Source organism: Parus major, chromosome 7, assembly GCF_001522545.3.
Source record: "Parus major isolate Abel chromosome 7, Parus_major1.1, whole genome shotgun sequence".
Lineage (NCBI taxonomy): Eukaryota > Metazoa > Chordata > Aves > Passeriformes > Paridae > Parus > Parus major.
In genome coordinates, this window is record NC_031776.1 from 19829416 (window position 1) to 19901504 (window position 72089).

General features: G+C 36.5%; 1 protein-coding gene across 8 annotated transcripts; it reads left to right on the forward strand.

Moving 5' to 3' along the window:
* The first annotated feature begins 6876 nt into the window (after window positions 1-6876).
* GRB14 (growth factor receptor bound protein 14) lies at window positions 6877-49817 on the forward strand. Of its 8 annotated transcripts, XR_001522861.3 has the most exons (16): window positions 6877-6974; window positions 24881-25037; window positions 29535-29656; window positions 31774-31848; window positions 37129-37266; window positions 38348-38458; window positions 38647-38742; window positions 39299-39379; window positions 41616-41732; window positions 41862-41919; window positions 42021-42108; window positions 45091-45184; window positions 45659-45727; window positions 47333-47463; window positions 47933-48125; window positions 49105-49813. XR_001522861.3 is itself a non-coding variant. In XM_015635128.3 (14 exons), the coding sequence occupies exons 1-13, from the start codon at window positions 6912-6914 to the stop codon at window positions 45725-45727; spliced, it is 1269 nt and encodes a 422-aa protein (XP_015490614.1). In that variant the 5' UTR covers window positions 6877-6911; the 3' UTR covers window positions 49105-49184. The 8 variants fall into 8 exon arrangements, 5 of the variants coding, with proteins under 5 accessions (XP_015490614.1, XP_015490615.1, XP_015490616.1 ...); XR_001522863.2 differs by lacking the exon at window positions 45659-45727; XR_001522862.3 differs by lacking the exon at window positions 47933-48125 and having other exon boundaries at window positions 49105-49187.
* The last annotated feature ends 22272 nt before the right edge of the window (window positions 49818-72089 follow it).

Here is a 72089-nt window from a genome sequence, read left to right on the forward strand (position 1 = left end):
TTTTTTAATGAATTTTGACTTTTATTTAATTTGACATTAAAATATTAAACTCTCATGAATGGAGCTTGAATCCTCATAATTTTTAGATGGAAATGAGATGTGATAAATGCTAACACAGTTTTTTATTTATAATTGCTTCCAGGGATGGGTACTTTTATTTAAGGTTAGTCTGGAGAACTGAAAAGTTTGGGTCATTTTGTAGCCACTCCATACCTGCTATAGACAGATCCATGATTAAAGAAATATTTTATTGACAAATCTTTTCTGATGTTTCTTCTCATTGATGGCATTGTCAGTAAGTGATGCTGTGGTAAGGAGGGGATGCAAGAGGTCAGTGTTGTAACAGCAGAACACTATTGGCATCTTCCTTTTAGAGACCATTGTCTGAACTGTCTTTGATCAGAACAGATACATGTTCCCCTCTGACTTCCTGGGACACACAGTCTAGATTAATCAGAATAGTGTTCAGTAATATTAATAAAATTACATAAAATCTTAAGTATTTTTGTGGGGTTTTTTTTTCTTCATTTTGTTTTTCCTCAGTGTTCTTTTCTGGTCTTACAAAACTTCTGTAGTTCTGTTCTGGTCTGCTTTTGTTGTCTCATTGCCCAGTATTTTAAATACCTGGTTATATCAGCTACTGCTATTTTTATATCATATAACAGCTTATAGTTGCATTGAATGTGACTAGGATGGTCAATGATTAATAGTTAAATTACTAAAATGCTACAGGTTTAGTAAAGTTGACAACTTAGATGATTCCTAATAAAGGTTTACAACCCCTTTTGAATGAAAAGGTGTTCATCAGAAAGAGAAAATACAAGATACTTTACCATACATTGTAATTCACTAAAAAGTGTGTAAGACAACTGAATTTTCATGATTTTATCATCATAAAACTTAGTTATTCTAGTGTTGAGGCATTAATGGAAGAATGGAGCTCAAACTCAGATCAGTTTTTACTAGGAGTTTTGGTGCAGTTTTTAGCATATCCTTGGATTGCTGCATTTTTGATGTTCTGAGTTATTATCTTTTCAAATAAGAGCTTGAGAACTATAGAAACAAGCAGAGGCATATTCCTGTCCTACTTCTGTGCATAAATGTTGACACAATAAGTATAATTTAGATTTTATATTAAAAAAAGCCCCATGCCTCCATAAAAACATCACTGTTGAACCTGGTCAGTTTTCACCAGCTGGAATTAACTTGATCATCCATGTAGAGTAGTATTGAATATTTGTGACTGATAAAATAATTTAATACTCTTTATACATTCATATTTTCTTGTATCTATTTACAATAGATAACTGAGGACTTGTTCTTTCATGTGATAATACCAGAGCCACTGGTACAGTGTGGTTGTTTCCCCATGATTTTTGCTTCATGCTCTTTTTTACTCTTTGTAGTGGTAATCTTTATGCTGTTGCAGTGTAATTAAGAGATCAAGCTCGAGTTGTAATCTGGATCAATTGGAGATGTCACTGTTGGGCCAGGAAAAGGACACATTTTTTTAAGGTGCCTGCTGATATCATGCTTCACTCTCTGCTTTCAGTTTCCCTTGCAGAATAAAATGTAGAGAAACTGACAAGAACCCTGAGATCTCTCACCCTTCTTAACACCCTGTGTAGCAGAGAACAATTTATATCTGTGTCTTAACATCTGCAGATCACTTAGTTGACTATCTTTAGGATAATAGTTGTTGGCGCTTGCTATAGCAGGAGCGCTGATAGCCAAGCAGTGGATGTGCATCCCGCTATGGACAATTCGTGCTGATCTCTTCTTGTGTGTGTGCAGAGGCAGTAACTGATACAGCCTCCAGCTGGGGATTTCAGGGCTCAGAGTTTCCAAACTTTTCTAGCAGTTGATTATTCCTACTAACAAGATGGCATTTGCAAGTGGTCAAATTTGGCAATGGTAAGTGGGAGATAACAGTTGACCAATGGCCATGTTCTCCACATTTGTCTTCAACATATTTAAAGCTGCTACTTCTACAAATATTCAAACTTTTTTGACTGCTCTTGATTTGGGAATGAACAGAGAGACTTTAAAGACAGGATATTTAAGCATGCCTCTCATGTTTTAGTCCTGATGGGAGTAACCTCAAATGGGAAGATTTAAAAAAAAAAAAAATGCTAATCAGGCCAACAAAAATCTTTCAAGAAGGGCAGCTGTGGGAGGAGAAATTAAGAGGGAGAAGAAATTAGACCTCTGCTCTAGTAACAACATAAAGTTGCTTTTCTCCTGTTTCAGTCAGAGAACATTCATTTGCAGCTAATCAGCTCATATTTTAGCCCAGTAGTGTACATGATATTTAATGCTTAAGTCTCTAGAGAGAAACGTATATCGGTTATCTTAGAGGTGTGCCTGTGCTTCTAATTAGGATACTGATGAGGTGTTCTTGCCTGGTTTTGATATGCTTATACAGCATACTGGTAGGTCTGTCTTAGGTTCTTTGCTTGATGTTATATCCACAGGAAATCAATATACACTAGATTGTCCTGTGATCAGAGTGGGATTTTTCAATTACTGCACTCTTGGGCTATAAATAGCCTTTTTATATTAGTTATGTTATGATAACTCCTGTTACTGATTACATTAAGACTTGGTGTTTGTGAACAGCTGCAAGCTCTTGATAATGGCACAGAAATGGTATCAGCTGTTGAGAAACAGGCTGGAAGTTCGCAAGAATTTATTCTCATAACTGCTAGAATTTACTGCTATGTAGCAAGAGGGAAGCCCATGCAATACGAGAGTTTTCTTAAATAATTCAGCTGACAGGACTACATCAGTGTGCTTTTCTATCAGGTTTGAACCTATTGATTACAAAAATAGGCAGCTGAAAACCTTTGCAAGGAGCATGTGTAACGGTGCTTTAAGATCCCCCAAGTTTGTGAGGAAAATTGGTGAGAACGGAAGAACTTATGTTCCTTGTGGCTCAGACTTCTTTGTGAATTTCAAAGGTGCATTGTAAAGCAACATCTATGTTGCTTCACAGGTAATAAAGTCTGTTCTAGTGCAACTGCATCTGCACCAGTCCTTATTGACCCACCAAGAGGGTGTACTGTATGCTCTGTGTGAAGACTAAAACCTATTAGTTTTCTTTGTGTAAAGGACTATATGAATAGAAAAACAACAACTCAATCACTTTGAAACATCTCTTTTCTGGGGTGGTTTTAAAGTAAGTAGTTATTTGTCAAGTGTATGTAAATGTACCTGTGCAAAAAACACCCTCTGTGTGTTTCTATGGTCACATATTGAAGGGCTCTTCTGCTCAAGAGACAAAGTGACTGTGCCAGGCAGACAGGAGTGCTCACACAAGGAAGGGCAAATAGCACCACGAATAACTTACCTGATTTATCTTGGTCTTGTGTAATAAACTTCTGCCTTAGCTCAAAGACAAGTACAAAAAATAGCATCAAAAATGTTTATAAACCTTACCGGATTTATATTATCTAGATTTTTTTTTTTTCCATCTACAGAAGCAAAAGCTGAGTCTGATTTGCTCTTGTTACCTATAAATGCTCACATTCCTGCATTATATCTGGCAGAGCTAGGAATAGATCAGCTCTTGTGACTCCATATTCAGTGCCTTAAGGACATCACTGACCTTCCTCTTCTAGCAGGATATCTCTATTCCATATGTTGTTATAAAACCCTTATTGGAGTTACTAATTTACTAAGGGCATTTCAATTCTTGCCCACTCCATTTAGTCACGCTTTCTTAAGTGGCAAGAAGTAGAAGTGGTTTGTATTTTGAAGTATCTAAAAAGTATCTGCACAATGTTTTCACAACTGTATCTGGTAGCTTAGTGACAAAAATAGGAGTGAAAAGCTGCATAAACATAGTCATTTTACAGAGCTCTCAAGCAAGAGAGCTGGATCTGATTTCCTTCCTGTCCACCAGCACCAGCAAAATTCCTTACAGACCTGCCATGAACACGTGAAATCTTTTATCTATGGGGGAAAAAACAAGAGTGGTTGTATATGTTTCCCTGAAGGCATAATTGGCTTTCACAGCCTTTCTGTATCTCACATTTATTAGTAGAGCTCCTCTTGACTTTCACATGGTGAAGTGATTCTGCAAGGCTTGCACTTAGAAGTTTACTTGCACTTTAAGTTTTTTAAATGTGTGCTTGTGAAATTTAGGAAAAGAAAATATTCCGTAATGTTATTTTTAGTACTCTTGGGTGCAACCATGTTTATTTTCACTAGTATAGATAAATTACTGTAATACTGTTACTTAAAACCTAATCATTATTTGAAGCATTTTTATTACTAAGTCAAATTCAGCACTTAAGTTTTTGCTTACTTTCTGAATGGGTCTGGTCTGTTCATGTGATTGGAAAAGATACAATACAGATAATTTCACTGAAGAAAATAAGCCTTTGCTTCACCTTGCAGACAAATGGGTCAATTTTATTCATAGAGCAAAAAGCTGCACATGCTTTCAAAAGCCAAGGACCTTCAGTACCCAAGGGTAAGGAAAAGTGGCTTGGGTTATTTTTGTTTCTTTCCTGGTAAAGTCACTAATGCAATGCTGCAGGTTCTGCAGTCACTATTGCCCAAACATTTTTTTGTAAGATCCAAGGGAAAAAGAGTAGAGGGAGGTTTTTTTGTCCTGGTGCTGCAAATATAAGCATGCCTAATATTCCTTGAGTAAATGCCTATGGGAACGAGCTCTGATGCCACAAGTTTTTATCTGACTCTTACAGCAAAATTTTGGAGCTATATTATAGAATTTTGAAAATATGCTCCCACAGGAAATAAAATCTGTGTGCCTGAAAGGTAAAAACCTAATTGCAAACACTTGACATTTATCATAGCTATCTCTTGTAGAAAAGGATGTTAATTCCAAATGTTACATAATTAACGCTTTAAATTTGATCTTAGAAATACTTTTTTATTTTATCAAAACAATCATAAAGATATTGGAGTTGTACAAAAATAAAATGAAATAAATACCTTAAACCTAAAAGATCAGTTGCTATGGATCTCGTACTGCTATAAACTGAATGTAAAAGGAGTCCAACTTAAAAATGAACCTTTATTATGAGGCAAGGAAATGGGTTATTTAATAATAATGCTGTATTTTAATTGGTTTATGGTTTTATTACAAGCTCTTGTTTTAAAGCTAACAATGAAGATCAAATGTCTGTCTCCAAAAAGAAATTCTTTTTGTGGCTTGTAATCAGTTTCTTATCAGTTTTTTTCCATCCTGTGTGTCTCAATCAAGGACAACAGGTTTTGTAATTTTAGGAAAATATTTATCTTTACTTCCTATTCCATGGCAGTATTTCATTACTATTTGAGAGCTGCTGGTAAAATGCCAGTGCAACGCAGGTTTTAGTTTTTGGAGGGAGCTGTATTTTTTGTATTTGTGTTGTTTGCTCCTCTTGTTCACCAACAGAACTTACCTCAGCAGTACTGATTTTAGGATTTAAATACTGATTTAGGATTTGGAAAACTCTCAATTCAGAATATCACATGAAATAAAATTGTTTATTTTTAACTTGTCATTGTACAGTTTCTTATGTCTTGGAGATGGGATTCTTTTCTATATACTTTGGTATTACTACAGAGTGTGCTCATTTCCAGTTACTGAGGGGTAAAAATCAGATAAATATGAAATATATTTAATTGAAATATATATTTTATTATATATAATATTATATATATATTATTGAAATATAGTATGGATTATTGTAATATTTACTGAATCAGTCCTGAATACTTTGAGGACCTGTACATCAGATGTATGATCAATAATATACTTGCAGTGACTGCCTGTGAAATTCAGTAGCCTGCATATCTGACATGTTATTGTTCAATACACTATGAATACTTAATACAAATATTTTTTTTTTAAATGTCTGCAATCTTTGGCTACAATAAGCAATTTTTCTGATGAGAATTGCTTGGTCAAGAATTACAAAAGAAATACCCAATATCACAGTTCTGTCATCTGTTTAATAACTTGGTTTACAACGGGAATATTGCTTAGTCATGCTGCATAACAGCAGAAAAAAAATTCTGCTATTAAGTGCATTATGAGACCTTTAAAAAAAGATTACAGCTTGCCTTATCATTTAAGCAATACAAAATGTTACCTTTTTTGACAAAGAAAGAAAGAAAACACCCAAATTTCCTTTGTCAAACCATGTTAATGAAAACAGATGTGTTATTCAGATAGTTGATACATAAAATAATTATGTGAATAGAGTTGATCAAAAACTTGGGTTCATAAAACAGTCTTAAATTTCACTTCTTGTAACATTTTATGTGCAACTTTTTCAGGCCTTGGTTGCATTGGAAAGGTAGTAATTGCATTACTTAAAGTAAAAGGGGTGTTTTGCTTCTGCTTTGAATTAAGGTAGTTAAGAATCATATAATTAAACTCCATGGATTTGTTAAATCTATTCTTATGCTCAGTTACTTTTCTGAAATTCTAAGATCAGAGGCACTGAAGAATATTTTGTTTCCCTGGAAAAAGCCAGAGAAAAAGCCCCAAGACTGTAACCATTCTGTGTAAAGTGTTAGAATGCAGTCTTTAATGATTTGGTTTTGTTTTGACAGTAAAGACAAAGCTCTGAGTGATAGAAATGCAGGTTGTTCTGCTTATTTTTATAGCCAGAGATAGTGTGGGCATTTCCAAGGACAGAACACAAGTTTTCAAGCTCTTTGGTTGGTTGATTTCTGGTTTGTCCTACCCCAGTGTGTTCTGTCATTGGCTTTGAGTAGGGCTGAATTCACATAAATGGAATGACATTTATTAGAGCCTTAGTCTTTTCTTTGTGCTGACTCTCCAGTATTTAGGTTATGAGGAATTAGGTTTCAAGAAATATTGCTAACTGCTTTGTTCTGCTTCGTGTTATCACCTGGATGAAGGTTGGCAAGTTCTGTGAAAAGCAGACATGAGTTTGTCTTCCAGAAGAGTAACATTGCCTGCAGTTATGCCAATAACTCTGCAGAAAAGGGTATGGCATTTAAATCAGTATTTTAATTCTGACATTAGTATGGGTTGATAACAATGTTTAAACATGACAATATTTATTTTTTCACTTTTTAAAAATATCTCTAGTGTAACAATAATGTTTCTTTTCTAATAAATGTAGAAATTTTTGAATTCATTATGTGATGTATGTTTGCTTATAAATATATATGTGTCCATAATTGAATTTTTTTACTGGTGCTCTTTTCTCTGTTACTATAATTTTGTACTTTGTGTAGGAAATTATTTTTCTTACAGATTAATGTAGTTTTTAAAGTGTCATGATTGCATTAAAATATGCCTCTGTTGAAGGCTACAATACTGTTCCTAGCAGAGGATTACTGGAGTCTCCTTCCACAGGTTTTGCATGAGCCTTAAATACAATGTACTTTTTCCTGACCTTTTCTGCCTAATGCCTTAATAGTAGATGGCCCATCATGTATTTTGGGAATGAGGGTGACTCTGTACAGTGTTTTTCCACAGCTACTGTAGCTTGCCTTTTTTTTTGTTATCTCAGTAAAAAGTGTAAGCAGTGCAAAATGATTACAACTGTGTGCACTAGGATTGCCTAGTGTAACTCAATGCGCTGGGGGTATCTGTGAAGTTAAAAATACACACGGAAATGAAGTACAGAAATATGACTCTGCTGAGCCAGATATATTAACTTATGAGAAGTTATTTCAAACAAGCTGTAAGTTATTAATTAGTTTGATTTATTTTGTAAATGTGTAGATATTTTCAAAACCTTATTGCTGCATAATGTGCTTGACTTATGGTTAATAGACTCTTCTGTTACTCAGTGGCTTTTAATGTACCAGCATTGTGAAAAATGAAAGTTCACTGAAATATTACTACAGTATTAAAAGGTTCTCATGAGCAGTTTACATGGAATGCAGCACATATTTATGGTATTAGTCCTGTAAGTCTAAAGAAGTATATAAGCACATAACTTTTACTGATTTGGGATATATGGTGCTCATTTATATTATTTCATTGTTTGAGTTGGAGGGGGAGCCTGTGAACATACAGTTTTATTGGGCTTGATTGGTACAGATTAGATCATGCTGCTGTTTTACAACACAATAATATACTATTTTTCTGTTGTAGTAACTTTAACATTTAGATACGTGCAAGATGCGCTCTTACACAGTGCTATCTAACAGTTTGCAGTATCTCTGTTACACTTCTCAAAAATACTCCTTTAAATATGGTGGTTTAACTTCTCAACTCTCATCCTCTCAATCTTGTGGTCACCTCTCAGCCCTCTCTTCCCCCTAACACCCCTTCCATGCTCCAATCTTCAGTTGTCATAGTTATTTTACTTTTGTCTGGATTTTGTTAATTGTATGTTAGGAGAAGGAAGGTCTTTGTTCTTGCAGCATGTAGTTGTGTTAGACTCCTTTGGTATGCACACAGCAGTACTTGGTGCTGTGTGGGAGGGGAGAGGTGTAACTTTGCTCAATCTAGCATTCAGAAGGCTGGGAAACTCAGTTTTAAATGTAGTGTATATTTCAGTTGATTGATTTTTCTTTTTTTAATGTTCAAAGATAATAATTCTCCAAGAAAATACAAGATTTTTTTGACAAATTCACAGTAAGATAATTTTCTGCACGTTCTTTCATTTTTTTCCATCCTGTTATCAAATTAGCTGCCAACAGTTATTGGTTTTTCTTCTCTTTATGCACTTTGTAAGCCCAAAGTAAAATTAATGGAAGCAGTAGGAGGAAGCAGCACAGGGTGTTGCCTTAGGTAGGTAGCTATTGGGTTGCACACTGTTTCAAAAAATTCTTGAAGGCATGTGTCCTCACTGAGGTCTCACTGTGTGCCAAATTTGCTAGGCTTGCTAAGGCTTGTGATGGTTATATCTATGCATGTAGAATTCCTTCTAAAGGTATCTTTTCCCTCTACAGAATGGGCTTTGTTATTTCCATAGAAATGCCTTCATTTCTAGAACTAGAATACTGGAGGAAGGGAAAGCAGGAAGGTAGGCAGGAAAGAGCCATGCTGGTAAGGGGTGACATACGTTATAAATTTGTTCATATTTCTCATGGGCTTTAGAACCTTTGACTTAAAGTGGTGAAATTTCTATTTTTTATTGTACTTGAAGGACCTGGAAAAGTAAGATTTTTACAGTAACACTGTATAGACAAGAGAAACTTAAGCATTAGCTCATTAAATACTGTTTTAGAGTATCAGTCATTAAAAATAATTATTTCATAAATTCATGGAATAGGTAATTGTGTAAGAAGTTTATTTTAATCACAATACTGCAAAAATTGCAAGTCTTTCTTTTTCCATCTCACAAAAGGTGAAATTTTGCATTGTCAATGGGCTAATCCAACTATTCTGCCAACTTCTTGAACACTTAGTTTTGTCATTTTCATTCAAAATGTCTAATATACTTTGTCCAAAGTTATTTTATACTTTCTGTTTTAAAGTCTGATGTGAAGTGCTTATCACAGTTGATGTGTTTTATTTTTAAATAATACGTTTTTAACTAAAGCTACGAGGCCTTGTTTAGGTTCTGAGGGGTCTTGTAACACAAATAGGAAAAATAAACGCTTAATGAGCATGGGCAATTATGTATATTGAGTGCTATCAAACCAGATTTATTGTATTTATAGACTAGACATATACTTAATCCAGCTCAGAGTAAATGTTTCTATCTTTTGTATTAATAACTTCATACTCCTCTAAAAGTAGTTAAAACAATAAGATTTGAAAGGTTATAATGCATTCAAGGCATTGTTTTACAGTCAAAGACGGATGATTTCTTCAATATAAACACCTACAAGTCTATTAGATTTATTACACAGTAAGTAGAAGACCTTGTGTACATAGTCAATATGTATTGCAGCTGAATAATTTCCAGCAATTCTTGAAGAGATTGTATTGTGTCTTTTAAATTGAAGAAATATTGATCAGAAAATGAAGATGTGATTTTAGATTGCTCAAATCTAGGACTGGTGGAAGCATGCAAATTTCAAGATGCTCTTGCATCTTTATTCTGTCTATTTTTCTGGCCCAAAATCACATGCTGCTTTAATCAGCACTTACCCTCCCCCAAGGAAAAATGGTCACTTAAGCCAAATTGTACTGAGAATTAGTAATGTCTGTCTGCAAGCCTAAGAGCATGAAAGTAATTTTTCAGTTTTGCGTTTGGATCCCTGAGATGAAAGGCCAGCATGCTAATCCAGGAATTTTACAAAAGGCACTTTAAGTGACATGATAATGGTATCATTAAATGGATACCTTTTATAAAATTACTGGATGCAGACCAAGCATTCATGTATGAAACATCTCTTCATAAGGACAGTTTGAAAAATAGTAATTTAAAAATGCAAAAACAATACCAGTGCCCTTTTTGTCTTTCATACAGTAATAGAAATAAAAGAAATGCATTAATAAATAATATAATCCAAGTCCAGGTTGGACAGGGCTTTGAGCAATTTGGCCTGCTGGAAGGTGTCCCTGACCATGGCAGGGGGATTGGAACTAGATGATCTTTAAGGTCCCTTCCAACCAAAGCCTGTCTAGGATTCTTTGATTCTATAATACAGTAATAAATTATTTCTATAATTCAGTAATATAAGGCAGCATCCAGCAAAGTTTTGAAGACTGCTGAGAGGTTTTTTAGAGATGGAGGGAGTGGGAGATGGACTTGAGTGGACTTTAAAGGCTTTTAAAGGCTTAAGGAGCAGTGGTCAGAAAAACTGTGGCGGTTGAGGTGAAATTTTTGAATTCAAAATCTTTATTCAGAATGGAATATTTTCTTTAATGAATTATCGAGGGATCTGAGAGAAGGTAATTGGGATAATCACAGGTAAATCATGATGGGCATGACTGGCAATTCAGTACAGAATTATGTCTTAGATATAAATTACTAAGATAAAACATCATAATAGACTGCAGAGTTTGTTGCAAATTGAATAAAGGTTTCGCGCCAGAAAAAGAGTTGAGGAAGGTTGAGAAGGAGGAATGTATGTGGGGATGGGAAGAGACCCAAAGTGAATTCAGAAGAATGGTAGTGTGTTTTTTGAAAGAAATTTATGTTTAAGATTGCTGGAAGGCCAAGCTAGGATTTACATTTACAGAAAGGTCTTGCCACCTCTGTGTATTTAACATGTGCTAGGATGGCTACAGTTTGTTCAGGGAGATTTGGAATTCCTCCTTTCTTCTAATACTTAAAACTTTGTTAAACTAACTTTACAAGTATCTATCTCAGATCCTTGCTTGAGGGAGCATACAACTTCCATGTTAGCTCTGAAAGGATTAATAAACTGCCTAAAATTCAGTCTTCTGTTGTACAGTACTTGCAGATATTAAGTTACTGGCTTGTGACAGAGGATGAGAGGCTAGTGATTCAATGATGGATGATAGGGAAGAAGGAGGGTGGCAGACCAGCATTTTCTGTCATTGTGGAAATCTCTGGTTAGGTCCAGGGACTGTTTAGGAAAGAGCTACTGACAGAGCCTCCTCCAGGGAAGGCATTGCAGCACTCATCCCCTTCCTTATGATATAGGCCAGATAAATCTAGATCTGAAACTATCCTTGAAAATAATTTTAGACCAATTTTTGCCATGAATATGTACTCCTTATACTCAAGCAGGCACCTAAAAGTGGATTCTGATGTAGCCATCATATATTGGTTGACCAGTCAGTTCCTGCTTTGACTAGCATGAAGCCGGTAAAACTTGCTACTGTTTTTATTGTGTACAAAAATGATCCCACATGTATAAATGAAGTAAAAATGGGACTAACTTTAGCAGTCCCTATGGTTCAGGTGCAGGCAGGGAAAGGGAGTTTTTTTCTTACCTTTGCAATCTCTACAAGCAATCAGGTATTCCAGAGTGGTCTTGAAATTTAAAATGTAAAGCACTGTGCTGCATAGTTGCCATGAAGGGTAGATAGAGACGTATGTGTGTATGTGCCCAAGAGAGGGTAAGTAGTAAGTGCACAGAGCTTTTTAAAAGTCTTTTAAAATCTTAGTGGTTTAATGCACTTGGTCATTACTTGTCCTTTGTATAGTTTGACAACGTTTAGTGGTACAATTAATGTTGCACTTTGTCTCCTCTCTGTCTCCAGTTCTTGAACAGATCTTTGATATGTTTTTTTTCAGTTTCTTCTTGCTTTCTTTGAACATCTAACATTCTTCATACAGTAACCAAGGAAATTGGCAGTGTTTAGTGCCCTACTCTGCTCATAATCCTCTTCTGTGGGCAGAAATCCTTTGGGAAAAAAAACGTTTTTTCCATCAATTGAAGAAAGTGCTTGGCCATTTTCTAGCTCTAGTACTTTAGTCTCCTCTTGAATAAATTAGGCTTCAAGAAGTCAGAACTTGACCTTCAGGCTGTGTTATCTGGCCTTGAAATGTATCAAGAGCTACTGCTGAATAGCTATTTCTGCTAAAGTAAACCCCGTACTGATTATGCTGCATTGCTGTATGTGAAGGGAGAAACTCAACAAACGGCACATAAGGTGTTGGTGTGAATCTCATGCAAAAGATCAAATTTCCCTTGCTTATATGTCTCTTACATGTTACTTTCAACATGCATAAGCAAGTACCTGAAAAATTAGAAAATTTTCTTCACTTTTGATAAACTGAAGCTGTATCAGTGAGCACGAAGAAAACTCATCACATTGAATCAAGGAATTATTCATATTTAGACATGCATTCTTCCTCATTTTCATGCAGTTGCTATAGGTACTGCCCATGCCCCATTCTTCCTCACTCCTTGTTTTTCTGCCTGTTGGTCAGGAACAGAGGCATGACCAGCCCAACAAAACAACAGCCACCCTAAGGACCTAAAGAAGTTATGACTGTTTGATCATGTGTTTGGTTTGCATGGCAAGGTTTTGGTAACAGGGGAAGGGGGGCCCTCCACGGGTGGCTTCTGTCAGAAGCTTCTAGAAAGTTCCATCTTTGTCCAGTAGAGGCAATGCTAGCTGGCTCCAAGGCTGAGCCCGTCATCAGCAGTGGAAGTGCCTCTGGGATAGCATATTTAAGAATGGGAAAAAAGTTGCTGTGCAACTGCAGCAGAAGAAAGAGAGAGAACATGTGAGAGGAACAGTCCTGCAGACACCATGGTCAGTGGAGGAAAGGGAGGAGATGCTCCAGGCACTGGAGCAGAGATTCCCCCACAGCCCGTGGTGCCAACATGGTGAGACAGCGGTCCCCATGTGGGACCATGGCGGTGCTGAGACCACCTGCAGACCCTTGGGGGACCCTGTGCCACAGCAGGTGAATGCTCAGGGAAGGCTGTGATGCCTGTGGAAAGCCCACAGTGCACAGGTGCTGGCAGGACCTGTGAGAAGAGCCCATGCTGGAGCACGTGCAGAGTGTAAGGAGTTCTCCACCTGAGGAGGAAGGACCAGCAGAGACAATGTGTGATGTACTGACTGCAACCTGTGTTCCTTGTCCTGCTGTACCACTGGCAGGGAGGAGGTAGAGAAAATTGGGAGTGAAATTGAACTTTGGGAGATGGGAGGGGTGGGGAAATGTGTTTTAAGATTTAGTTTTATTTATCATTGCCTTTTTGTGGTTTGATAAAAAACTGGTTTCCCCAAGTTGAGTCCGTTTTGCCTGTGATGGTAATTAGTGAGTGATCATTCCCCGTCCTTATCTTGACCCATAAGTTTTTTGTTATATTTTCTCTCTGTCCAGCTGAGGAGGGAAGTGATAGAGTGGCTTTGGTGAGTGCCAGGTGTCTAGACAATGTCAACCCTCCACAGATCAAAATGCCTCAACTGACATCATTCTGTGGTAACACTGGAGATTTTAGCCCAGTTCCAGTCTATAAGTTTTTTACACTGGTTGTGACTTCCTAAATTGTCTGTTTTGAAGTTGTCTCTATTCAGTTGCTTTCAGCCCTTTATTTATGTTTACATTATTTCAAGGCAACCAGTTTTTCATAGTTTAAAGTAGTTATATAAGAGCAGATTTACTCTGCAGCATTATAGTTTATAATGGGTGCCTTGAGAGCAGTACAAAGCAAGGCAAACTTTAAGAATACACATCCACCTTCTTCACCCAGAGTTGATAGACTCTTGGCATGTATCTCAAATTTTATCACATATTTTTCATTCTCATATTTCATCTCCTTTTTCTGGCAGATCCAAGTGTCTGTCTTGTACTGCTGACCAATATCTTCACCAAAACTCATGCTTGGGCATAAAAAATGATAACTTAGAGAGACATCTTTTATTCCTATCTTTCCCATGCTTTGCACATCCCTGCAGTAGCAACTTCTTGCAACTGGTGTTTTTTCTGATACCTTTTTTGTCTGGCACCACTAAAATTCATATGAGGGACCGAGACCTGGGAGGAGGTGTTCAGTTGATGGCCTTAATGCTTTATTTTCTATTAGAATCCCCTTTTTCGCCCCACTATTCTTTAGTGCTTTCTGATTTTTTCACAGTCTTTTCATCATTCTAGTTTCATTTCATCACTCTTTGTATCATTCCTGCATCTGACAACCTTTGCCCAAACACAGTGTTTTGAATTTTTTTTAGAGCACTCAGACTGATTTTCTGAGCTAGTCAATCCTGTTCTCCAAGAGTTTAGCAATTAAATGATATATAGACTGAATAGCCTCAGCTTGGCTTCTATTAGCCTGAAAGCCAGGCTTCAATAGCTCATCATACCCATCAGCTGCATATGCAAGTTCTCAGTGTTGTCATTTTTCCTTTGGTCCTGTTGATTGTAACTTGTTGGACTGGTGTCTGTCACCGTCTTTTTGGGTATCCTGCTTGACAAGACTTGTAGGATGATTATAACAGAAATAAAATGCATACATTTATGGTAATATGAACATGGCTTGTGTGTGGGCAAGCGAAGCAGCAGCCAGACAACCCAGCAGACCTCTGAATGTAGGGTATCACAACAAGCGTAGAGATGGGAAATGTGCTGCTGGCTTCTCAGTTTTCCTGTATGACTGAAGACTGCTCAGTCTATGTATCTCATTTGCATTTTAGAACAAATGACTGGAGGTAAACTTTATCAAAATAGAGAAAATTTCTGGAATTATCACCCTGTTTTAGCTACTTCACCCACTTACTATCTTCCTTTTTCACTTTATTTGCTTGTTTTACTCTGCTGCACTTGGTGACTATTACACTTTTGCCAACAGTTACTGGGCAAAACAGTTACTGGGGCTGCTTTCCATGCCCAGATGCCCCTCATCTTTTTTTCTGTTCCTTTAGGAGTTTGGATTTGCCAACAAAACCCACTAACAAATCTGTAATAACACAACAGTGTATAGTTGAAGGTTTTATGTGGTTTGAGTAGACTTACTAGCTTTACTGTAGAATTTACTCTTTATTTCAATTTTATGCTTTTGCCAGAGGGAAAAATGCTATGTGAATAAAAAAAAAAGGTTCAGAAATGCTGAGAAATAAAATATTTTGTCAGAATACTTATCCTACAACAGTTAAACCCTGCTCTTATATTCCACTGACTAGAAACAGATACCCAGAGATGACAGTACTGAACAGGCAGGGTGTTATAGTTGGACCTAGCAAAGCAGGCTTTTTGTAATACACCAAGTGACAAAGAATTTCAGCATTGTAAATCAGCCATTTATTACAGTGGGTTACCCTACATGGCCTTTGTCATATTTGCTCTGGATATTCCTTGTACTACTCCAGAAATACAGACAAAATTTCCAGACTGTATCTTCTTCAGCTAAAAATCTGAACTTTGGTTTTTCTTGGAGTCTACATTATTTTCTCCTCTAGTGACCTTCAGGGGAATTCACAGTTGATATAGTTGATGATAAAGGCATTCTTCTCTTTGAAGCTGTGCTAAAGTTCAAGCCAAAACTTCTGTTTAAAATGGCCAAAGCGAAAGAGATTTTTAAGAAAAAATCTGTTCTCTTTTTTCTTATTTAAAAAATCTATTTCAGGACTGCTGCAAAGGAAATAGGAAGCTAATTGGTCTCTTAACAGTGTTATTCAGAGACTTGGTCTTTCTCAGCTTTGCAAGAGATCTGCTCTACTGAGAAACCAGCAACATGGTGTGAAAAACCTGGTAGAAACAATAGGTACTTCTTTTTATAGCTGGTATCTCTTCAGAAACATAGACTGCAGCCAGAACGCGGCAGTAACAGATTTGCTTTCTCTTGTGCTGGAACACAGCATTCTATTTATCTCTGACAAGCGAAGGATATGTTGGACAAACTGCACTATTAAATACAGAAAGCCTCATTTAAATAATGTTAGTGCCTTGACATAAATAGGGACACACTATACAAACATGAGGCTGATAACATTTTGCCCTCATCTTTGTTGTACACAGAAAACAAAAAACAGCAGTGTATTTTAGTGGCTCCATATTTAAATTTCTTTCTTCCTCTGCCTTCAGACATGACTTCTTTGAAAAGCAGAGTAGGACGTGGATAATTTCTACCATATTTCTAGGCTGGGGGATAAAAACACTGGAGCACTGGTAACTTTTATCATTTTCTGTTCATTTTCTATTTGACAAACTTTTTTAAAAAAGTGAAATACTTAAATGCCTTCTTAAGTCAGATTCTTTGAATCCTCCAGTGTGGTTGTTCCATCCCTCTTTTTAAGTCAAGTTAGGCTAACTGGATATTTTTCCATCTGTCTATGGTAAGTGCATTCTAAATATTGCTTTTGTATGTAGTAAAAGGTAAACCTGCATATTACTACTAAATATATATTACTATATATAATATATTATATGCTATATAAAGCTAAGACTTAGCAGACAGTGTGGAAACAGAGGACTGAAGATAGTAATACCTTAAGTTTACTAATAAGGCTAAAAAGCTGATCACATCCACTAATTAACTTTTCATGAAGAAAAGTTTCTGTGAACATACACTTTTATTAACCTGAATAATCAAGATTGGTCTGAATATTAATCTCTTCAAGTCAAACAATAAGGTTTTTGAACCTTTATCAAAAAGGGCTTGGTTTGAGGGCAAAAACTCTTAGCCATTACCAAGGAGATTTTTGTACCTTGCTGGTTATTTTAGCAATCTTCTGTGAATTTCATGAGAATTAATAAGGTATCTCTAAGAGAAAATAATGGGTCATAATGCATGTACATTTAGCTTATATAACTGAGCTGTGTTGGGTGGATTGTATGAGCTGAACTCTATGAAGGAGCATTGTGATTCCAACACTAGGATGTTGTGATGCTTGGCTTAAGGGAGAGTAGCCTGTGTATACTTACTCAGTGGCTGGATTATGGGCTCAGCTGAGCTTTGAAATTACTTTCCCTTGTTTAAGGATTTTTACCCATGTTACATGGAAATTTCACCATTAATTAACTTGTTTTTAGTGGCTAGGAAGGTGTAAAACTCTCTTGCCTTCCTGATCATCCACACAGTGGGTTTAGATTAACTGAAGAGCCGTACATACTGTGCGCTGGAGTTGAGAAGGGACCTATGTTGGATTAGCTCTCTTTAAGTGGTAGTCTTAAGAAGACAGGAATAGGGAGCCATTTATTTTTCCCAGCGCCAAGAAGTTTTGCAAATAGCCTTGTGTCAGGTATTAAGGTATAAAGGTAGCATTAATAATATTTTAATGAAAAATAGCTTAGACTTCTTTTTATCATGGCTGGTAAGATATGGTTCTTCCATTCTGATTTAAGCATTAATATGAGTAAGAGCCTGAAATTGTTTGACTATAGACAGCTATTCTAAAAATGAACTGTGCATTCCAAGTGTATTTTATAGTCTCTTTCTTCATAACTTTTTAATTTTCATTATAGCTCTTCTTTTGAAGGACTTGGGAAAATTTACTGATACCAGTCAGTGTAAACTGCATTACCCCACTGAGATTTTGTAGAATTATGATGATTACTCTAAATCAGTCTAGGAATTGCTATGAACAAGATGGAGAAAAGTTTTCCTAAATTTAAGAGTAGGTTTTCTTTTACAAAGAGACAGATTTAGGTAATGTTAGTAGATTCTTTCTTAGCTGCCTGGTGATAGGCACTGGTGACTCATGAATTTACAAAGAGATACCCCAGAGTTAATCTGCCCTTGGGCTTTTCCACTTTTTCAGGTCTGAGCAGAACTTTTTACTCAGCGTACATCAGATGAAGTGACAGATGGAGCCTAAGCCTCCATTTCTACTGGTGCTAGGATGGGCTGAGGTTTGCTGTTTCAGTTTCTTGAAATTCTAGACTGTATAACCTCTTGTTAGCTATTTGCCTTTTTATTTCCAGTGTTCCCTCCTTTTAAACTGACAATTTTATTTCACGTATGAAGACTAGATCTGGGAACATATTCTTCCATATCGGTTGTGAATAATTAATGTGAATAAATGATTTAGCTTCTGTGCGGTGTGTTTATCTTGTATAAGTGCTCCTTTGACAGCTTAATCATTTGGCAAGTCTGCTAATTTTCCTTAATTTCTGCTGTTCCATGGAAGTGTATTATTTGAAATTTTTGTTGATAATATTTAAATTTCCTCACAACTTTCTAGTTATTTACACACAGCATTTGTATTTGAAGTATCGCTTTTACTGGCTTTGTTTGGAATCTCTACAGTTTGAAAGAAAAATTTTGGTAAGGTAGATTAACTTGAGACTCCCTTTTTAAATAAATTGTTTGATCCACCCCTACCTTTCCTAATAAATAATGTGCATTCTTTTTATGGAGCTTGTTGTGGATTTTACTTCTGTAGGTCCTTTTGTATTTCTCCCTCCTGTGTGGTAATGGCCGTTGTTGGTGGTAAATCTTTCACTTTTAATCTATTTATTACTGCCATTCCTACTTAAAAGATGTTGAACTTGACACTGTTGCTATTCAATTCTTCAATTACTGTAATTTTTTGGGTCAAGTATCATCTAATTTTCATACAGTTTACAAAAATCTCACTTTTTGCTCTAAAAGTAGTTGTAGTATGAGTTAATTGTCCAAAATGTGTCAGTGGCTTTCTCTAGACTTTGCCTTTTTGCTCAGTTTTATACAAGGAAATTAAATCTTCTGTAACCTTTTTATTACTGCTTGTAGCTGTACTTTGTTTTTGTTGACCAATATTGTAAAATCAAATGTATCAAATTCAGGATTAAATGATGATTTTTTAAATTTTAACTTCCATGTTGTGTCTTTCAAACTCTGTATCTCTTCAGTTTTACTGACGTTGTCTCTGTCATGATTGCATGTCATATTGTCCTCATTCTGCCATTTTTCCCAGTATCATGATGTGATTGTCATAACCTTTGTTTGAAAGAACTTTGCTGGTGTATTTTTACACATAGCCTATTACAATTTGGAGATCTGCATAATTTAACCTCCCTTTTTATAATACAACATATTTACATGTCTAAAGCAGCAATCATATGAGGAGGTATAAGTGCTTTACCAATCTTAATGAGTTCAATCTGTTACCTTTCGGTTCAGAAACAGATTTCATTTCCCCTGCCCCATGTTGTAAAAAGTGAAACTGAGGGACTAATTCTGACTTGCCCAAAGCCAGGTGGCAAGTATGTCTTTCAAAAGTAAGAATTGGACCTTTTTGCCTATAGGTAATATAAAGTATTTTTTGTTACTTCTTTGCATTGCTATTCAGTTTATATTTTTGGTGTAATTTTTTCATTCCTGGGATGGTCATGGGTGGTTGGATTAGGGAGGGCATGGAGTTTGTACCAGGAGTCTGAAGGAGGGGCGTGACTGTGGGCTGCAGAATACTGATAGTTGCCATAGTGCCATAGTAAATATAGTGCTACAGAAGATTATTACAGAAAATAAGTAGAAATTGTTTTCATTGATAATATATGCATACTGTTAACATGAAATTTAACAAGTTTTTTAATACCTTCTAAAAGAATATTTAGTTCTAAAAAAATTCTTCATATTTTGAGGCAACAAATTTATTAATTGCTAGAGAAACTGACCTTGTCTGTCTTCTTATATTGAATAAAGGCTGGAAATTAGCATTATTTTTGCTCTTTGAAATGTCATTTTCAAAAGGTTAGATTATGGAAAAAGTATGAGATTTTTCTAGGTTGTGGAGGGAATGATAGAAAATTTTCCTAGACTTTGCTCTTCCTTCTTTGCACTTTGGTGTCATTACAAGACAGAATATAGGAGCAGTGTTCCTTCTGCCTCTTGAAGCTGTACTGTGTTTCAAATGAGAAGTTGAGACATGTATAGTTAGGTGTTGTATGTACCTTGTTTTAATGACAGGCGTAGATTTCTGGAAACTGCATGAATCCTTTTGGCCTGGAAATCTTCCCCTTGGAGGAAATATTGGAAGCTGACATTTTAACTGTAGTCTGAGATATTTAAAGGGAAAGTCTTGCATTCACAGCTGATAGAGGACAGTACACTTTGCTAACATGTTATTTGTTTCTAACAACAGTTGTGACTTAACCTCTTCATTATTTTTATGAATGCAGAATTATGCTGATTCTCACTAAAACCAAGACAGATTATTGCTAGAAGTCATAAACCAGTTCAAAATGCTAGAAGTTTCCAAGTGCCTCCATTGCAGTTAAAATACACTCCAAATTCTTCTACCCTTTGCCAATATCAATAAGCAAAAAATTTTGTTTAGCGGGCAGCAGGGTTGGGAGTTGGAGAACAAATGCTGCAGGGAAATAGCCTGTTTGTTAACACTGAAGAGAAGGGTTAGCAGAGTATCAGGCCAGCATTTCAGGAGAAGTGTGACACCCTGGAGTGTAAGACTTTTCAAAGCCCGGTTTTGCATACAATAACTCTGCATTTTAAAAAAAAGTGACTGAAATTATAATGTAAGTACAAAAATGTGCAGTGTTTTATATGGGGGGAGGGGAGAATAATTTTAGAAATCATAAGCTAAAGTTAGGTGCTTTTATCTTTATAAATGAAAGTGGCCTGATTTTTATTTTTTTTTTTAAAGGTGCTGACTCCCCACTGTGTCAACGGCTATAGAGAAGCATTAAGAATCATATCAATGTCAGGTCATATTGGTGTAGGCACCTAAATGTGGAATCTGTGTGCTAGTGGTTCTTTTTCTGTGGGTTCTACCTGCCTTTTTTCACACGTTAGGACTTTGGTTTGAAATTTTAAATTCCTCAGTGCAGGGCATATGTTTGTGCTGTTTCTGCAGATTGGAACTTCCGAAACAGATGGCATGAAGATTCTGAAGAATCAGACTTGGACACCCTCTCTTAAAAGTCTATGAACATATTATTTAATTATTGTAGTGGAAATGACGGTTGAGTCGGGAAGAAGACTTGGGGGAGTAGAGTCCAGCTTTGCTTCTCTTGCTTCTCCCTCCTCCCACACTGCTTACCTTATGTGCTCTTTTACTTATTCTTTTAAACAATTGCTGGGGTTTTTTTGCTTCTTCTGGTTACTTTTTAGTGTAAAAAATTATAGAGTCTTCTTTTTATTTTCCTTTGTTAAATATTTGATTGTATTTTTCAATATTTATTTTAGATTCTGAGCTCATTTGATTAGTGAGATATAAACAATATTATATTTCATTTTGAAGCAATATTTCTTATAAAAATAATTTTTGGAGGGATAAAGATGCATTGCACATAATTCTGGAATCTTGGCTGATTTTTAGTGTATTGAAAAATGGAAAGGGAACATGTAGGAATGCTGTACCTCCTTGCCTGCTCCCATAGGCAGTGGAAATGATTAATGCTTGTCATGCTGAGCTTGGTGTTTTCTTCTTATAGGAAGATCTTGGAGCTGCTTATTTCTTATTTCCAGTAACTTAAATAGAAGGTATTGAGGTATTTATTTTTCTAGCCATGGGAAAAACTAAAATCTCTATGAACTAGACTGGAAAGAAAATTTCAGTGCTTTTGAAGCAACTTTTTCTGTCTACTAATAGGTATAGTCAAGGGAAGTGAAACAGCTCGCTTTGGAGCAAAGTTTGAGAGTGTAGAGTAATGAAAACTGTAATGAGAGCTTGTTCTCAATTAGCAACTCTTTTCTTGTGTGCTACTTCTCAGACAAATTTTTCAGGGAAAAAAAAAAAAATGGAAGAAAGTGGAGATGACTGGCCAGTCAAATACATGGTGTGAACCATTAATCAAAATAAAGTGATCACTCAAGCCAATTCATTTCTATATGAAGCCATCATGGCTGCACCTTTAGCATAGCTCTGCCACCCTTTAATTCTCAAAGCATCCTCTGCTTCTAGGAAGAGAAGTATTACAGCATATTTCTAAGGAAAAATGAGATTTTGAATTTATACTTTTTCATCTGATCCACTTCCCTTGGAATAAGTACATTCCCAGCGAGCTTACAGGATACTTTGCTTCAAACATAGCACCAAGTGCATACTGAACAACTTCTAATTAAAAAAACCCTCAAAGATCACTCTAAGTGATGTGATTTACACCAATTCATTAAGCAAAATGTGTGACAGAAGATGATGAGATTCTATTAGGTGACTTGTCTCCTTCTGCATCTGAATTCCTTGCAAGGAAGAGAAAAAGGTTACAGCGTTTGTGTTTTGTAAGGTACCCCATCATAGCTGTGAGCTGGGGTTATGTGTTCTCCTAGACTTGAGCAAGATTTATTTCCCTGTACTTAGACAGCTGAGTGAGAATATTCACAGAGAATATAAACTGGGTTTTTCTCTCTCTCTCTTTTCTTTTTTTTTCTTTTTTTTTTTTTTGTGTTGTTTTGTTGTGCTTTAGCTCAGCTCCAGTAGTCCAAGGCCACCTCCAAGGCTTCCCACTCCCTGAGCTGAATGGCCACAGGCAGCTCATTATCATGACTTGGTTGCTGTCTCCAGCATTTTAAAAACTCTTTTTCTGTTTCTCTAGCAATAAGAGTGAAGTCATCTGCACTGCGACTCTTAACCCTTTTAAAAAGAATTTCTGTTAAAATATCCGTCAAGAGCCTCAGCATGGGCTGTACGTGCTCTTGCTGTAAAATAAGCATATCACTGAACTTGATGAGTGCCTGGGGAAAGCTGCAGTTGCTGCTTGGTGCCATAGAGTCCCTAGCCAGCATGCTAACATGGATTCGCACCCTGGCTTTACTGCGAGAATATTAGGAAACACAATAGAATATTTCAGCTGGAAGGGACTTAGAGTAATTGTCAGTACTTGGAAAGTTGCTTCAGTTCTTTCCTTTGCTTTTACCTTCTCTTCTGTCTCTCTCATTTCTGGCATTTCAGCTTGTAAATTCCTTTAGGTTCAGCCTGACACAGACTTGCTGGACAGACACATGAAGCTGTCTGTGACCTTCAGTGCTTCCCAGAGTGGGACCTCTTAAGGCAATGGGACCTTGTTTCCTCTAGTCACCCCTACAGCCCATCCACAGTGCACCCTGCCAGACACATCTTTTGATTTCAACTCTGAATCATTGTAGATATTGCAGGAATTTAAATAATTCATGCTGGTTTATCCTGAATGGCCAAACCTCATTTCTGTGTGACTGGAGTAGGACTCTGTGTGTGTGGAAACAGGCTCTTCTGCAAGCAGGCTGCATTGCTTCTGGTCTCCCTTGCTTAGAAGTGATGTCTTACAAAACCAACCAGCAGCCATCCCCCATGGCTGCTTCGGCAGTATTGAATTCATTAGCAATGTGGTCTTTTTGCCTTTTGTATTAAATGGCAGTGCTGGGCTGCAGCTTAGGCCTATGGAAACATTGGATCTTCTTTCTCCGAGGTCTGCCTATTTCCCTTGAAAGTTTTGTCTTTGAGGTGGTTGATTCATAAGTAGGGATAGGTTTTTCCAGCTCTTTAGGAGCATGAATTTAATGTTTGCCATATTCTGAAGATTGTTGTTGTGGCCAGAGTAGCAATTGTTAGGTGCAATTAAAGCAAATTATTATGGACTTCATGCTCATTTAATGTGCAGGGCCACAGTTTGGAACTAAACTTCTGTATCTCTTTAGTTCCACTAGGAAAAATAGGTTTTTGGAGAGGAGTAAGGCCATCAGTGTGCTTTAAAATCTCAGTGTGGTTTAAAAATTGAGTCCGTTTTCCTTGATCTGATGTTTGGAAAGGACCTGGTTTTTTTTTTAAATTATGTTTGGATTTTTTCTGTTGGTGAGAAGACACAGGTGTCAGGAGATACAGTTGGAATTCCTTGCTCACTTTCCTACCAACTCCAGAACAAACCAGAGAGGGAGCTGCCTTGACAAGTTAGAGCACAGTACATTTCTGGTTGTTTATTAGATGCTTGAAATGAGCATGTATTCTGTAAGGCAGCTGTTAAGAATGACTGACAGTAACAGGCTTGTTTGTCTTTAAAGTGAGAACTTGCATCTTGTTGTTTAATGACGGGTTTACAATGGTATTTAGGTTTTGTGCATAAATTTCAGGAGAGTTTTGTATTGCATTCTCATGAATATGGATAAATTCAATAAACTGAGAGGAGTATTTTGTCAGTTAAAAGCATCTTGAACACCGATTAAACTGAGGATGTGTGTGCAAGAACTCCAATTCTTGCTTGTCAAAATTTGAAGCCACTCTAACATCTCCTGTGTTATTGTATACAGAACTGTGAGCATCTTGAGTCTGACTGCCATTCTCTGAACTACCTCCTTTGTTAAATCTTTCTACAGTTCTGCAGTAGAGTCTTGAGTCATAGAGTCATATAGTTCTTGAGTTTCGCGGTTTGTGCTCTGTGGTTTCTTTTTCAGCTTTCTTAAGGATGTAGTTTCACTGCATTTATTTATCTCTCCATTAATGGTTTTTTCTAAAGACAATGCACCAATCTGTCCAGTGTCCTGTGTCAAGGGATACCCAGTAGCCAAATTTAGAAGTGGAATATGCTTTGCTTGGCTGTTCTGTTTTCAATTATGCCATTGCACAGGAGAAGAATATCTGTCTTTCATGTTGCATTCTCTGTGTGTGGGTTCTTGTCTCTGTCATGACGCTGAGAGAGCAATATATATGGAATAATGGAAGCTAAGATTAGCCTTATGGATATTTTAGAGCTTTTATTTATTGCAGGTAATCAAAGTGTATAGTGAAGATGATACTAGCAGAGCTTTGGAAGTACCCAGTGATATAACAGCCAGGGATGTGTGTCAGCTCTTGATATTGAAGAACCACTATGTTGATGACCACAGCTGGACTCTCTTTGAACAACTTACCCACACAGGTTTAGGTAAGACTAACAATATATAATGATATGATGGTAAATAAGGTGTTTGATTTTCATTTTCACATGGAAGTACAATTGTAATAGAAAGGCTTGGAAGCAAAATGACGAGAAGTCTTGTGTGAATTTTTTCTTGTTGTTGCTTCTGATTATTTTTGAAAGCATAGGTATAAACTAGATTTTTTTCCATGGTATAGTTGCTTCACACTGCTTGATCTGTATCTGTAAGAATGATTCGAAATACACTAACAGTTAAAGTTCTCACTGCAAATTCCTTCTTACTCTACCTTGTTTTTCTCTGGCAGTTTTTCCTCTCTTATGGGTGGTATTCACTGCTTATCTCTAGAAAGACTTGGGATATTTTCATTGCAAATAAAATCCTGTTTGTTCCCAACACACCTGAGTGGAATATCTGACATCGGGAACAGAAAGAGATTACATAGTGCTGTTTTATCTTTACTATAGGACTCAGTTTTCAGAAATAATATCAGAATGGGCTGACATTATTTTCCTACGCTACATTTGGTTTGGATAGGTTTATGGTGAACTCTGGGACAGTGCTACTTTAAAAGGGAGAAAAACCCCATTCCTCTAAACTTTCACACAGGACCAGTGAACTGTGTTGAAGCTGGAAGTAGAAGTATTGTAGTGTATGTGTAGTATTTTAAGTTGCAGATAACAAGATGTTCTGAAATCCTTTCACATCAACAGTGTTCCTCTAGTGTAGTAAAACTCCTGTTTTTGTATTATACAGTTGAAAATATGTAATCTATGGTTTCAAAATATAACTTCTGATCTCTGCTCCTTTTTGAAGTGTAGAGGTGTACTTTTGCCGTATGAAAAACATAAGGCAAATTAATTGTAGGGAGAAAAGGGATGTTTTCAGAGATGTAAAGAATGCAGAATATAGGAAAGACTTTCCTTAGCAGGAGAGGAGTTCAGAAGCCCACTGCTGGAATGTAATATTCAACTGAATCTCAAGTTAGACAGTCTTACTTGCTTTTACAGCACTGTGTTTCAGTATTGTGTATGCTTTTGATAGGAAATTATGTTAGAAAAAATCTACTAGAAGACAAATGCCAAAGAAAGATGGTTATAATTTCACATCACTCAAATTTCCATGTTATTCTTGAACTTTGGCGCTGTACTAGAGCTAAAAAAGGTAGTACTTCTGCAACTTCAAGGGCAGTTCCATCTGCTAGTGCAAAGTGTGGCTTGAAAAAGAAGATGTTCTGGACGCCTTCCTGCATTCTAAAATACATAGAAAACTCCATGGAGTTCTTAATTCTCAAAAGAGACTGCGCTGGTACATGGTAACTCCAGTGCTGTTGATTTTTAAAAAAATGTACATACCACAAACAAAAATCAGACACCCCCACAAACATTTTCCCTGGCCACTCACTCTCTCCCTTCCCCCCAGATATTGAAATATGGCTGAAAGCTATTGTTAGAGTGTTTCTCTGGATGCATCTAGGGAATCCAGACTTGTGCATTTGTTGAAAATAAACTTGACTGTGCATCTCTGACTCAATTATGTTTAACAGCTGTATTTTAAGGATGAACTACAAAAGCTAAAACTATTTTCTGCCCTTTTATACTCCTTTATCCTATGAAGGCAGACACAAACGTTTTTCAAATTTCTTTCCTTGCTTTGTAAGATTTCAAAGACATTTGTAACCTTTTGAACTGAATGTATCAGCTGTAAGATGGTTCCAACACATAGTAAGGTCAGAGTTAAATCTGGGTTGAGGCTGAAAATGACTGCTATAGAAGAAGAGGTAACAAAATGGCTTTAGAAAACAGTACTATATAAACAACAGAAGTGTTTCCTATATTTTATAGTGTAGCTGGTGTTCAAGTCATGTAGTAACTATTGAAGAAGACACCTTTGAGAAAGCATGCCAGAACAACAATGGCACTGTCTCTCCAGCTTTGTGTATTTCCACAGTACACTTTTTGACAAGTAATGTGTTTTCTTCAATCTGTAGGATTTCTTGGAAGATTTCAATATACAGTAATTAGTAAAATTGATTTTCCTAATATTCTGATATTCTCAAAATTGCTGAAGACCTTCATTCATCATGCAGTCTTATAATTGCTCCAGCTGCTTTCAGTGTAATTCTAGAAAAAGGTGAATGTTTCATTTTAAAAGTAAAATAATTTTCTAGATGTTTTGGTTGACAATTCAACATTACCGGCCAAGAAAAGAAACAATTTGAGATATCACCTATATATTTTTAGAGTACTTAACAATAATGGAGTTACTTTTATAATACTGTTTTAGATCTAGTTTTGTTAGAAAGAATTAGCAGACTCAACCTGCTTTATGTATATTCTTAAGCACTGGAAGAGTAGTTTGAACAAATAGTTTTCAAATGATGGATTAGTTTGGGATTGTTTTCTATTTGTTATTGTTGTATGTTTTATCCATGTAAATTTGAAAAGTCTTTTTCATCTCATAAGTTAAGTGAATTGTTATTGAAAGGAGAAGTGCTGTGAGCAAATGTGTGTGTCTGTGTAAACTCCAGGATGATGTGAATTAATAATTCATCCATCAATTACTGAACATTTTCTTTAAAATCTAACAGCTGTCTGAATACTCCTGAATTAGATATAATTGCATGAATCTTAGTGAGCTGAGCATAGTGTTCTACTTTTAATCAAGACAGACATTAATTACATCACTGGATTGTGCCTTCATTGCTGTGTGGAGGTATCTGCTGTGAAGGTTTAAAAAGGAAAAAAATCCAACAAAACTCCCACCTAAAGCAAAGCATGAGCCCACGGTCTCTACATTTCAGTTTTCACAAACATATGCCCTTCAGTGCAGAGCTCTCTTGTTGAACACTAAGGATGGTTGTGTCCTCACTGCACCTGGCCCACTGCTGCTGCTTTGTCAGCCAGCAAGCTCAGCCTTCCTCCCCACCTCCCAAGTTTTGCAGTAGCAGGGGTTCTATTTAAAAAAATCTGAATTTCAGCAATTCTTTCAGCTCTATAAATCAATATATTTCAGAACTGTGTCTTTCTGGTATGTGTTCTTTTTATTCTAACATATTGAATTCAAATGCAATTTTGAATGGTTTCCACAACGTCTAAGATCTTTGAAAGCAGCTGAAGTGTGCCTAAATTTGGATGATACCATGTCATCCCTACACCAAGTACCTTGGTGCTGGGAGTCCCAAACTTCCACTGCAATTCTCCTGAGGAGGGCAGGCTCTGAAAACTGAACAGTTATCCATAACTGCTCTCCTTTGTAAGGGAAGTACTGTCTTCATCCAGAAATTTTTCCTTTTCTACTGAGACATTTTTGTGCCGACTGTAATCAGTTTTCTGTTTGCTTCTGCATCTGAACACACATGTTCTAGGGCTCCTCTTTTGAGTAGAGGGTAGTGCCTTGGCCAGCCTCATCATCAGTATCTTTCAGTCACACTTTGATTTCAATCTGTATTCTTTCAGGTAGTCTGGGAAGGCTGGGAAGGCTCATAAATGCTCACAAAACCTGTGCAATAGTGCTGAGCAATGTCTTTCTATTTTTTATTTAGTTTAATTTTTTTTCTCACTGGGTGGCTAGAGAAGAGGCTTTTTGAAGCGTGTTCTATCATGGACTCCAATATGAAATCTTTCATGTGCATTAAATGCTTTCCATAGCTAAGGAGGCTGTTGAGGACTGTAGCAGGTACTTCTCATGTCAGAGATAGCAGTAATAAAGAGATGATAGAAAGGGAGGTAGAAACTCTCCAGCCTAGCTGGAAGACAAAAATGATCTACCTAAACTGAAAGGCAGCTTTTTCATGTCACCATTTAGGGATTTGATTACAGGGTTGTTTTTTGGAGGGCACTCAGTGTTTCAGTTCCTTCAAAAAAGTAAGTTTACTCAGTTATACGTTTTTTTGCTGGTTTTTTTTTTTTTTTTTTTCTATGACACCTTAAAAATAAAGAAATATCAGCACCTTTACCCATCCTTTGGGGTGATGCACAATGTCATATTTTTCTACCAAGAAGTAAGTCTTGAGGAAATGGTGTTTTCTTAAATGTCACAATGCCAAGCATTTAAGAGTTTTAAATGTCATCTCAGAGGAGCACTTTCTCTCTATAAAACTGAAAGGAAAAAAATGCTGTTTTTAACTATGAGCTTCAGTTCTTCAGAGTCTCTTTGCCCTTGCATCTGAAGAATGTGTTTTGGAGTACTACAACCTGTAGAAGGTTTTAAAATGCTTACTTTACTTTCACTATTTTTGGGTATTTTTTGGTTTTTGAATTTCTTTATGGTTTTATTTGCTTCATTTAATCTGGTTACAAAATGGGATTTTCATAAAACATCCTTAATCTCTGTCTTTTTGGACTCAAGTATTGGTTAAATTCAATGAAGAACGTGTTAAAATCAATGGAAGTTTAGCTTTGCTGCACTTTATCTGTAGATCATGAGAGTTATTTGTGTTCAGCTGGTCATGAGCTTCATATTTGCTTTTGCATTTTCTTTTACTTTTTTTGGTTATCTTGTAGGAAGAGCTATAGAAGACCATGAATTAGTGATGGAAGTTCAGTCAAATTGGGTAATGGAAGAGGAAACCAAACTGTATTTTAGAAAAAATTATGCAAAATATGAGTTTTTTAAAAATCCTCTGGTAAGTCCTAACATTATACATGTGAAGTGGTGTGATTACTGTTCCTAAAAAGTCTTTTTTCTTGCACATAGATAGTCAGAGTTGAAGTTTTTCAGTGTAACAGGAGTCAAAAGGAATAATCGAGAGGGAATATGTGAAATACAGGAATGTATTGTAGTGCATGTGCTCATTGGCTGGTCCTTTTCTTACAGTTGTAAAATATCTGTGTTCATTTTTTATTTTTGGGGATGATGGGTTTAAATGTATTGAAATTTGTACACAGGCATAAAACAAAATTAAATTTTTGCAACTCAGTGAATTTTTCATCAAGTGACAGCATATTATAAAATGAAGCAGTGTGAGGAGGGGCACCTGTAGCAAAGATGATTTTATTGTTTAAGTGAAAATTGAATGTTCTGCCCAGCACTGCCCAATTGCAGCTTCTCCTGGCTGTAGCTAAATGACAACTGACACAAAAGGCATGAGCAGCCATAACCTATTAGGGGTAAGTGAAAGTGAAGCCAAAGTTAGTGTACATAAGGAATGGAAAGAGAGGAGAGATGTCTTGTAACTCAGGGATGTTGCCAAAGGTTAATGCTGCTGATTCAGACCTTGGCTGATGGCAAAGGCCATGGAAGCAGTCCTGGCTCAGCAGAAGGAACTCACCATCTGGTTGCTCCATGGTGTATTTGGACAACTCCTAATGCTGTCTCTTATAAAGTCAGCTTGTTTCAGATGTAAAAGGGAGAAATAGCAGAACTGTGTGAGGGCTTAAAAGGTAAAAAGTGAAAGGGAACTCAGATTATCTATCTGTGAAAAGGATAAAAAGGTAAATATAAAAGTAACAGAAAATAGAAGAGTTTTGGGAATTTTTTTGTTTGATTGATCTGTGTGTCTCTGGACGAATGATAGATTTGTCCCAGATATAGAGATATCTATACCAGTGAAAAGTTTTTCAGCTTGAGGTGATCTACAGTTAGTAAAGAAGCTTTAAGAATCACAGAATAGGTCAGCCTCCCTGCTCTAGAGTCATCCCAGAACACATGGCACAGGACTGAATCCAGAGTGTTCCTGAATATCTCTATTGAGAGAGATTCCACAACCTTTCTTGGCAATCTGTTCCAATACGTGATCACCCACACAATAAAGAAGTTCTTCCTCATATTCAAGATGGACTTTCTATGCATCAGTTTCTTTCTGTTGCCTCCAAAAATAAAGTTTATGTACTGTTTAACCGGTGAGTGGCACCAGCTGTGGAGTGTGGCAGACCTGCAGCTACACCAGCTTCGGCAGCTATAGCTAAGCAGAGTTCTTCGGGGTGTTCTAGTCCCAGCTGTAGCAAGAATGCTTTATCATAATGAGTTAATATGAATTAACCCTACCAGCAGCTGAATTTCATGAAAAATGGAAATTTCTGGAAATTGGGTGGCCAAGGGAATATTAACTTCAAACTTGTCCAGGCTTTGAAAAAATGTTATTTGTGATGGTCAAACCCTTGTGTGGTTCATATCTGCATGTCTGTATTGATCTCCCCAACTGCAGGTCTGTCCCATAAATTATCCTTTGAGCTTTCCTTGATAATAAAATTGGCCTTTTGATTGTAGGCTTTTAACCCCACCATGTTGATATGGTCAGATTTTTTTTGTTAATTTGTAGAGTACATAAAATAGAAGATTTAAAAAAAACCTGAGACAACTTTTTCTGTGTTAGTGAAAGTTTTTCCAAAATATTCTAGTGTAATGAAAAAATAGATAACAATACACTTGTATAACGTACATGTTGGTATATAGCCTCCTTACTTTGTAGCATATTGAATCCTCAGGCAAATCTTGTATGTTAGCAGCATAGAAATTACTGCTAGAAAAACAACACTAAGGGCCAAACATTGCAATGTGATTTGCACTGGTGTCTGAAACCCTCTTCCAGAGACTATCAATATTTTCTCAAAATTCTATGTTTTTCAGCAAATAAAATATGGCATGTGCCAGATTTTGGGATGATATTAAGGTAAGCTTAAATTATTGGATCAGGGAATCTTCAGTGTCTTGCACTGCATTGGGAACTTAAGTTGCACATACAAAAGGGAAAGTTTTATATTTATTTCTACAGAACTTTGATACAAGTTCTTGTTGTTACAGAGCTTTTTTCCTGATCATATGATATCTTTTCCAAGTGAGACCAATGCAGCTCTAAGCCACTCTGGAATATTACAGGTATGTAATCCTTGAATGAAGATGAACCAGCACACCTCAGTATTTCCCATTATTTGTGTTGTGTGAGCATACTTCATTATTGCTGTTGGATCTGTTTCTAGGTTTTGAATAACTCAAGACATGGCTAATAACATTTTTCCTCAAGAGATATGAAACTATGTGTCCCTTCTAAGCAGCTATTTTATGTCCACACTTGTAAACTTAAGAATGAAGAAGCACCAAAACAGAGAAAAGAGTGAAAACATTAAATATCTTTATTGCATATTTCAGGTGAAAGACCCTTTTTCCTTTAATAGGTGTAGTGCTGAACAAACTTAGCAGCAGGCTGTGGTAGACTACCAAAGAATTGGTGATGTGACACAAATGGATGTAAAAAAGAGTTAAATGGTTAAACTTAATGGGGAGAAAATTTAGACTGACTAGTATGATTTGTTAGCTTGAAGGCTACTGTAGCCTTCAAAAAAAATTATGGTAGGTCACTCGGCGTTAGTCATCTTTTAAGCAGACACAAGATTCTAATTTACAGTGGGAATAATGAAATGAAAATACAGAATGACCATATCAGGGATCATCGTCTTACTTTCAAAGAGGGGAAAAATGAGTAATAAAGGTGGAAACATACACATTACTCTTGTTTGCTTGTCATTAGAAAAATTAAATAATAGAAGAAGAACTTCCACCGGTTTTAAGACAGCAACCCTATGCATGAGTTGGGGAGATAAAGAATGATTGAAAAAGCAACATAATAACACAGGATATTTAGAGCAGAAGCAAAAGGAAAATACAAATTACAATTTTTAAAAAATATATACGATAAAGTCTACCTTAGCATCCACCAGGAAATTAAAACCATTTTAAGTAAATAATTCTCAAAGCACTCTTTCTTATTAAATAGTTACAGCCTTATAAAAGTGGATGTTAATCAAGATGTTAAGATTATCCCAAATATAGTAAAAAATTTTGCAAATTAAATTTGACACGCTAGATTCTGCAAGTAAATTTTACGAACCTAAATAAAATTTTTATGATTTCAAAACTGCTGCAAATATAATGAAAATTGTTTCCCTTTTGCCACCTACATAACACAAATTTTGCAGTCTAGCATAAACATTTAATTTAGAAAATTCTGTCCCCTGTGTTTAAAGAACTTTATATTTTTTGCTCAAAAATGTAATTTAGTAGTTAAAAAAATAATGAAGACTTTTATAGTAGAACTGTTTGCCATATATTCTTGTGCAGAACTTCTTTAAGCCCATATTGTGAGATCTAGAGTATGTTCAAAGCTGGTATGTAAGATTAATAATCATTCTGAACAGCTGCCATTTTGGTAGCTTGAAAAACATGTTGCAGACTCTCCTCTGTTGCTATTCTGTGTTGCATTGTATGTTTAATTGTATTTCATCAAATGAAATTTAATAGGCACAAAGTAAAGAATACCTTGGTGGATTGTGTAGCCATTGTGCACATTTCAGCAGAAACTGTTGGGTAAATTGTTTACAGTGAGTCACTATTTCCTTGGAAACTTTCATTAAGACAAGTTAATGGGCTGCATTATTATTTGTGATGTGCTTGGTTAAGTATCAAAAGAGACATCAATTTGACAATTCAATGCTTACAAGTGATTAAAAAATCACTTCTGATACTTTTACATCCTTTTGTGGTTTGAGCTGTAAGCAAGTAAAATGTTTTCAAGATCTGTTTTTCTTAATTCTCATTGAAAGTGGAAGAGTATTTTGGCTGATGAGTTTGAATGAGAACATCTTTGTAGAACAGAACCACAAAAACAAAAGAGAAGTTCATCTGTCTCCTATCCATTTAGCATGTGATAAGTAAAAGTACTAGGTGTGGGATTTAGAGAATGTTGGCATGTATCAAAGACAGAGGTTTAATTGCTGCCATGAGGATCTTCAGCCTACAAAAGAGGTGTGTCACTGTATTGATCAGGGTATAGCTGTTCTGAGGCACAGCACTGTATGTACATGTCTAGTGGTAGGCAGTCTGGGTCATTTGGAACCTGCTTTAGGCTATTTTTGGAAATTGGATGTTTTAAAATATGTCAAAATTGAACATAGTATAAAGATTTTAAGGTCATTATTTGGAGCCAGGCTTTCATTTCTTTAATCTCTCTGCCATAGCAAGTCCCTCTTTCCCTAACCAGTTTCTCACCTGACTGCCATTCTGGCCTTCAGGCTGAAACAGACCTGCACTCAATTTCAGTCTCTTATCAAGCTCCTGAATGTTGTTTTAATCTCCCCATTGCCTTACTCTGTCTTCCACTCTAAGCTTTGTTGGCCTTCCAGTCTGAAACTCTCAGGTGGACTGAAGTCTATAGGAGACTTCAGTATTGACATTCACAATCAATTCTTCCCTAGAATTTCTTGGTGTCCCCAAAATTTCTCAGAAGGTTCAGGGTAAAAATCCAGCTCATTCCCAGTAGTGTTGGTCTGGATCATGGCTACCTGTCTTCACATATTTGAAGAAATCAGTCATCAAATTCAACATGATTCACAAAGTCTTAGTATACTGATGGCTTCTTTAACTCCCCAAGACACTGCATAAATACTCAAGAAGCATCCACCTTAGCAGATATTGTTGTTTCTGCTACTGCAGCTTTTCTTTCATTGAAAATGTTGAAGATGTAGACAAATAAGTTTTATAGTTAGAAGTGCAACTCTCCGTCTTTATCAAATTCAATGACATCAAGGATTTCTGCATTTTTCACTATTATTATATTCACCTGACACAGTGCAATGTTTCTCCTATTCTGTTGTTTTTTCACTTTCTGATTAATTTTTGTTTATTTGTTTAAGGTTGTTTTTCTTTGCAACAAAATATTTTTATTTGCTTTGATTCTTGTTCAGATTGGTTTCAAATTAGTTGGTTTACAGGTAATCAAATGGTAATCAAGTCCTTAGTGTTGTGTATACCAGTATCTGAAAGATGTGGTGGCATTTGACACCACTCTGCTTATCAGGGTATATATTTCACTGTGTGGGGAAAAGGGTGCAAGTTTATTTCTGCATATTGTGTGATCAGTATCCCTGTCTGCAGCATACTATCATTTAGCTCTCCCCTCTTCTTCCAGTATTAAGGATTTTACTTATTTTTAGCTGCATAAACAGGGCTCCATTCCCTCCTATAAAAAACTTGTATGTACCTCCATTAAAAAAAAACAACCAACAAAACATGAGAGCCCCCAATCTGAAACAAAAACCAACCTGAAACAAAAAACATCACAAGGAAATTTTCTTTTCTACTATCATTCATTTTTGGCATTTATTACAGACATTCAGTTCTCACTCTGAAATATTTTTACTGCTCATCTTTCTGACAGTTAATGGTTTTGACTACAGCTTGTTCATGTTCTATTTTCTCACACAGTCCTCAGCTGTCTTAGAAAGGAAAAGATGGATTTAAGATTGCCTTTTCCCTAGCATTGCTGCTACTTTGTTTTAATTGATAGCATGGGTACAACAGTGACTGTCGAAGCTTAGCATTGTATTCTCCTCCACTTTGGTCTGCTGAGTAAGAGAAGTGTTTTCCATGACAGCATTTCTGGTTTTAAGCTCTTATGGCATAAATCCTGGGGAAGACACTTGTGCAGGCAGGAAGCCAACCACTCCTTTTAGTTTCAGCAGAGACATTAAAGCCTAAAAAGCTGCTCTTTTGTTTTTGCATACATTGACTAATTTAGATTTTACTAAAGCTTTCATTTGACTTTGTTAATGGATTTTGTACTTTTTTAGTTCAGCCTGTATATTTCCCACCAGTGAACCTGTTAGTACGTGGCAAAAGGGAAGATTAACAGCCAGAACATTTACCAAGCCCTGCCTGTCTGCTTCAGTGTGGCTAAAATAGCTTAAACTGCATTTGCACACAGCTGTGTGCCAGCAGCACGTGTAGATAGATGTATCTAAGCTTACTGTAATTGAACTGTTCAGGTGAATAACAGTGAAGCTGCTCATAATGCAGTCCTGGTGGTGGGCTGGGGCACACCCCTGGCTGGTGGAGCCCTGCTCATGTTACTGCATTCACACCACCTCAGGTTGGTCTGCACCTGGTACAGTCATGCATCTCACTGCAAGGCAGGAAAACAATAAAAGTCAAAGAAACGTTGTATATTTTGGTTGAACTGTATTATTTAGTGGCCAGAGAACTTGGTGTGCTTCCAAAATCAGGTTCACTTTTTAATTCTGCTGGAGTCCTGTACTGGCCAGTCCATATCTCACTTTGTAATCGGTTGTTTCACTCCTCAAATAAGATTTTCTGGAAATAGAAGTGGATAGAAGGAAAATTCAGCAATGAAAACTGCAGATACCGAGCAGAAAATCCTTTGTGCCATACCTCTCTATAAGCCTTGACAGAATTTATGATACCAGAGAGCAGTCCTGGGGCAAGGTTCCTTGAAGAACTCAGTAATAGTTTCTGTGGCATATACAGAAATAGAACAGTTCTGGGTTAATATGTTTAGAGGCATAGTTCTGAGTAGTGTTATTGGAAGAAGAGTGATAAAAACGAATGCATTACATGGAGTTAGGGTAAAGTTAACATGGTTGCTCATTTTCAGTGGGTACTTTTGCAGACTGAGTAGACCTGTCTAAGCCTCAGCAAGATAAGAGCTGTGTTGCACTCTGACAATGTCTGATGAAATGGCTGAAGAGAAGTCACTGAATACCCTGAGTGGAAGCAGGAGCTGTCTTGGGGATTGGCTGTCTCTCTGATTTTGGTTCAACTAAAGCACCTCCTTAAGCACCTTTCAGGTGCAGAGAACTTTATTCCCTCCTTTTGAAAATGCTAATATCTGCCTGACCTGCATGGGTTTGTAATTCAGAGTTTATGGTTTGCTGAATTAATTTTAACTCAGGTCATGTAATTTCTCTGGTTTGTAATGTGGTGGGTGAGGGGAGGGACGTAACTTTTTTCTTCTGTTGTTAGCACTGATTAGCAGTTTTATATAAATAGGGTCTGAGGCATGGGATCAGTACTTCTTACACGGGTTTAGTTGCAGAAGTTCACATATTGCAGAAGTAATGCTCTCATTTCAAACCATATGGTTCCATATAAATATGTAACTTGCTTAGCCTACCTTGGAGTTGTGTAACATTCTTACATGCCTTAAATCAGAGAGGTACTGTTAATAGGATTAGATGCAGTCATAACTGAATTACTGTGGTGTGATAGTGTCTTTAGGAGTTATTCCCCTTAGCCCTGAGTATGGTAATGAAACACAAAGCTGGTTTCAGAGGAAAAGAAAAATGCATGTCTGATACTTTCTTTCAGATGTTTCTTAGCTCCAGCACATATCCTGAGATTCATGGTTATTTGTATGCAAAGGAGCAGGGGAAAAAATCATGGAAAAAATTGTACTTTCTTTTGAGAAGATCTGGCCTTTATTTTTCCACTAAAGGTACATCTAAGGTAAGGGAGGAAAAGAGAGAGAGCAAGATCTTTGAAGTCAGAGCAAATATGTATGTATTTATCATTTTGTTGTAATAATAACAACCCAAATTTATAACAAATAATTAAACTTATAGTGATAAAAAATAAAAAAAATAAATCTAGTTATTATAGATAAAATCTAGAGAGATATGGAGATAAAAAACTGGGAAGGTGTCTTAGAAATTGTAGTTTCTTTTTGCCTGGTAAGTTTGCTTTATTCTGGTTGATATTTCTCATAACAGAGTACCCTGTTAAAATGAATTTTCAAATACTAATTAAATTTCTGAAGTATGAGTAGATTTTCTGAAAAGTAGATATAGTAATTAATTATATAAAATAAGAATTTTTATAGGACAACTTTGGGAATTCTCAAAATTTGTCACTGGACAGTTTTTCATTTTGCTAATTCAAATTTTTGATGGTGGTATGTTTAGCCTTATCATATTAAACACTGGAGTTGAGAAACCTTTTATATAAACTATTCAAACCAATGTTTATTCATGCTTTGGATTCTCTGTAATTACCTGCCAAAGTTTTCATTGAGCAGGTTTGTATCCTTAGGCAAATTTCTTTTGTCTCCTGGCTTCCTTGACATATATACCTTATTATGTCAGTACTAAGGTTATTATTAGTGGGTAGAGATAATGGTTAGAAATAGTACTGTGCAATAATTCTAACAGTGTGTTGTTTTTCAGTTTATGAAAGTTTATTTTGTTTTGATGTTTGAAATGCATCCTGATCTCAAAACTTGCCTCCTACTCTAAGTTTATTAATGCTTGAATTTAGTGGAAGTTTTCTCAGAAATTATATAACTTGTAGTCTGAGGCTTTTTTGCCCTCTGGAAGAATAAACTCTTTAACTGGTTTGATTTTTTTTTTCCCCTTTGCATTATGAAATGAATATTGAGTTGCTTCTTTTTAGATGTCATGATGTCATGGTTAAAACTGCAATTTGTAAGACTGTATTTTGGAACAGGATAACTACTGTACTCTTCCAAGTTTCTTATCTGGAGAGGCTGGCTAAAAGTAGTCTAACTGTATTACATTACTTTTCTTTTTAGGAGCCAAGGCATCTGCAGTTTTTCTGTGAATTCAGCAATAGTGATATGTACATGTCTTTAACAGGCAAAAAGATTTCTGGAGCACCAACAAACTATGGATTCTGCTTTAAGGTACAAACTTACTATTCTGATACATATTAAAGCAAGCCACAGTTTTTAGGTAAGCTTAAGTTTCTTTAAGGCTTTGAAAGCAATATTCAGCTGTCTGTTATAAAATAGGAGAATTAGTGGCTTTTATTTCAACAGGTATTATCTTCAAGATATGCTTTAATGCTAAAAAATGTGCTGTGGCCTTCTAGCCTAACAAATCAGGAGGAACCAGAGACCTGAAACAGCTCTGTGCAGATGATGAACAAAGTAGGACCTGTTGGATGACAGCAATTAGGTTACTCAAGGTAATTTTTTTGTTTGGAGTTAGCTTCTTGCATATGTGTGCTATGTGATATTTTGATGCTGTGAGTAGAGAGGTAACATCATTTTAGATTCCCATGCAACAGCAGTATCAATTTTGTATGAAAACAGGTCTTTTTTTTTGTCCCAACAAGAAGAGACAGACCAAATCCTGGAATCATTGTAAGGGATGGAATGATGCCTCAGTTCTGAAAATATTTAGCATTAAACATATGCTTCTGTGTAACCATGTTGAATTCAGTGAGATTGCTGAGTAATGTTGAACACAAGAAGGCAACTTTAATGTTTTTAAAATGTGACTGTTTGTGACAAAACAGGAACAGGCCACTTGGTATATTAAATGGGTAGTATTTAATGCAAAGTGTAGATTTAGAAAGGCAGCAGCAGCAATGTTGATGTAAATTTCCTTAGCCTAACATCTTTTGTCCCTGGTTTTAAATGTAAAGAAAAGCGTGTGCTATCTTTTTCATCTGAAGGAAAAACCTTGTTTAGCTTAGGTTTATAATTTAAAATGCTAACCATGTTATTTTCTGGTTTTAGTATGGGATGCAGCTGTATCAGAATTACATGCAACCATATCAAGGTAGAAGTGGCTGCAGCCCTTTGAATATAACACCTATGGTATGTCCCACAGTAGCTCCATGAATAAATACATGTTTCTGCCTTTGTGCTCTTTTCAACTAACTTGTGTCAGTTACACTACTGACCTGCTCCTTTGAAACCTTGCATGTGCAAACGCTTGCCGAAATATTTAGGGCTGCCAGGGTTGACTAGAGAGCTAATTAATTAATTTCCTTCGAACAAATGAGTTTAAAGGCTTTTTCCCTTTGTAAAATCTCCAGTATTTTGGGAGTTCATTGGCTTGGTACTGTTGAATGAACAGAAGATTTTGAACAAAACAGCAGAACCATAAATGCATTAAAAGAGAAGCAAAGTGTTTAAGGTTACACAGGCTGATGAATAAGAAGGTTGTAACAAATCCTTTTTGATATACTTTCTCTTTTAATTCTAAAAAAAATACATAAATTATTATGTACTTGAGATGAATTTCAGCTGGTGTAATACTGACTGGACTTCAGAAAAAAATCATGATTTAGCAGATGGTCTACCCTGTTTTGGAGAAAATAGCAGCCTATACTATATATTGTGTCCATCTTCTCAGTCAGATAGTTGGAATTGGGTGAGGTTGTCCATTTCTTAGTATCTTATGTTATCCCAGCTCTTCATGAGTCATTTGATTTCAGATTTTTTCATGGATGATTTATATCCCTTTTGTGGTTTGTGTTGGCTAAATTGGACAAAAATTATTTGTTGCCAAGATATGTGACAATGAGTTTATGGTGATTTTTTTTTAGCTTTGCCTTTATTATAGTTCTTGCTGATAAAATGCCTAAGAAATGCATTTGCTATCACAGGTATTCACAAAAGTAGTTTTCAGTGATCTTGCTAATAAGCATGGCTTATTAAGCATGTGCTTAATATGCTGCCTGTGTCTTACTTTGTGTTATGTGAAGCTACTGCAATAGCCAGTTGCTGCTCTTACAATGGATTAGGGAACCACAACTGATTCTTTCCTCTTTCACTGTTGTGTGCATTTTAGCTCCCATGGCTTCTAAAAGGCAGAATCCATACCCACGCTAACAATGGCACTGTTTTTCTACTCATGTATAATTCATGAATTATAAACAGCAAATTGAATAATCTGGGGATTAAGTACACACACTAATGCATATACTTCATAAGGAAGCCACTTCCACATTTCATATTCCTTAATTTCTCAACCATGTCAGCTAAAAAGGGTTCCCTCCACTCTGCTAGAGGCAAATATTTTGTCTTAATTTGCCCTTGTTTTTTCACATCTGCAAAGTTCTTTACAGGTTACAGTTACTCAGATAGATCTTAGTCTACAGAGTCAAGAATTACAGTGAACTACAGAATTGTTCTCTTCCATTTCTAGTTATAGTCATGCTTGTAACCAAGCAAAAAAAAAAAATAAAAATACCAGAGCTCCTCTGGTTTTGGACTGGGAATCTACAGAAATCTGGGCCTCTTATGTCCAGATGTTGCTTTAACTTACTGAATGCTAGAATGCTCTTTTATTTATTAGATATTCCAGTGCCTGCCAACATTTGAGCCATCATGGTTCTAATAAAACCTGATTTTCTAAACCTTGGTTTCTGAGAAACATTTTGGTGATTTTTTAGGATTATTTTGTCAAACCTCAATGTTCTTTTTCAGTTTTTAAAAATTTGATCTTCACTGAGAGGAAAAAAACACAAGCATTTTTTTTGTAACAGATGCTGCAGTTTTTGAGTCTGTGATTAGAGTTAGAAGAGATGTATTAAAATAGAAGTTGTATGCTATAGAAATTGCTCTTTTCAATGCTTAAATATGGTAAACTGAATGGAAATTTATATAGCAAACATATAAATCCAATATATTTCTAATGAAACATTTTGAATATTTTTTAATTTGATCATTATATATAATAGTTTTGTATGTTACCTTTTTTTTCCTTTTACTTGGACATCTTAGTAACAGTTTCCTGACTTGTTTGACATGGAAAGGGCTCGTTATAGTTAAAAATATAAATACAGTTTATGGTAAAGTGATATATTTGTCATCCATTGCAGTAATGCAAAAAGATGGTCTGTCCTGCCAGACTATAAAATTGAGCTTTGCAGCAGCATACTGGAATTACAAATGCTCCCCAGGGTAAAATGAGTTTGGCTCTGATGGGAAACACTGCCAATACTTGAAATATCACTTACAAAACATAATGTTTTCTCAGAAGCTCACTTTTAAATGATGAATCTTGTAAAAAGTGAGCAAACTAAACTTATTTTCTTTGTTGCAGAGAAGCATTTCAGAAAATTCTTTAGTAGCAATGGATTTCTCAGGACACAGAAGCAGAATTATAGAAAATCCAACAGAGGCCCTTTCAGTTGCAGTTGAAGAAGGATTAGCATGGCGGGTATAAAAACCTTTGATTTATCAGAATAGTTTTTTCTGGTTTGGTGTTTTGGTTTGGTGTTTTGTTTGTTTGGTTTTTTTTTTTAAAAAAAGAGCTTTGTAGTCATGTTTTTGCTTCTCTCCCATACAGAGGAGAGGGTGTCTCCGACTCAACTCTCATGGTAGTCCTATTGCCATGTCTAACATGGGTATGTGTGAATTAATTCCTTGCCAGAGAAATGAAAAAAATGCAATAACTGATTCTTTCAATAAAGGGAAAATGTTTTCTCACTGATCTTTTTTTCTACAGCTATACACAGATCTCAGTCATGGTTCCATCATAAAATCTCTAGAGAAGAGGCTCAGAGACTCATTTTGCAGCATGGACTTGTAGATGGGTAAGTTAATTCTTCACATAGCTTCTCTGAGACATGCTTCTAGCCAACAACTCCTATTTTCATATACCTCTTACTGGGAGGAGGTGGAGAAAAAAGTTTGCACTTAGCTAATGGGAATAAAAATTCTTTTCCATAAGGCTATCTGGGGATCAGTTGGTTCCTATTTTATATCATTTGGAAACAATGAAGTGGTGATCTAAAACTTCGATTCTGTCACTGACCGATTACTTATGTCCATTCAGAGCCAAGCACTAGAGCTGTGTCTTTGCACAGGATTTTCTGGGAGCTGTCAACCTTGGCAGGCACCACTGTGATTTGTATCTCTATTAGTGATGAAAGAGTGAAAGAAGGCCTGAAAACATTATTCGTGAGATGAACCGTACTGGGACAGACATTGAAAAAAGTATGCTTTTTTCTCATGAATTGGCTAAAAATTGTGTCATCTTTTAATAGTAAACAATAAATGTTAGGATGAGACTTTAATTTTTTAAATATTTCATTTAAATATTAATTTAAAAAATGACAAAACAAGTAGGTGTTTTACATTCAAATCCTCCTGCTTTTCATTCCTGCACTTAGTCCTGTATGAAATGTAAACTCAGGCCTCCTTCATTCAATGCATATTTCCATGAAAGTATCAGTTTCTTTGAGTCTGCTTCCAGTTAGGTACCTGAAACATCAGATTGCTGATTAAATTCCTTCAGTTTTAGATTAAGTCTGTCGTAGTACTATTTTCTACATCTACAGAAACGGCTCCAGGAAAAAAATTTTAAGGGAAGGAAAGGGAGACAAATCAGGTCATAATCAACACAGGGATGATTATTTGGACTTCCACTTTCATATTTTTAATTTTTAATTTTTTGAATACAGTAGTATTTGGGTAACCCAATAACAGATTTAGGGACAGCAACAACTCAAGGCATGCTATGATGAAAGAAGGTTTTTGGATCTGGTGTTAAACCAACTTTTTAAAATAAGTTCACATGGTGATATTGTAGATTTTGTATTTTATCCCCTAAAGTATGTTTGAAGACTTCAGTGCTAAGTGGTTGGCAGGATTGCAAACTGATCAGCATCTGATGGATGAAAGGGATAAGAGCATTACCAAAAGCCCGACGGAAAGGTCTAACTTGTTGTTCAGAGAAGTTCATGAGGGAGAAGTTGACCAGAGTCATCCAGCATGTCTAAAAAGCTCCTTCCAGCCAACATTTGAGATTCTGTGAACTACAACCCATTCTTCTTAACAAAGTTTTTAAAAGCTCTTTGGCAATTTAAGTAGATCTGTTGTGATTATGTTAGAAAATAATAAAGATCTTTTTATCTGAAGGAGAAGACATATTACTTATATTTGTGATAAGGAAAGAAATAAGAAAATGTTCTTTGAAAGAACTGTTGAATAGGAACTTAAATCCCAATCAAAGTGATTACATTGTGTATCATTTAATGTGGATCCTAGTAATAGGGTATAGAGACCCCATTTTAGATACCTGCAAAGTGGCACACCCCTACAGTGTCATTTTTCTGAATAAAATGAAGTGGCAGTCATTAATGACAAATGCACCCACCACGAAGTGAGTGCGCGGGGTGTGTGGTAAGCGCTGTGAGCAGTTTGGTGTCCCGGGGAGGTGAGAGCCCACTAGGTGGTGGGAGCGAGCCGCTGTGAGCGGAGCCCGCGCTGCCGCCGCTCCCTGCCCGTGCCGAGCGCTGAGCCGGCTGCAGCCCTCGGGAGAGCTGCGCTGGTGCAGGGCTCCGAACTAGACTGCGCAGGGATTTTGACAGCAATGCTAATGATTATGGGCTCCACATGTCTTCATTCCAGGTATTTTCTTAATGTGTAAAAATGGAACTCTTAAAAACTTTGAGAGTGAAGTGAGTTCTTTGAATCCATGCCGGAAGTCAGTGAAAATCCGCTGCAAACCTTTGGCTGTTGTTTTTTTTTTTTTAACTTGAAATTCTTTTCCTGGAGTAGCTGGGCTCTCATTTCTGGTGTGTGGTGGGGCAAACAGTTATGATTAGGTGATCACTAATGCTCGTTTGCTTATAACCTGCAAGTCCATTTTGCCCGTTTCATTTCTGTCCTGAGAGAGAAGCGTGCTTGCCAGTGTCTGTCCCTCCATTTCCCTTCTTTGGGACATTGGTCAGCTATATCTGTTCCAGAGCTGCACAGTACAAGCAGTTCAGACTCTTTCCACTCCAAAACTATCCATCAGGTTCTTCCCTGTCCTCAAACTGTTCTCTGCAAATATTCCAAACCAGGCGATTCAATGCAAACTGTCTCATGCTGGTAATCATCCTGTGCCTGTACCAAGTTATTCTACCAGGACTATGGCAAAGTTACGTTTGTCCTTGTTCTGGTTGGAATAAGCTGTCAGTGAATTAGTTGCAGTGGCACTGTTGGCCATTCAGAGTGTTATGATTTGAATAATGATTCCATAAAACAAGCTGAGTGTAGCTCTGTCTTATTGGGAATTTTGCTGTTGTGCAGAATGAGAGTGCATTTATGAGGATTGGCCAGATGTGAAAAATATTCTTGTTTTGTGTGGCTTGCATTTCCTTTTCTATAAAATTCCTGTTTATCTACCTTTTGAATTTTCCTTATAATGCTTGTGATTTTAGAAAATTCAAGTTTTCTCTAGTCAGAGTCCAAAGAAAAATTTTGTTCAAAGCACAAACTTTGAGGGTGCTTTTCTGTCTGAAGAAATGTATTGTAATTCTATGCAGTGTAAAAACTAACGCCTACAGTGTCATTTATTCTGAGAATGCATGTTTTTCACATAATAGACAAGGTGAAGAAGAATTTAAGAGAAAGTATTCCCAGTGACACATTTGCAGAGAAATGCTGATTAAAAGCCTAACTTACATAATTGATATTATTTATGCTTTTCACTAATACTTGCTGTAATGAATTTAGAACAGTTTTAACTGGATGTTTATTAAAGGATTTCAAATTATCTTACTTGGAAATTTTTTGATCTCTTCTAGGGTATTCCTGGTACGTGATAGCCAAAGTAACCCCAAAACATTTGTATTGTCACTGAGTCATGGATTAAAAATAAAACATTTTCAAATTGTACCGGTAAGTAAGTTTTTTCAGTTTATTTATGTAGTTGTAAAACCAAACAATTGAATAACTATGACAGACTATTGAAGAATTTTTTTCTTCTTTTGTTGTTTTATGGAAGATGTAAACATACCTGTATCATTAAATATAATTAGTATGCTTTAGTAGAGTTGAACATTTTTGAGCTTTGCTATTTTATGTGTTCTAAAGTTTGACTAGTAGTATGAAATCCTGAAAAGTTTCTTGAAAAATTAAGCAAATCTATTTCAACTGGAATAGAAGCAGCCCTGATGGCATGAAAATCATGTATTAATAGAGTTTGTGCTTCCTTTTACTTTTCAGTATGTACACAATTTCTTAGTCATCTGTTTTGGACTGCCTCCGTTGTGCGTCCGTATCTCAGTCTTCTGTTCAGGATAGTTTCAATATTTGTAGTCAAACATATTTTGTTGACCTCTCTTATTGTTACTGTGGTATATTCATGTACAGGTCTTCTTCAGGGGAACTACAACAAAAAAAAAAAAAAAAAAAAGATTTTTTAGTCCAGCTGCTTTATAGGTAAGCTGAAAGTTATTAGCTGAAATCATATTTCTATTAGTTTCCATTGAACATACTGTCCAGTTATCCTGCCAGAATGGTTAGCCATCCTCATTGCTTCCACTCTTTCACAAGGTGGTTTATGTGGGTTTCTTTACATGCTGCTTCTCTTGAGATGAGAAATACTTGAGCATTTTGTGTTTTGGCTACAGATACTTGACATAACTGAGCACACCCAGAGCTTTTTTATCTCTCCTTACAATAACCTTTCTTCCAGACCACGTAATACTTTAGCCTCCATGTTTCTTCCTGCTGAAGTTTCCAGCAGATTCTGCTCTTTCTCAGTAGAAATTAGTTAAGTGGCACTATTTTTTATTATTTTTTTCTTTGATCATCGATTCTATCTGATCATTCACCAAATTTCTGTATGCCTTACCTAGGGCTTTAGCTGATATCCTCCACAAAAAAGTTCATGTAGAATAAAACTGAAGCATTATTTGAGAGGAGGGAAGAAGTCGATCAGATTAGCTGTAAAACTTGTCTAGGATTTTATTGTGTTTAGGTACAGAATATGGAGGATTCCTTCATCCAAAAATGATAGTTACTCAACATATCCCATGGGATCATCAATGTATAATACTTGATAAGAATCCTTGGTGTAAGATCTCTGTGCATTCTTTGACTGTAGTCACTTTCAGTATTTACTTTGGTATAACTGTTGTGTGGTTTAGAAAACCTTCTGAACTCCATACAAAGAGTGTATGATTCTACTTCATTGGGATGTCCTTTAACTCTCAAATTTCAGAGACCACTTTTTGCTATCAGGGAACAGACCCTCCCTTCTCTAAGCACAGGTGTTGCAGTATCTTTAGTTTCCTCTGAGATGGATGATTCTCTTCTTCCCTTCAGAAGACCGTGCTAAAACCTTGTTCTCCTGTTGTGGGATCTTTGCAGGAGCTAGGAATTCTTAGTTTTAATATAAATGTCTACAAACTTGGGTCACATTTTCCATGCTGTTCATCAAGAAGACCTGTACCACTTCATTGCAAAACTTGACTTACTCAAAGGAAATGTTTTTGAATTGTTTTTTAACTAAATAAATTTCTCCTATGCTAGTAACCAGAAAAAATAAATTGTGATGAGAACAGTTTAATCCAGAGAGAGTGTGTCAACATGTTAGCTGTTTGTCCCCAAAATATTGGCGTATTTCAGTTCCTTTCTTTCAGTTTCTGGTTGCATTCAGTAACCTCATTCCATTCTCAATACCCTGATTTAAATGTGCTCTTTTTTTGCTAGAACAGTTATCTTTAAAGATTTCAGAAAATTTTTGTTTAAAGGAGGAAGGGTTTTGGTTCCAGTTGCTGCTGATCTAAATGATGTGATCATTTGCTAAGAAACAAACCATTTTGTATTATTGTGGTAAATTCATAACTTATTAGTTGAAGATCAAGGTTACCTCTTTGAATATTGAAATTCTACTGTTCTTTTAAACTCTTAGCTGTTTCCAGCCATTGTAAAGGCAAACGTTCTTACTAAATGTAAACAAATAAATGTAATTTACAAAGCCTTTTTACAAGGTAAAAACAATTCAATCTCTAAATGAATTATTTTTCTCTTGTATTTTAGGTTGCTTCAGGTTATGCTGCACTTAAAAATGTCTCCTTTTAGATAGGGTATGCAGCCTGCTAGTTCATGCCTCACCCATGTAAACAGGTGCCTCATGTTAACATTGGTAACCTGTGCAACAGGTATTGCAGGTGGGTAGTAGTTTACGATTATAAAAAGTTCAGAAGGAAACCTTTGGAATACATTTGGGATCCTGTACTGTGAAAATTGGAGAGCTTTTTCGTTTAAAGGTGTTTTTCAGCCTTTATGCTCTGAGCTGATGCAAGTTCACATCAATGGATTCTATCCTGAAATTTCATCCATGTGAAAGATGAAGAGTTCTGGGACTGTCTTTTTCTAATGAAAGTTTTCTCGTAACAGCCTTCTTAGCTTGCAGAAGATGCTAGGTTCTTAGGCAACAGAACTTTGACATAAGTTTTTACTTTGAGAAATATTAATAACTTTAGAATTAGCAGTCTGTCTGGTATTAATTTCAAGGTTTGGAATTAACTTGTTAGGAGGATAACAGACATTTGAATTGTTAACTCTCCTTGCCTGCAGTGTGTTGGCAGGAAAATTGCATTCATAAAGGAAGTCCAATGAATGTTAATCCATTTTCAGGTTCTTGGCTGGAGCACAGGAATTTACACATTCTCACATTGGTAATTCCTTAACTAGCAGTGTTTGACTGGTTTGACCAAAGTCTGAGAATAAAGAAATTGCAAACTACTTCCAGTCATGGTAGAAAGGGGTAGAATAACTAGGAGTCATAAGCAGTTCAGCAGCTGCTTCAGATAAAACATCTTAATTACAGGTAAGACAGCTAATTGTATCTTCTCCCTTCCCCTGTATTCAAGTAGGGTAGTTCCATCTTTCCCTAGCACACCATCTGCTTCTCTGTGCTAGCCCTACTTCAGGATCGTCTGTTCACTACTCTTTCAATCTTGTATCTTTTTTTCCCTTTTCTTTTTAAAAATAGTTCGAATAGGTTTTTTCACCCTATATTTACATGAATACCAATTAGTCACTATTTCAATAATCCTCTTGATACTACACATATCAGCAGTTGAGAAACTAAATCAAGAAATTGTATAGTCGGCAGTGCAATACAAATTGTACAAGAGCTAACATTCAGTAACTTAGAAGAGGGAAATAGTGATTGCAAACTTTCAAGCATCTAAAACTCAAAAGGAATCTTTCAAGGTATCTGTTGAAGTTTCTTCTTTTCTGTATCTGTGCTAATACATGTTTGGAGCTGCAGCAATTCCTCCTACAACAAAGAACTACTAGAGCAAGTATGTCACTTGTGTGATGGGCAGTGTCTTGTGTAGCTAATACTACCCAGCACTCCACTGCACTGGTGTGTAGCCTCATCATACTTAAAAAAAGTGATAGAAAATCATGGAAGTGAATAGAGGAAAGGTTGAAATCTATGATTAACCTCAAACTTGGTTGCTTAATGTCACTCTGTAAGAACTCAGGGTTGGTATTAACCCCAGCTATCATTACTAAACAAAGGCATGAAGTAGTATTGTTAGTTCAGGAAGAGTATTCCTATACTTATTTAACTGTTCTTTCCTTTTAGGTGCGTGCTTGAAGTCAAATAATATGTTGATTTCCTATTGTTTTGGGGTGTTTTTGTGTAAATTATCACTGTATTCTTTATGCTCACAGTAGTTGTAAGATTATGAATATATTGGTGTGTAAGAGCACTTCTCAAGCAAGTGTTCCAGTCAGAAAGCATACCATAGCAAAAGAGGATATAATTGAATCTTGTTTTTCCATTTTTACAGTTGGAAGATGATGGGAAGCTATTCTATACCCTTGATGATGGTCATACCAGATTTACTGATCTCATCCAGCTAGTGGAATTCTATCAACTTAATAAAGGAGTACTACCTTGCAAGTTAAAACACTATTGTGCACGGATTGCTCTTTAACCAAAGTATTTGTTGTTTCATTAGAGGGATGGGAAGATACTAGTACACTTTTACCTCCTAAAGGCAATTTGTATAGCAAAAAGGGGGAAAAACACATTACATTGTAAAGATTCTATGTTTAAGCTGAAAAAAAATAAAAAAAATGATATCCTATGTAGATAAGAACTTTGCTTTGTGATTGTCACAGCAAAATTAACTTTATGGTTTTGAAAAACCGTTCTTTCTGATGTAATTCTTTAGTGTTGTCTTGAACTTTCTGGGTTTTTTTTTCAACTGAAAAGAGTTTTGAAAAATACTGTGTAACTCCTACAAAAATATAACTGAAGGAAAATCTTTGTTCTTAGCTTTAAAATTAACTTTTTTTCTCTATACATGTTTCTCATAATTTCTGTTCATCACATAAAAGAATAATGTTTACTGTGGCAAGGATAAAAAGCTGAACTACACATTTTATTTGTAAATAAAATGAATAAATATTTTGCACTATATTTTTGAATGCAACTTTGAGGATTATCGTATCCAAAAAGTGAAAAGTCATTAAAACCACTTATAACTGCTCAGTTGTATTGAGTTGTGCTATTCTTGTTGTAATATTTTAAAGGATTTTTTTCTCTAATCCAGTGACTGAATCTACATCTCTATGCAGAGCTGGACTGTCACTTACTTGGCTGTGAAATGTATAAACCTGCATAAATTATTATGTAGTGCATAATGTATTTTAGTGTATATCTATAATCTCTGACACTAAGAGAGGCAGAAAGACCTTTTAAGTACTGTGACTCTTTGCACAGTTGAGGAGGGAATATAAAAAAATAAAAGTAGTGTTATAATCGTTGTAAATTATCAATAATTTACTTACAAATAAAGGTAAATCCAGTGGACTTAGCTGAAAACCTCATGAAAGTGTATTTGCACTCAGTTCCTAGCTTATTTTATTATTTGTTATAAAATAAAGATGTCAGTTTAACTACAGATTACCAAGTATCTAACATGCCAGCTAAAAACAACTGTGCCAGTAGGCCAAGTCAAATTTTGGACCACAGCATCAGAACAAATTTTGGTATTTGTATTTTGAAGAAGAGTTGATACTGCTGTATTCTGGGAGAAAAACTCAAGTGGAATGGGACTTGAGAAGGGGGCATCCCCAAACTGATGCTTTGCTGTCCAAGAGATTTGATCTTGTTATGAGGGTTCAGGACATTGTCCTGGGTATCTTTACAAAGGGTAAAGGCTGGAGTAAAAGTGGTGTTTGAAGATGGGCCATCACACTGAATCCAGCTCCCCCTTCCTATGCTTACTTGAGTTCCCTGAGTGCCAGGCATAGCAGCTGCTGTGCTGTAGGGGAGGTGGGAGAGAAGGTAAAGGAGGCCTGGGTGAGAGATGGAGCCCGTGGGCCCGGAGGCACAGCGGTGCCAGGATGTGTCAGCTGACAAGGTCATGGACATGGAAGCATGAGAACAGTACGGTAACTGTAGCCTGTGGTTTTGTTATTGTGTGTCTCTGGAAGGCAAGCGTAATAACATAATACTGTGATACTTAATTTACCGACTTGATCCACACATCACTGACCTTTTCCTCTGGTATGCAAATGCAGTTTTTAAAGCTCATTAAAAAAGCAACTCTTCCTAATGTGTACCAAAGATGCAACATATGTGGTGCCTAAGATCATTACATTAGGAAAGCCTTGTAAAACTCTTTACAGTCTAATAAATACAACTCTTAAAGCTCAAACATGATCTCAAAATGTACTTAAAAAAATAATTAAAACCTCTTCAGGTTCTGTTTAATAATGTGATTACTTCTCAGGTAGTTTTATTTCAGATGTTGATGTAGGATAAGGAGAAACATTCTCTGCATCCCTTATTTGTAATCATCTCTTGACAAGTGTCTGTTGTCTATTTTAGTCCATTTCTCCTTGGGACATGTGAAAGCTTTGCTGTAATTTTTGTTTGGATTTATGTATGCATGCTTGGCAGAGAAGCCAACTGCTCAGTGAGTGAGTACCTGTCACTGTTGGACCTATCAGAAGAGAAAATAATGTGGAAATTATGTCACATGGTGGAGAGACATCAACCATCAAGAAGCTTTGCCCGCTTTTTCCTTTTTGTTTCACAAGTGAAATTGAAAAACAGAAAACAAAACTCAGCCACAATAATAATAATAATAATAACAATAATAATAATAATAATAATAAAACCTAAGTAAAATGAAGTATTGCCTAATGAGCATGGGATTTGGACATTTGAACTGTCAAGTATTCAAAGCTTTTTATACTGCAAAGCATTTCCTCCTGCATTTTGACAGCTCTCTTAATTAAAATCTAAACTGAAATGTTGCTGAGAATACGTAATTTCTATTATACAATGTGTATACCTTTCCTGAACTCTGTTGTTTGTGACCATGCCAGGAAAAAAACAAACCAGTGAAGCTAATAAAATCTAGTTTGCTGTTGAAATGACTTCACAGGCTACCTCCTTGTTTAAATATTACTGAACAACCATGAAGGAGGTAATGTGTAAAAGCAAAGAACCAAATACCACCCTTTAAACGTCAAATATTCTGATATCCCAGACTTCTTTCTAATGTATTAAATGGTACAAGTGGTTGATACATGACTTTCAAGATCCTTACTTGCAACCAGTCAGCAAGGAATTTCTGTGAGATCAGCCAGGATAAGTCTGACCATAAAGTTCTTTGGGGGTGTAGGCAATGCTATTTAGACAGAATTTCAGAGTGTTAACTGTCACTTCTAATTAGGAATACTACACGGTGCCCACCTTCACAAAGAGAATTGGCTAATCAGGAGTTGCTAACAGCTCAGGAAGAAATCAGTACTATTTTGGGCAAGCCCGTCTATCTCCAACATTTGCTTCTCTACAAAATGTGGACAATTTTATATCTACCTCACAGAATGTTTATGGACTGATTTTTAAGAAAAAAACCCAACGGAACAATAGAAACTGGTGTTACTTGCAGAAGGGTTCTTTAATACTTAAATGGTATGTTTTTACCTTTACTTGATGGAAATTCAGAGCCAAAACACCTAGGAATGAAGCATAGTATTTGAAAAACTCTTCATGTTTTCTTCAGATTTAAAATTTTATCCTTCTCTGAGTGTTTATATGTAGTGCACTGTCAGGAAGAGAGAACTGAGCTTGCCATGTAGAGGAACCAAAAGCAGTGTAAGTGAACAAGCCTAGCTTGCTATCTGGGGTAATTAGCCCTGCAGGGGTATTCTGTGAGATGTGAGCTAGTGCAGAGATCATGCTGAAGCTCAGCATTGTATTTGTTGGCATGCCCTTTGTGCCTTAGTTTCCAATCTAAAAATCTTCTTGGCTCAAAGGAGATTAAAAGTTAATTCACTGGTGTTTCATAACGCATATACTTTCACGGCTGGAATTAAGATGCACAGGCAGCATTAAATGACATTTTTAAACTTCTGAGTGTTTTTTCTTAACAATCTTATTAAGTCACTGGAGTTTTTTGAAATGTAGTTAGTCTTCGAGCCATCCAACTAAATGTTTTGAAAGAGAGCTTTAACCCATTAAATAAAAGAGGATTATATATGTAACTAACTACAAGTGGGATCTTGCTAGGATAATTGAATTTCTGTCAAATGTTGTCTGTTACATCCTGGTTTAAGAATTGTAGCATTTTGTGCTTCCCTGGGGGTAGAATTATTCTATAGCTTGCTTGGAGTATCTCAGTTTAAGTTAAAATCAGCTTATTTCAAGAGGATAGCCTTTTTTTGTTGTTATGTTGTTTAAAAGCTACTCATCTTCATCTAAACAGAAGCCACTCATTCACCAATTAGTTTTAACTGTTTAAACCTATCTATTAGCTTTGGCTTGCAAATAAGTCTAGCATTTGTCTGTAAGAAATCTTATATATAATTCTTCTTACCTTTATTAAAATAGTTTAGAAAAAGACAAAGCAGTTTACAGTTTACCTCAGCGTTTCTGTTTGATTAGAAAAAAAATTATTTTTATTACTGTTCTGGTATTTCAGAGTCCTATTCTAGTATTCACACTGTAATGCATTCCATTTCTAATTTCAACTTTGTAGCTGAAATCATCGAAGATGGGACATACCCCATTACTTGAATATACTTGCAAGCTTTCAGAGGTTAAACACTTATGGTCTATGCATAATCAATGTGTATGGTAGTGCAATTAATGTTAACTTTAATGAAATGCATGAATATTTAAAACTTAATGAATCTGACTTTACAGCACGCTTTACAGCCTGGCTCACATATGCGAACAGTATTGACTGTTGGCCTCTGGATGTCAGCAGTGTATCACGAAATTCCTGTAATCAGCCGCTGTTTTCATGCTTCCTCCCAGAAATATCTGTGACTTGTGGTCTCTGCACACCTCCAGAACACCCAGTGCTTTTTCCTCTTATAAATTATTCACTTACTCTGTACCAATTAGTTCTACCAGTTGCTAGGTTTGTTATCAAGTTAAGCTTCAAGACAAGAACCTGAACTCAATGAGTGATTAAAAATTTATTAGCAGAGATGATTAAATATGCAGATAGTCTGTGAAGCTTGTTCTTGAAACCATTATATTACCTTTTTAATACTAATGATTTGTATAATTAATTTTATAAAAGCCTGAAAGTCTTTTAAAAAAATTCAGAGTAGGACATAAAAGGGAAGAGATTAAATGCAGAGGAGGCAGTGAACCTGAGCATTAAAACAGCTCATTCACATGTATAGGCAATAAAGTGATTTCCTTACAGGAATAGTTTGTGGTTTTTCTTCCCCTCTGCTAAGTTGATTATTTTATTAATCTTTTAAGCAATTTGGGAAAACTCTTATCATCTAGTGAGTCGTATTTTCAAAATAGAACTTGATGTGATTAACACTGATACTACAGATGATTCCTTGAAACTTTACAATTAAAACTCAGTTCCTACAACATTTAAGCACATGCTGGATTTAGGCATGTGAAGAGCCCCGGGGCTTCCACTGGAAAGAAGACAGAGGTGCATTACAGCCACAGGGTGCCACTGGGCAGTGTGGCCAGCAGCAGGCGAAGTTTCTGAGGGAGGGGTTGCCCTCGTGCTGTGTTTCTGAGGGGGAGGGAGGTGAGCAGGGCCCCAAGCTGTGCCCATGGCAGCAGCCAGGCCTGTTTGGGGTGTGGGCAGCAGGACTCCCCAGAGCCCCCTGGGAGGGGTGCTTTGAACCCGCAGGGCTGGCTCAGGAGCTGGGCCGGTCCTCCTTTCCATGGGGGAAAAAAAAACAAATTACTGCTCTGTCGCTCTATTGGGAACTCTGAGAAGAACGACACAGACTCTCTTGTGGAGTCGAACTGGAGAATTTTCTCCCGGTTTATTACCTCAGGCCTTTTTTATAGACCGATAAGTGAAAAGTACAGAAAAGAAAACTCTTATTGTTTAGTAAACTAACACATCACCATCATTGGTCAGTGGGGTTCACCACCCCTCAACCTTCTCTTGCAAGAAAACAAGGAACAGACAAACAGCACCTGCAAGGCGCTTTTCTTTCTTTTTATGAAGTAGGGTGCCTTTATTCTCAAGTGTTAAGCTTTATGTACCAATATTTAGGCCTCAGTTTTGTGAGGTGTAGTTTGTGTTTCTAGCCCTGGTTGTGGAAGGCAGCAGAACTGTAGCATGGACATTACTAGAGTGAGACCCAGTGATAGTGTTTGCATTGCTGTCCCCACTATGCTTGCAAGGCTAGGAGCTTACTGGGAAGGTGAAGTCTAAGTAAAAATGATTGTTCTTAAGGTAAAATAGAAGGTGTGCCTCTTTGATGGTAAGAAATTAAGACTAGGAATTTCTTTAGCAGAAAGCAGTCTTGGGAAGCATTTCTGCAGTGTTCCTGGAGATGCATTGTACTCAGATGTCCTTGCTTTGAGCTAACTCAAAACACCACTTTTGACAAAGGTATTTCAGCTTCCCCTTCTAGTGTACCAGTCACCTAGCTGGGGACAGGGAAGGAGCAGATTAAAAAGCAATATGCTAGAGCAAGAACGTTGATAGAAAAAGTTGAGAGCATATTGACCGAGGTGCTTCCTGCTTTTCTCCTTGTGGCTGAAGCTAAACAAAGAATGAGTGCTTAGTCTCCCATTCCTGAATATGGCATAGAATGCTGTGTTGCTATGAGAGGGTTTTAATGTCAGTGAAAACTTTCTAAAATGAAAAAGAAAGTCCTTAAACTGAGGGAAATGAAACATATAATTTCAAATCCATTTACAATGTGAGCAAATGCAGGTGGGAGAAAAAAACACATGAAGCTTTCACAGGGTTTTTTAGTTTTGGGGGTTTTTTTGGGTTAATTTGTAGTTTGATGTGGTAATTTTTATCAAAAAAAACTTGTTCTGATAAATAGTGTGGAACTTTACAATTGCCAAATCTGCAGCCTATGCTAAATGCTTAAGTTCTGGGAAATAACTCATGGAAAAATATCTTCTGATGATGGATGTGAGGTCAACTATGCAAACTAAAATATTTTTTCCCCAGTTATATGGTATAGGGCTGTGGTGCTCAGACCATATGCATAGCTAGTTATTTTTAGGCATTTAAGGAGAATGTAAAGGAGGTGATATGTGTAGGAGGGTGGAAGGGTACTGAGAGAATTTTAAGAGATGCTAACACTTGGAACAACAATAGATATGCTATTGGAGTGATTTTTCCTAACCTGTACACATCACGTCTGGAGGGGTTTGCTTCTGAACTAAACAATTAATGAAGTCTTCATTTTTAAATGATGCATGTACTTCTTTGTGTGCTGTGCATAATGCTACAGATTTCTGTATGCTTAAGATAATGTGCGTAAGTGTTGGCAGGATCAGAGTCAAAGATGTCAAAAATAACTTGGAGGGCTTGTGGAAATTTACAAAGTGTAATAAGGTGATACTTCAATTGGTGCTGAAGTGTAAATTGTAGCTGATATTATATTTAATGACGGACAATGTCACTGGGTTCACTGTGACTGAACAATATCCATCTCTATTTTTGAAGTAAATGAATATCAGTAGATGAAGTTGAACTAAAAATTAAGAATGTTTTTCTCCTGTACATTGATAATGCTCTTTAGCTTATTATCCTGCATTGTGTGTGCATAAGAAAAAGAAACACTCAAAAAACCCAACTAAACCTCCCCCATGCTGGCCCTGAGCTTTCCATAAGGAAAGAATTTGCAGTAGGAATCTATATTTGTAGTGGCCTTGGCCTTGTGAAAGTGTAAGATGTATGACACTTTTAAAGAAAAAGTTCTTCATTCCTCATCACTATAGAGTTAGGAAATAAAAACCATTAAAGGAATGAACTAATTATTTCTATTTCTTTGCTAGAAATAAAACTAACATGCTGATTCAAAGTACCAGAAGTATAGGTGATGCTTAAAAGGGCTTTCCCCATGGAAAAGAAGTACAGCTGAATTGTATTACCCCTTGGTAAAGATAATGGGAGTTTGCAACAAACAAATTCTAGATTGTTCTGTGGTGAAGTGAAATGCTTATTTGTCTGTAGGAATGTGTGCTCCACTTGTGCTTCTACTTCCACTTGAAATAAGGCCATATCACTCAGCATGGATTTAGAAACACAGGGAAGAATGAATATGCTTTTGCCATCACATTTATCCAAGGACTTGCAGGAATGTTAACTATTGATGTTCTTCTCAGCTTTCAACTTATGTTTTCTTGTGTATATAATTCTTTCTAATTATATTTTTATTAGCTGCAGAAATTAATTTCTCAAGTATTTTTTGTCATTAATCTTCCTAGATATTTTCAATGAAGATTATAAGTTCTCTGGACAAATTTTTTGATGTAATCTAGAAGCAGCATTGTTTCTGTGTCAACAGTTGCTGAATCTAGTGCTGAGAGTGTGGTATTTAATGGATTAACACACATGTACTGTTCACATGTTTTCAAAGTTGTAACAGTAAGAGAAATGTGTATTTGATCCAATAGAGACTCTTCACAAATAAATGTGATGTTGGACAAATTGGCTAGGTTATACAGATTAAAAAAAAAATCAGTCTTGAGGTAGCTGACCATCTTTATAGTAGAGTGGTTCATAGTATATCACAGTGTGGGGAGTACAAGAGAAGAAAGACTAAACAACTAGGGATCTCCCAAAGAAGAGAACGGTGATGCTGGATCTGGAGGAAACAAGGAAAAGCTAGAGAATGGCTGTTTAGCCAATCTGTAGCAATTTGACCCCTGAAAAGCAGAAAAGTGAATGAGAAAATTAAATGGAATACCTTAGAAAAGAACAACTACTTCAAGTGCTTGGGGCAGAGGAGGAGTCTTAATCTGTTTGACCCATAATTGAGATATTCTTGCAGGGATGTGTATGAATCAACTCGCCAACTCTGTCAGTGACTTGTGGAGGCTCATGGAGAAATTCTGGTATTTTTACTGGGTACTTCTCAATCATCACTTGGCACCCTGATGTTGTAGGGGAGGTTTTGTTCTGAGGGGGTTGTGTGGATTATCGGAACCTAATATACTCTGCCTAACAGAAACAGAATAAACTGGAGACAGGTGGAAATGTGGCGAGACAGAAGTGAGGTGTACACATCGTACGGATTGCAGTATGAGGCCGGAGCAAAGACGAAGAGACTAGTAAGAAATCTTATTTCTATTTACTAATTTGGCATCATTTGGTGTGTTGGTATATAATTGTAATTAAAATGCAGTTGTCCTGTGACTCTATTCTGATGTAGGTTTCTGGCTGAAGAAACGGATCTATGCTTGTTAGGAGTTAGCTTTGACAAATGTTACTTGAAAGTTTTGCTGGAAACTGACTATGAAGTGTTGAAGTATTTGAATGTGAAGTTTACTTTTAAACTTTGCTGTGGAATCTCTGCTGAAGAGTAGCTTAGATATTTTAAAAAAAAGTAGAAAGGTGGAAACTACATATGTAAGCATGTTAACTTTTTATTAAAAGAAATCATTCCAGGAGACCTCATTAAGCCAGGACGGTATTCTAAAAGTGAATATACATGTTGACAGCTACACCCATAAATTTGAAAACTGCAAACATGTTCAGCATAAAAGCCATTTTTGAAAAAAGCTGTTGCTCTGCCCTTGTACTAATTTAAGAATTGTTCATTCATTCTGATTTTTATAGTTGCTTTTCACATATATAACTGGGACAGTTTAAAAAGTGCATTATAGAATCGTTCATGATGTCACAAACTTCATAATGCAGATGATTATTTTTAAAAATACAGTTTACATACAGGCTCAAAGTATCAAATAAACTCAATAATTCCATTTATTTCTTTTTTTAAACGAACAAAATGACCTGTCCATAAACTATACCTCTGTACAGTATTCTTGCAAAGAATTTCTGTTTCCCAGGAATCATGATGTGATTGATTAAATTGCTTGGCTCTAGCAGTAGGTTTGGTGAAGAGGTTCTCTTGTTCTATTCCTACTCTATCTGGACATGTAATAGTCTTCAGACAGCACAAGAACATCTCAGACAATCTCTTCTTTTGGTGCCTTTCTGCCAGAAGACATTCAAGGTACACCCATATTTAAGATGATTTCATTGAAGTAGGGACTTCGTTTCAATGTAGTTTGTAGAAGTGTAATTGGTACAAAGGGAGAGGAGTATTCTGCCTGTGGATGCAGATTCTGAGGCAAAATAAACAATCATTCCTGACCTCAGGTTTGTTTTCTCACTGGTGTGGGAGGAAGGAGGAGGAACAAATCACTTGTCTGCTCTGTGTGGGAGGAACCAAGATGGTATTTAGGAGATAGAATAATTTTAAGTGAAGATCAGTAATCAGAAATCCCACCAGAAAGAGCACAGGAAGATGGCAAAAAGTCATCAGGTGATGGAGAGGATCTGAGCAAGGGACAAGACCAGGGGTTGAATTGGTTCTTGGGCATTAAGAAACACAAAGTATGTTTTTGTTTGTTTGTGTTTGGCTATTTTTGAGGGGAGGTGGGTCCCTTTTTATTTTTTTTGAGTAGGTAGGTATTTTTTATGGTTATTTTTCATATCCAAAATGTGTGTGTACAATCTAATTACTTGTATTTTGTCATATTTAGCAAATAACTTCTAGGTTCTACATGATAATACTTTGGGAAGGATTTGCTATTCATGCTTAAATGTATGTTACCTTAGATCTTTTGACAAATGGCCAGGGCTATGTTGTTTTCCCTACTACTTGAATTAAAATATTTTTTCATAGAAAATATACTTCTCTGAATTTCCTTCTGGACAGTGATGTAACAAGGAACAGGGGAGACAGAGAAAGGATGCCAAAATAATTTGATGACATTTGAGGTGAATCAGTACCTTGCCAACAGAAACAGTGTTTGAGAGAGGTTTTGATACATTGACTGACCTGTCATAGTGTAGTTGTTCAAAACTTTTGATAAGAGGATAGTATGTTTAAAATGAAAAGCAGTGGTAGTACTGTTCTCAAGGAGTCACATTAATACGTGCACATTTGTATATTTACAGGACTCCAGTTCAGACTTTGTCTTCACAATCAAAAAAACCAGTTTTGCTACAGAAAGGCTGTCAGGTATGTTGAACTGCAGAAAATAAATCTGCACAGAGTAATGGAAATCATAAAACCTACAGAGCTCCTGGGTAGTACTGACACAGAATCTTTCTAATGAAATTAATTGCAGACATAGTTGTGCTGTTTCTTGCCTCCTCCAATCTAACTGAATGTAAGCTCCTCAAACAGACTTTTATTAGTGAATATTAGTGGAAACCATCTGGTAAAGGAGAATCTGTACAAAGCACTTCTTTATCTCTAATTAGTCTCAAACAGATTTTCTTCTGTCATTATACTATATGTTATTTGTGGGTAGTGAGAAGAGGAATAAGATTAAATTATCTCAATCAAGTGTGTCAGCAGCAGTTCTCAGTGAATCCCAGCATTTTACTAATTTCCTGTGTATTGAATTAGACTGCTGCCTCAATTTCATTATTTGTAACACGTTCTGGTGTCTTTGATATGAGCAGGGCAGGAAACAACCATCAATCTGAGTGGGTTGTGGTTTTTGTTTGATTTTTGAGGGTTTTTTGGGTTTGTTTTGGTATTTTTTTCTGGTGTTGAAAAATAAGAAGTCAAAACCAAAACTTATGCATCCGAATTAAAATGTCCAAAGGAAGGCCGTGAAGATGGGTGAAGGATCTGGAGGGGAAACCTTATAAGGAGCAGCAGAGATCAACCTGGAGAAGGGGAGGCCTCATTGCCCTTCAGTCTTCAACATCCTCCATGAGGAGAGGTGGAGGGGCAAGTAGTGATCACTCTTGTGACCAGTGAGAGGACCTGAGGGAATGGCATGAACCTGTGTCAGGGAAGTTTTAGGCTGGAAATCAGGAAAAGGTTCTTCACCCAGGGGGCAGTTGAGCACTGGGACAGGCTCCTCATGGAGGTGGTCTCAGCACCAGCCTGACAGAGTTCAAGAAGCATTTGGACAATGCTCATGGGCACGTGGTGACTCTTGGGGAGTGTTCTGTGCAGGGCTAAGAGTTGGACTTGATGATACTGATGTGTCCCTTCCAATTTAGCTTACTATGTGATACTATGAGATTATTTATATAGTAGAAACCCAAGAAAAAGTGAGGCTTCAAGTAGTAGTGGCTTTTGTGCTTTGCTCTGAGCTGATACTTCCTAAATCATGTAATGATTACACTGTGACCACCTGATAGGAAATCTTGAATGTTGCTGTCCAAGTTTTTGAGCTTGGGATAGAGGCAATGACAGATCTAGACAAGGGCAACTAACAAGTTAGGAAAAAAAAATAGTGGCAGAGAAAGGTCTAGATTGATGCTGTATGAGGATAAGCAGCACTGGCTGAAGGGAAATAAAACACTGTAGCCTACAGCCAGTAACACATTAGTCTGACCTAAACATTTCTGCGTTGCCTGGTGTTTGTGCTGGAAAAAAACATCTTTAGAAGGAAGAATAGTAAAGGCTTATCATGTCAAGTTGATGAATGTGGAATAAATATAGTGATTACAAGTTTTTGTGGAAGATTTTCTGCCAACCAAAAAAGACTAGGGTTTTCTGCAGAGGTAATAGAGAGCAGGAGTGCATGAAACTGTGAAAAAGAGTACCAAAGAAGTAGGTGCCTGCATTAAGGTGCACTTAAAAATTGAGATAACTGCCAATTCATTTACTGCTGTTCCTGGTGATAGATGGAAATGAATCGTGCTGGTGTGGTACACTGAGGTCAGAGAAGGAGGTGTGCTTTCAGTTTGCTTTTCACTGAGCATTAACTAAACTATTATAAGATGGCAGACTCAAAAATAATTCCATAAACCATGTACAACAGGTATTGGACTCTTGGTACAATTACAATACAGCAAGACATAGTAAAACCTATGTACTGTGTATATACTAACAGAGTATAGGAGTGTACCAAATGTGTCAGTGTGCTGTTAGTACATTTAATGGCATTTAGCTGTGACTATTATGTGCAGACTTTTTCATTACTATAATGCAAAGCATGGTATGTCTTTGAGAAAGCATTCATGTTATTTTTTCTTCCAGCCATGTACACAAGTTATCAGTTAAATAAGCAAACAATGATGTTTTTATATAGGCCAACAGGTCTTTGTCATGCATTGTACCTAGACTAATATCTTTCCATGTAATGGTTTGTAGGTTTGGTTCTGGTTTTGTTGTTGTTGGGGTTTGTTTGTTTTTGTTGTGCTTGGGTTTTTTGTTTTGTTTTGCAGGTTTTTTTTTACTGTTTGGTTTTGATTTGGGGTTTTTTTGTGCAACAAAAGCTGCCCTCGTAAGGGAGAAGAAAATAGATGGAGCTGGGGAACTGAGCAAATATGACCATATGGCAGCATATCCTAGTATATTCTTCCAGATTCTGCTGTGGAAATAATAGCAGTAAGAGTTCTATGTTATAGAATAGGTTCTATATCTAGGCCCATTTTCTTAAGGATAGTTTAAAAATCCACAATCCTTTTAGTATTGATTTCGTATCTAGTCAAAACTACCTAGATGTGTACAGTTCCTTGTTAAACCTAGTTTTCCACTTAGCTAACTTTAATTTTTCAATACTTTGGCTTTTAACTGGAGGTATAGGCCCATACAGGTGAATTAAAGGCTACTGTTTCCTTTGGGTCAAAGAATAATTTTGATGCATCCTCTTTCCTGTGAAACCTTCTGCCCCATACTCCTGCATCTGGAAAACTGTTAATGATTGTCAGAGGTGGAAATGCAAGCTGACTGGTTCTGAAGGATGGAGAAAGCTCAATGGAGCACTGAAGAGATGAGATTAAAGAAATTGAAAAGAGGAGTACCCTTTGCCTTTTGGAACAGCTACTTTGAGAGCAAGGGTTTCTTCTCACCTCATCCCCAAAATGCTGGGTCTCTTTTGTAAACAGTATATAATTAGAGAGCTTCTTTTGGTGGGCTTGATCTTGTCTGTTCTTAACTAGTTATTACTGGACTATGAACTGTTGGCAGCTATTTGGTCCCATTTATACTCTTGACTTCCACACCCTCTCAGGCAAAGAGTTGCACTTGTCATTATGTGGAGAAAGTTCTTTGAGTCTTTTTAAACATGTTTCTTGATATGTTTACCAGATGTTTATAAGCAACAAGTGGTGAGGCAGTGTGTGCTTGACTTCAGCAATTGTTGCTTTTTAAGATATGGGTGAAACTCTGCTGGAAAAGACCAGTTGAAGAGTTGAACTGTCTCCATTGTTTTTTTTGTATTTCTGTTGGCTCTTTAATGAGGTAATCAGAACTGCATTTAAAAGAAAAGATTTGTGAGTATTTGGGTTTACAAAACCATGTAATATTTGTTTTTGTTTTGTTTTTTTCCCTTGTTTTTTTTCTTCTTCAGTTTTTAATACTATTTATTTTTTTGGATCTCTGAGAATCGAACTGGTGTTTTCACGGTGGTAGTATCTGACTGCTGACCGATCATTGCATATGCATGCCTCAGGGTTTTTTCTTCCCCATTACTTTGAATTTAATGACACTTTATCTCCCATTTAAAAAGAAAAAAATTGTTACTGCAGAAGTAGATTATGGGTATACACAAGAGAGAGGATGTCATCCTGCCTGGTGTGTTGTTCAGTGTAATCCTTGGTGTTGTCTGATACAACTTGAATATTTTAGTAGAGAAGATGTAAAATTGAGGTTGTCAGTGTTTGGAAAAAGTCCAGTGAGGCAGCAAAGATTGTTGGATATTAAGGAAAAGAGAAAATAAATAGGATATTTTTTTTTTTTTTTTTTTAGGACAACTGTCTAGGCTGGCTTTCTAAGTCAAGAAAGGTACTGATCCTGAAAAGAAAGGCCAACAAATCTAGGACTCTAATGAAGTGAGTGGATGAATTAAGCTGCATGAACTTTGTGTGGAAGGAAAGTGGAGGGAAGAGATGGCTTGATTACAGAGAAGTTTGAAAGTAGAAACTTTTTTTTTTCTTCTAATTTGGTTCATTGAATCATTTGTATACACTTTTACAAATGACCACTAAATTAAACTCCTAAAAATTGCCATTTGTAACTATTCCAAACTGCCAGTTTGATTGGTCTATGAAGATATCTTTCCATCCACACCACTTCCCCTGCCACTTTCAGTTAAGATTGGATCCTGATGGATAGCATCATTTTGTCACACTGTGGCACTTTATAAATAGCATAATGCAGTGATGTACAGTGCACTGACAATTGCAGTTTTAGTAGCTATTGGGAGAGCTAAAAATGAACATTTTCCATAATCTAGATCGTTTACTTTGGCGGCTGGGCTTTCTGCACATCTCCAGTATGTATTCCCATAAGATATTAAAAAGGATGTATATGTTTTTATTATATTGTGTATACACTTTTGTAGGTGTAAAATAAGTTTACATTTTAAATGCATTTGTGCTACTATCAGAGAAAAGCAAAACAAAATAAATTGATGCCAGGGGAAATGTCAGGCATGCAACACAGATTTGTTAAATAAACATTACTGTGTGGCATTAGCTAATGTTATTACTTTGTTTCCCTAGTGGCTCTTTTTTTGATTATCTGCATTTCTAAAGACTGTGCACGTTTCATACACACTAAGAACAGACTACGAGGATTCTACTTACATGAAGAGCCTTGCAAAAAAATACAGACTATGATGGCATTTTTTTATTTACAACTCTGCTAAAAGCATAGGAGTTTTTTAGTAATTTTTTTTGTACAAGGACTTTTGTACAATGTGATGGAATTTAATTACTGAACTTTTTGAAAGTCTATGGGAAGTGTAAGTAGGAAAACTTACAAAGCGAAATATAATTTAAGGCATGCAAATGAGAGTAAAAAGTATACTACTTTTCTGACTATCTTTCAGATTAGAAACCAAGGTAAAAATGTTTATTTAGATTTTGTTTAAAGCACTGGATATGCAATGGATAGCACAGATAAGCTCGTAACTGGAAGGTGACTTCATAACTTTCACTTGGCCTTTTACATGTAAACTCTGCTTATTCATAAGAGCAGGGCTGTTGAAGCCAATGTGCAGTGTAGATAATGCTCATAAACAGTGTAAATTTAGGAAATCTTGTGAAGAACTCTGTATGGGAAATCCCTCCTCCTGTAACCAATTCACATCTAACACCAGAGACTAGAGTACCTGCAGTTCCACTGCATGACTTATTCAAACAAACTGGATTTATTAGCAGCAATTCATAGCAATGCCAGTTAGGGGTTGGCCTGTTTATATATTTGCTGTTGCAATAGTAGATTGCATAATGTATGTCTGTTTATCTGAAGAGTATAAGGCTTATTTTCAGGGTTTGCATAATCAGCATATTTTGATGCAGAAAAGTGACCAGGATAAAAAAGAATATCAAAGCTGAATGTTCTTACCATCTGTTCAGTTTATTTCATATACCATGTTGCTGGTCTTAATCCAAGTCCAAATAGTCTTGTATCCATACTACAGCTGACATCAGCTGGCCTGTCTTTTGGCTGTTGGTAGAGAAGAAGGAAGTCTGAGGCAAGAGAACTGATCTCGACACATTGTCTAGAGTATCTAGAGGGGGAAGCTTGCACTGACATTAGCTTTCCCAGGAAGAGAACTTCATTTGAACTCAAATCAGTTGTCTTGCATGACTGTGTAATTGTCAGGGCTTGTTTAATGCATTATTTCCTCCCTTGCTGAGTGTTGACTTGGATACAGGACTCAACAGTATATTAACTCTGCTGATGACACTAAATTAGCAGGTGCTCTAGACTTGCTTGAGGGCAGAGAGGCCCTGCCAAGAAATCTTGACAAATTGGAGAGATGGGCAACCACCAGTCTGTATGAGGTTTAAAAGGGATGAGTGCTGGATTCTGCAGTGCTGGACCTGGGATGGGGCAACCCTGTGCATACATTATAGGCTGCAGAACAGAGATTGGACAGCAGCCCCATGGAATTGGACCTGGGGATTCTGGTCAATGGCAAATGGAACATGAGTTTGCAGTGCCTTGACAGCCAAAAGGGCCAACTTTGTCCTGGGGTGCATCAAGCACTGCATTGCCAGCCAGGCAACGGAGGGGATTGTCCTACTCTGCTCTGGGTGCAGCCTCACCTTGAATATTATGTGCAGTTCTGGGTGCCACAATATAAGAACAATATATAAAGCTATTAGAGGGTGCCCAAAAGAGGGCTATGAAGATGATGAATGGTCTCAAGGGGAAGTTGTATGAGAAGCAGCTGTAGTCACTTGGTTTTTTGGTTAGAGACTTCATTGCAGTCCTTAGCTTCCTCATGAGGGCAAGTGCAGGAGCAGGGGCTAATCTCCCTGGTAACCAACCCTAGGACCCAAGGGAATAGCCTGAATTCACCCTGGGGGAGGTTGAGGCTGGGTACTAGAAAAAGGTTCTCCACACAGAGGGTGGTTGAACACTAGAAGAGGCTCCCCAGGGAAGTGGTTATAGAGCCAAGTCTGACAGTTCGAGAGTTTGGAAAATGCTCTCAGATACATAGTGTGATTTCTGGGGATGTGCAGAACTGGAAGTTGAACTTGATGATCATTGTTGGTCTCTTCTAACTCAGGATATTATATGACTTTGCAACCTAAATGCTATTTGAGTATAATTAATTGATCTTGAATTTTAAGTAGGGAACAAGAGGAAAATTATATCTAAGGAAAAATATTGACTTCTCTCTTGACCAATCCATCCGGTACAGCCTACAACAGGAATTTTGATTTAATGGAGCATCTTGTAGAAGTGGAAAAGAGAAATAACTCAGAAGATTTCTAATAATCTCTCTTGATGAGCAATAATGTAGAAGCAGGGATTTGTTAATTTTTTGGATTGTATTTTTGATTTGTGTATGGTCTGACTTTCAATTTTATCTATCAGACTCAATCTTGTGGCTGTTGCTGCTCTCCCTTTCTGAAAAGTGGGCTGACAAGGCATTAGTCTCTCCTCTTACTCCTGTTTTTTGACTTTATGAACAATGCATTGTTTCCTTCTGTAATATAATCATATCTTGTATGGGTAAAAAGAAGGAATGGTCTTTCTGCTTTCCTTCCTAGCACCTGCCACACCTGAGAGATCTGCTGCTGTCAAGGAAGTGGTGTGGCAAGTCTGACTTCTCCACATCCTAATAGGTTCAGAGCAAACATGTTTTCTGAGGACTTAACCAGAATATGGCAATGATCATTTCAGTATGTGCAAATTAAATATAATCCAAAACTGTGTAACTTTGCTAGAACAGCCGGAATTTCTGTTTAGGTTAGGACAAATCACTTTCCAATATTTCATGTTTATTTCCTGTTCTCCAAGGCTGAGGTTGATCTCTTGTTTCTTTGTTTCTTTATTTTTCTCCCATGAATTAAAAACACTGAAGCAAGAAATTACCTCTCTAGGGAAAAATGTAATTTCAGAAAAGTTATGTTCTGGTGAAGGTATGATTTTTTTGTTGGAGAATGCGGTACATTTAACTACAAATATTCTGTGTCATTATCAACCATGTTCTATGGTGTATATATGCTAGAAATCTGCTGAAGAGAAACCCTTTCTTCTTTGGGCATGAGGCAGGCCTGGATGGACATCTGTGTCAGAGGTTCATCATACTGAACATGCACTGGGTTATTTTTAAATTAAAACCTCTAAAGCGTCCTGAGCCTTATCCAGATGAAGATGAGTTGGTATATTATTCATTAATTTAGGAGATGGATCGTCTCCTAAATTTCTTCCTTTGTTGAATGAAACTGAAGGAGGAGAAATTCAACATGTTTTGCTAAAGGTATAAAACTAATTGCCAGCACTATAATTTCTAGGCTGGTTTTCAACTCTCTTTTTAAAAATGAACTGTAAAAATAACCCTTCTTTTTTGTTATTGTTAACCCTATTAATGGATTCTATTACCTAGTGGAAGGACTTTAATCCTGTCATCCACCTTTTCTCGTAATTTTCCTGAAATCTATCATTTGCAGCATGTGGCAATGGAGACTCTTAAATAGTCACATATATTTATCCTTAAGAAGCAGGTTTTGCTGGGGTTCATGCTTGAGTCCGTTTTTCTTATCTTCCTCAAATGGCCAAAGTTAACTGATTTGAAAGGGCCTCATTTTAAATTACATTCATTCAGTGAAAACAGAAATTAACACTTAGAGACATCTATATGCTAATGATTGTAGCTCAGGGAATACCCTTCTAACCTTTTCAAAAGGAGTTGGTAAAAAGCCATTTCACTTGAAAGCAACTTAGTAAAAATGGTAGATTAATTAAATACAATAAAATTTCCCTAAAATCTTTATCCCATTTATCACTTATCATTATTTTTCCTTTTCACACATGGTACCTTAGCTCCAAACTGAATGTTCCAGGATGCATTTATTAAAACTGTTTTTCTAGTGACATCTATTAGATGCTAAAAAACAGAGGTTAATAATGTCATGAGTTTTAGGGATGGCATGCAAACAGAGGTGGAAAAGAGCCTCATCTATCACAGTACATAAGATACTAAGTGTATGAATTTTGGCAAAAGGGTCAAAAATGTGTAAAGGAAAGATTTCTTATAGCCTTTCTAGATGCTAAGAAATAAACTGAATGAGAAGATCCCAAGCTTTCAGGTCTTTTAAGGACCGTGTCCACTTCCATTAGTGAGTTTCCTGTAAATGCAGAATATGACAGTATTGCTGCTTATAGACAAATTTATGATAGATGATGCACTTCGTGTTTCCTCTTGACTTTGTAGGAGGTTAGAATTTCTGAAGAGGATAAATCGAGTATTGCACATATTCAGTGCCTTGTGCACACTGATATTCTGCCTCGTACTACCTGTGTTACTGCCTTATGTGCAACATTTCTTAGATGAGGTCACTGCTGTAGAGGCCTTGCAGGTCCTTGAATCACATTCCTGTCTGGGAGAAAAGGAAAAGCTTGTGGAAACAATCTTTGTTGTTCTTAAACCGACTACTGTTCATATTGTGCTTGTTCTTAGAGGAAAAATTTCTAAGAAAAGGGCCTAAAAAGCTAATGCCTAGTGCTTCTTTGAAGCTACCCATCTGATTAGTCTTGTAGATCCTGATATAAAGTCAAACTAGGGTCAAATAAAGTATTAAGCCCTGGAGTAAGATGTGGCTGCCCTAGGCTAGAAGCAATTTGCAACTCATACTTGGTTTAAATTTAATAGCAGTAAAAATCCTATTGAAACAAAATGTGGCATATATCGTAGTAGAAATTCCAGTGCGGGAGAGACTGGAGGAAGGTCATGGATCTGTACTTGGTTTACTGATGAAAAAGTGATGCGAAAATCCAAAAGGATCACAAGCTTTAGTAGTACTTAGTTAAGCAGGTGTTACAGAACAACTTTCTTTCCACCCAAAAGAGAGGCCTAGAAACCTTCCCAGATGGCTGAGCAGTGTGTCCACAACCACGAATGAGGCAGGTGTGAAAGACTGCATTCAGCTCTGCCTCAAGCGAGAATCAAATGCCCTGGGCAAGCAGTCAAGAGAAGATAGGTGGTGATGGTCCTTGAGCAGAGAGGGACATTTGTGACTTGGGGATTGGAGGGTGAGATTTTTCTGCAGGAATTGATGGAGGAAGGTAAAAGACTGGGTGATAGCTACCTCCTATAAAGCAAAAGAAGAGAGAGTGGGAATCTTTTGACTAAGAGCTGCTAACAGGTAATATATGATTAAAAAGGAGTAACTGTGCCTTGAACACACACCAGGAGATTATGTGGGGTGTGAGAAAATGTCTTGTGCAGGCTTTATTAGCAGCTCAACTGTACCCTAGGTTTTTTAGTGTTATCAGAAAAGTAATGATCTACACTGCTGTGATTTTGTCCCCCTGGTTGGCAGAAAGACAGTTTTTAAGCAGCTGTTGCTTAATGCCACAAAAAGCTAACATGACCTGGGATCAGAGCAGTTATGAACAACAGCTTCTTTGTTTTTCACTGTTCTGACTAGGGGCTGTTCTCTGCTCTCATGGCTTCAACTTTCACCTGGGTTTTAATCAAAATGATGTCTCTTAAAATTCCTTGAAAAGGAGAAAAACATCTCACTTAAGCTGGCAGGTTTTATGTGCAATAAGGCACATATTTACAATGTGACACTGTCTTTCAATCTGTTGTTTCTCCACCTCACACCAAAAGCCAAGGCAAGTGTCAAAATTGCCAATCTTCACCTAATCAGTTTTGGAAACAGCACTTAATTCAGTGGCTGCCAGGAAGAAATTCTTTTCTGCACTGTTATGGCTCTGGATAAAACACAGTAATTCAAAAAATTTCCTTAGCTAATACAAGATTGTCCTTTTTTGGGCAGTTAGTACTGTGGGTTCTAGGCTGATCTAGCTGTATAAAAGCCCAAGGTGCTAGACTTGGCCTCTTTCTCGGAGGTGTCGGATATTGCTTGTCTTCAGCTTATGAAAGTAAACCCACATCTAAGTCCCTCTGGCACAATAAATAGGGATTTGCAAGAGTTCAGCAAGCTAAAGCAGATCCTGAAAATTGAGCAGATATGCATTTAAAGCCATGGAAAACTTGACTGGGGGAGTTTCATAAATCCTGGTTGCTGAATATATCACTAAACCAGTTATTTGGTTTGCTAGGGTACATAAATGTAGTTAGGTGAGAGAGTTATCTATAATTTGAAGGCTGTATTCCCTGCAGAAAGATCAAAACTGACTGAAGTTGATAACGTTTATGTTAATGAAGATATTTTTAAATGGAAAGCTATATTATAGTTATGAATTGTCATGGTTACAACAACAGAAAGAAAAAGCCTATCAAAAATCTCCTGCATAAAGATAAGTGTAAAATTTCAATCATTTAAGAGCTTATTATAAAAACAAACAAGCGTCTTTTGTTGAAGTCTTATTCTCAGTTGGTGACACTCTGTTTGACTGTACTTGCACAAGTTGTGGCATAGGCCTCTAGATCTAGAACACATATAAACTCCATCATGATAGGGAGAAAAATGCTGGGGTGGCTTGCTGTAACTACCAGCTGATGTTACTTTTTAATGAAATTATGAATTTAATTGGAATGTTATATTTCAGCTTTATTCAAATGGTGTCAGTAGGATTAGATTGTATTGTCTCTCTGTGTCACTGACAGTGTCTGAAAAGAAGTCTTTAAAGTACTCCACCATTCCCCTTTATAATTTTGGGACAATATTGAAATTGATACTTTGGTTGTAATGTGTAAATTTGGTACACTGTGGTAGTTCAGCTCCTGAAAAAATTTACCAATGCCTTTAATCACCTGTTCTAGATGCAGTACTTAAGTGCTTATGCATCCTTTTTTAAATCAAGCATTAATTATGTGATGAATTTTTTCATTGCCTGAATAAATATAGATATGAATGAAAAATTATGATGGTTATGTTTAACAGTATATAAAGATAGTGCAAGTGTCACTAGCATAAGATTTCTTACACATTCAGAAGAAAGAGAAGAAGAAAAAAAAGATAAATTGAGTTTTTGGTGTGGTGGGATTTTCTTGGGTATTCTCTCTCATCTTTGAGATTGCAATTGGAGTTGAAAGTAATTTCGCTGCTTTCATATATTTTTTCCTGTGAACCTTGATGTAGACTTTTCTATTGTAAGTGTGCCTGTATTTTTAAAAAAACGTTTTTTTAAGTATAAACACAACTTTTTTTTCAGTAGTAGCAGACTTCTGATACTGCTTCTAATAGTATCTATATCTTCTATAAGGATCTATTTTTTTTCCTCTGCATCTTGGTTAAAGAAACATCCATGTTAAATTACATGTAATTTTAACTGATTGACTTGAAAATAAAAACAATTAGTTCTCTTTGCTTCACTGTATGTAAAACTTTAAGTCCAAGAAGTTACTTACTGCAAGCTAGTCATTTAGAGTATTAGGGGAATGGAAATCAGCTTGGACAGGGTGATGTGTGTTCGAACCAAAATGGAGCATGCAGTTAACAGAAAAAGGAGATTGAAAAGGATTTCCTGCATGCATAAGCAAAGCATGTAGCTTACAAAATGTGAAGGGAAATGTGAGTTTAATCAACTGATATGTTGCCTACTTAGTTCCTTTCTATTCTGGTTCTGGTGGTAGAAATTTGTCTTTGCATGAGGTTTTAGGTATTCTGCTCCTATAATAAGAGCATAGCAGAGCCATGTAAGGATGAGGAGAAACTCTCTCAGGAGGAAAGGAGGACACAAGGCCAGCTTTGAAGGTTTGGGTCTCCCATGCTGTAGCCAGGCACAGAGCCAAACATCCAACTGATACCCAGTGCATCACATGTAGAGGTGACATTGGGTTTGTAATCCAGCCACAACAACATTAACTAATGACATAATGAATTAGAGCAATCTGTAATTTTAATAAGTGTTTTATGGAAATAGATCCTTTAGTGAAATTCAAGGGATTGAGCATTTTCATACAGGAGACTGTGATGAGTTCCAT

What these genes read in the sequence shown, in the direction of transcription:
- GRB14 (XM_015635126.3), top strand. Translation starts at nt 6,912, where the DNA reads ATGAGTTTGTCTTCCAGAAGAGTAACATTGCCTGCAGTTATGCCAATA. An exon ending in ACTTACCCACACAGGTTTAG is followed by an intron (nt 25,038 to 29,534) that starts GTAAGACTAACA and finishes GTTATCTTGTAG; the next exon opens with GAAGAGCTATAGAAGACCAT. An exon ending in AACATTTTCAAATTGTACCG is followed by an intron (nt 45,185 to 49,104) that starts GTAAGTAAGTTT and finishes CCATTTTTACAG; the next exon opens with TTGGAAGATGATGGGAAGCT.